At 42.8% G+C, this 60,948-nt stretch overlaps 1 protein-coding gene across 2 annotated transcripts; it reads left to right on the top strand.

Moving 5' to 3' along the window:
* The first annotated feature begins 555 nt into the window (after positions 1-555).
* Positions 556-44,725, top strand: mthfs (5,10-methenyltetrahydrofolate synthetase (5-formyltetrahydrofolate cyclo-ligase)). 2 transcript variants are annotated; one of them, XM_039772737.1, is made up of 4 exons: positions 556-1,029; positions 7,007-7,268; positions 8,655-8,759; positions 44,480-44,725. In XM_039772737.1, exons 1-4 carry the CDS (start codon positions 874-876, stop codon positions 44,707-44,709), a joined length of 753 nt encoding a protein of 250 aa, XP_039628671.1. In that variant the 5' UTR covers positions 556-873; the 3' UTR covers positions 44,710-44,725. The 2 variants fall into 2 exon arrangements, with proteins under 2 accessions (XP_039628671.1, XP_039628672.1); XM_039772738.1 differs by lacking the exon at positions 8,655-8,759 and having other exon boundaries at positions 561-1,029.
* The last annotated feature ends 16,223 nt before the right edge of the window (positions 44,726-60,948 follow it).

Here is a 60,948-nt window from a genome sequence, read left to right as displayed (position 1 = left end):
ATCCCGCGAACCCTCAGGATGCCCCACAGGGTAATAATACTGCATTCAAAAAGCAATTGAAAACACATCGAATATCTTAATAGATAGATAACAGATACGTCATTAATCGCAAGGGGATATTCAATTTAATTGATAGAAGGAAAAAAAAGACCATTGCACTGTGATATTTTATATTGTTGGCTAATCTGTTGTTAGATTAAGTTTAATTGCTTTCTCGATTGTAAATACATTAGTAATACATCTGTTCACTTGTGGCTACCAACTTTTATCTGTCCTGCTACACTCGATTATGTTTACGTCCTTTGTAAGTCGCTTTGGATAAAAGGGTCTGCCAAACTAATGTAAATACAATATGAAATTAAAAAAACGCAGAATCGAGTAAGATCGGGCCGGTTTGAATGTATGCGTGCCTAAAAGGTATGCGCCCCTACAATTATTCCCCAAATAACTAATTATTAAAACTTTCTTAATTCTATTTATTATTTTCTTACCCACTACTCACATTTTAATGATGGACTCAAAAGTCTGTTAATTATCAGTTAATTTTTAACATCATCGCCCGCTTTCGCAATTTCAAGTCCAAATTTCACGGCGCAAATGAGTAACTCGACTGACAGGCGGCAGAACACATTTTCGCGCAGCTGTTCTTGCGGGTTAGCCAGTCATATTTACCGGTTGCGCAGATCTGCTCATTTTTAAATAGCAACCAAGCTACAAGCTTCGCGTCAATTGGCCGTTAAGTGAATATTTTCAAATTATATATAGTTCTTTTTAAAAAAAAATCAACTGTAGACACCGGCATTATTACTTCGAAACTGTATATTACACGAACGTGTGATCGGCGCGCTCTCGCTTGCTGAAGAGCTTCCTTTTATGGCGGAAACTGGAGTCGTCGAGGAATGTTCAGACCCCAGCAACATGGCTGCACTGAGAGCTGCTAAAAACGCTTTGCGTGCGAATCTAAAAAAGAGGATTGCTGCACTCGGCGAACAAGAAAAACTCAGACAATCGGATGTAGTTACGCGGATGGTAAGTCCACGTAAATCGACCGTTCGCTTACAAGTATCTAGTACGGGAAGCCGAGAGGCCCAGTTTTCATCTGACTGAAACGCTGTAAACTATATGGGTGGCGGTAAAGACCATGTCACGTGCGGTGGGAACATGGAGAAAGTGTGTGCTCAGCAAACTCTACTGTGCAGAATTTAGACATACGGTGGTATATATTAGGCTGGTTCATGAATGTTAAAAATTATTCCGTAGAATCCAATCTTAAGCTTATTTAGAAACGGAAAATAAACTGCTGGGATAAAATGACACCCCCGCCTCTCTGAACTTGGATTAAGCCTGTTTGAGAAAGTCTTTTCTGTACTCTGTAACAGTTGCGTGTATTTCCGTTCTGGCGCTGTTTTCTTGTTACGTTTAAACTTGTATCGTTGTTCATACAAGGATTAAAGTGTGTAGCGGGTTGGAAAATGACTGACTAACTGACGACATATTAAGACGATTCTGAAGGTGTGGTGTTTACAAAGGTGCTCCGAACCGATGATTTGTTCTGTGGCAAACATTTAGTTTCTTGTCTGCGACAGCTGCTTCTGTCTTCAGCTCAGCACTCAAATTCTGTATGGCATATTGAATGTTGAAGGAATTGTCCCAGTTACACCGGCAAACTTATTTATTTGGGGAACAACATCTTCATTGCCTTGTCCGCATAATAAACAAGAATTGTTGCGTCAGATATTTGAAATATTAAAATGTGTGCTTCATTTGAAACGTTTAAAGTGCACATATTCTCTAATGGAATAAAAATGTGCCAGTTTACATCCTCTGATGGAGGTCCATACGGGACTAGAACTCTAGTGAAGTGTCCAAAGTTAAAAATAACCCCATATTCGTGATCACTGATCTTGAAATAGTCTAAAACAGGGGTCCTCAATCCCGGTCCTGGAGAGCCGCAGTGGCTGCAGGTTTTTGCTCCAACCCAGTTGCTTAATAAAAAGCACTTATTGCTAAAGTCACACTTCTGCTTCACTTTAGTGATTTTGAGCCCTTATTGCTTAGTTTTGTCTTAAACAGCTATTTGAATTGCTCCTTATTATCAATAACATGCAAATGACAAGAGAGAGCAGTATTTCTCCATTTAGCTTATTTACATTTACACCTGTGTGTATTTATCTGCACTATTGGGTTTAATTAAATACTTGGAAGAAAAATGAAGAGAAAAAAGTGAAGGACTGAGAATTACTCGTCCATTTTAGCCTTCAAATCATTTGCATGATAGAAAGGGAAAGAAAATCTAGGATATGAGAATGACCTGACATAGCAGAGTTAATTTAATTTCATAGCTTGTTAGTGCTTTATTGGCAAGAATTGCTTTCTAATTAAGCAATCAGGTCAGAACAAAAACCTGCAGCCACTGCGGCTCTCCAGGACTGGGATTGAGGACCCCTGGTCTAAAACGATACCCCACATGCTTATGTTCCAAGATTCTTTATTTGTCAGATGCATTGTTATACAGGACAACACGCAGTAAAATGTGGGAGTGACTCTTGGGGAGGGCTAGGACCACCAATACAGAGTCAAACATGAAGATTATGATGGCATTCATGATCTCCAACCTTGAAACCACGCTCCACATGCCTATTTTATTGAAATTTTTCAGACTTTTGTGAAAATAAGTAACTTGGACCCATCGTGTCCCCCTGGTGGTAGGTTGATGTGCTCTTTCTGAACTTTTTTGCAGAGGACACCTTTTGGTTTGTTTTTCATCATAAAGATGTAATTTCCTCCACAGAATATTGTCCAACCACTTAACTAAAATTGGGGGTCAAAAGGGCCTAAAATCTGAGAGAACCCCAGAAAGCTCGATATCTTCCATAACTAGACATCAAGATGAGTTGAAAGGTATACCATCTGTGGGAGCTCTCATCAGGAGTAGCCAGACAAAAAAAAAACAAAAGACTAATTTCAAAACATTCATAAGCAATTCTAACACTAAGATTTCGTGTTATTATTTATTGATTGTCACATTTCACCCTACTTTGACTTATTAGCACAGTTGTTAATTTAATTTTGTCCCATATTTTCTTCCATACCTTTCCCTGGTAAAGCGAGCGGCGGCATTCTGTACCAACTGTAACCTGCGTATCAGAGAGTTGCTAATCCCAGAATACAGCGAGTTGCAGTAATCGAGGCGAGAGAAGATAAAAGCAGGAGTAGCTTTCTCAAGATCCCTAGAGGATAGAAAAGGCGTGATCTTACCTAATAGACGAAGCTGGAAAAAGCAACTCGTGACTACAGAATTAATCTGTTTCTCAAAAGAGAGGTTACTGTCAAAGATAACACCAAGATTATGGACTTGAGGTTTGCAGAAGACAGAGAAAAAGCCGAGAAGTCAATTTGGGCTTTAGCCGATGGACCCACTATAAGCACCTCCATTTTATTTTGTTGTTGTGTTATCTTGCAAAAATTTAGCTGAATACTGTATAAAATCCGGTGTATGTAAACACTATTTTCATTGCACGCAAGTTCATACAGTCCACACATACAGCTTTGGTTCACCGACAAAAGCGCGATAGACATATGTGCCCCGACAAATCCGTTAACTGGTTTTCGACAAATCAATCAATCAACATTTATTTATATAGCACATATTCATACAAAAAAATGTAGCTCAAAGTGCTTTACAAAATGAATAGAAAAATAGAAGACACAATAAAAAATAAACATAAGTCAACATTAATTAACATAGAATAAGAGTAAGGTCCGATGGCCAGGGTGGACAGAAAAAAAAAAAAAAAACTCCAAAGGCTGGAGAAAAAAATAAAATCTGTAGGGGTTCCAGACCAAGAGACCACCCAGTCCCCTCTGCGCGCCGACAAAATCGCGAGAGGGGCCAAGTGAGTGGGACGCCCTTGCTGCAGCTCTTCCTACATATGCAGGGCGTGATCTTAAGGACTATATGCGTGCCGTGCTGATGGCATGCCGCGTCTCATAATATTGACTTCTAAAATAAACATTATTATATATGCTTTAAACTAGTAATTCATATTTAATGAAACTTTCGTGATTTTGACGGCGCGCAAATGACGGGTCACATACATGCAGCTTTTGACGTACCCGGCCCCGCGTGGGGTTGATCAACCCTGGGCACCCCACCGCCTCTGACTCAAGGACTATTTGTAGTGTAGGGTCAAAGTAATTTTCTAATTAAGGTGGTTTTGTTCGATTGGCTTTGGCAGTTGCAGAATGAAATGTATTCAGTACAATTTGTAAGAAGCACTTTTGTACACACAAGGGATTAAACAGAATAAGCAAATAATGGGCCTTCTTAAGGGAAGCTCAAACAAGCCTGCAGAACAGAAAAGAGCGCGGCTGGCGTGTTGTTGAGTAAGCATATGTTCAGGAGGAGCAGCACGTTATAAATAAGGATGAAATCAAGTCATATTTAACTTGAGATTATTTAACAGCGTAGCTGGTAATGCCTCTATTACTCTCCTCCAGCCAACAGCCAGAATCGTTACGCTTGCAGGTTGCTCCTGATTATAATTTAATTAAAAGGTAATTTGTGTGCTGCATTTAAAAGCTGCAGTGCACACCATTTATGTTTTAAAGGGAAAAGGAGAGCACATTGCTTTATTGCTTTTAATAGCCAGAATAATGAATTGGCTCATTTTTTAATCTATATAATTTTTTTTAAACAGATTTAAATGCTTAAAAAGGTAATTGAATATTAGTGGGGTTTACTAATGCATTTGGAAGCAAGGTAATGCGTGTGTAAAAGAAAAATCACAAGCTTACGGCAGACCCCTTCACTTTAAACGGATATCTTAGCCCTTTTTGCACAATAGTCTACACTCCTAATGACCAAGCGAGGACCTGCTCTGCAAATGTATTCAGATTTAAAAGCTGAAATTACTCTTCTCACAGACGTTTTCAGACCCTTCATTCAGTACTGTAGAAGCCTCTCCATTCCAGCTTGAAGTCTTCTTGGGTGTCACGTTTCTGCCAGCATTTTCCCCCTGGTTGGTGTGCTAAGCTGGGTTTCTTGTTTGTTTTGTTTTTCTTTTATGCCATTTATTTGCATGAAGGTTTATTTTATTTATAACTAGCTGAAATAAAAGAAATAAAGCATATGCAAACTTAAGGAGAACATCCAGCCATCCATTTTCCAACCCGTTGAATCCGAACACAGGGTCACGGGGTCTGCTGGAGCCAATCCCAGCCAACACAGGGAGCAAGGCAGGAACCAATCCCGGGCAGGGCGCCAACCCACCGCAGGACACACACAAACACACACTAGGGACAATTTAGAATTGCCAATCCACCTAACCTGCATGTCTTTGGACTGTGGGAGGAAACCCACGCAGACACGGGGAGAACATGCAAACTCCAGAGGACCTAAGATGAATATGTTCAAAATAAATAAAACTATATCCAATAACCCTAAATTTTAAGCTTCAAACCTGTGACCATGGCCGGATTAAGACGAAATTGGCCTGATGCTGCAGCACAAAAAAGGCCTATTTTTTCTCGGCATTGGTTCATGTGCTTTCGACACTCGCCGTACACGCGCACTCAGACCGACAAAGGAGCCTTAATTGCTTGCGACGCAACCAGCCAGCCTTTATTGAACATGAATAATAATAACGACGTTGTATCGTAACAACTCGAGATTAACATCAAACTATGTAACATCAACATTCAATAGCAATTGTCTGAAAAGCGCACTTAATGCAGAAAACCTAACAATGAAATACACAAAATTTCGCAATTCTCTTACGAAACAGAGAAGAACAGAAAAAAAAAATGAATTTGCAGAGACATTGGGTCAAAGTGACTCAGTTCAGGCTCTTGAGGGTAAAAATTTGTCCACGATTTAAATTTCATAATAGACCAGAATCCTGTCGAGGATTTTAAAAATACTAAACATCCATGCCGGGCCGGCTTTTAGTTTTACCTTTACAGATGACCATTTAAATAGCCATCGATTTTTACTGTACAACTAACTTTCAAGGTGAAAAATGTACTATGTGGCACTTACCGAACAATAATAAAGTGGCAAGAATATTGCAAAAAACGCAGCTAAATTACTAAGTACACTGTTTAACGTAAAATATAGCATTAACTTGAAATCTTCGGTTAACAATAAACACAAGAACAATAGTAACGGGCTCAGAGTAGAGCCGCTGCTCCTCTGCATCGAGAGGAGTCAGAAGAGGTGGCTCGGGCATCTGATCAGGATGCCTCCCAACGCACGTCCAACCGAGAGGAGGCCCCGGGGAAGACCCAGGACACGCTGGAGGGACTATGTCTCCTGGCTGGCCTGGGAACGCCTCAGGATTCCCCCGGAAGAGCTAGAAGAAGTGGCCGAGAAGAGGGAAGTCTGGGCATCTCTGCTCAAGCTGCTGTCCCCACGACCCGATCTCGGATAAGCGGAAGAGGATGGATGGATGGACAATAGTAACTGTATAATAAGTAACGCTGTGTCTAGGCGTCCGAAAGTCGGACTCCAAATTTCATTCTAAGAATTATTTTGAGGTTAATATAGCAAAGGAAAACTGTTCAGCTTCCGGAAAGTTCTCGTCTTTTTTCATCTGGGCTTATTTCAGGAATGGGCCTAATGCTGCAGCATCAACAGCACCCACCTTAATCCGGCCCTGGCTGTGAGCCATGGGGGTTGCCCTCTCGTGTTCCGGGGGAGGTACTGCCCTAAATATGTCCTTCCATCACAGGGTCGTCCCGGCTGTCCACCACATCATACTTATAACAACGCGGTGTGTGGACGCCCAGTAGTTTAATGTTGCAGTCCCCATTCCTGTATTCAGTGTGCAATGATTCAATGTTCTTCAATAGACGATATAAGAATGTGTCCATGATAAGAAAATAAAGGTTGAAGATCCACAAAAGACTGCTGTTGATTCATACTCCGCTTCACAAAAACAGACACACTATAAAATGGTATGATTCTAACCACATTTTTTATTTTGTTTGTCTTTTTTTTTTAAAGCTGATGGTACACCCCAAGTACCAGAGCTGCCAAAGAATCGCCGTCTTTCTGAGCATGCCAGACGAGATAGGCACGGAGAAGATCATTGACGATATTTTTCAGAAGGGAAAGGCCTGCTTTATCCCCAAATACCAGTCAAAGAGCAACCACATGGATATGGTGAGGCTCGCCACGGCTCGGGAAATTCGCTCCCTGCCTCTGACGACCTGGAACATCCATCAGCCTTCTGAAGATGATGAAAGGGAAGATGCCTTAGCAACAGGTAGAATGAAATATCTGCCCATCTCTTGCGAATGTTCTTTCTTTGTCAGATGCCTATCGGTATTCTGGCGTGGGAATTCATGACAGACATTGCCGCTCTTTGTTTGGAGCTGCTTAGCCGTTGTCTGTTTACTGGCATTCCCATGTTCATACACAAACTAAGACAAGTGAGAATTCAGGGCACGGTCAGTCGACCGGTGCAACATTGACTCATACAAGGAAGCTAAGGTTTTTTGGGGAGGGGGTCTTTTTCAGAATTAGGTGATGTTAAAATTGGTGACAAGCAGGGGTCAGTGCTGGGGCCACTGCACTTTTTTTTTTTACTTTCAGGGAAAGTATTGGAATCATCCAAAGATTCGACGTCGAGATTTTAATGAATCTCCACGTTTTAGACCTCCCCGAGTCCGAAAATACCATTTTTGGAATTATGTCTGTGTCTGCGGTGGGCTGGCGCCCTGCCCGGGGTTTGTTTCCTGCCTTGTGCCCTGTGTTGGCTGGGATTGGCTTCAGCAGACCCCGTGACCCTATAGTTAGGATATAGCGGGTTGGATAATGGATGGAAGTCCTAAGCCTTCATTTCATGCCGATTTCTTCTGTCTTGGCTCTTCCTTGGTCAGGCCGCCCGTATTTCTGGAACGCCTGCCCTTTAATTATCCTTATTACCCCCGAAGGCCACTCTAAATGATACCATATTAATGAATTACAGGTGAAGTCATTAAAATGCAATGCAAAGTGATCATTTCATATCTTCAGGCGCAGCCGTTATAAATGGATCACTTTAATGAGCGGAGGGATTATTATTCTAATATTATCACTTTTTTTTTTTTTTTTAATGAAGTTTCCTGAAATTGAAGTTTATAAATGTAAGATGCAAATCGAACGGCCGCTTTCGTGTGCGAAAATTTGTTTTTCCGCATTCAAGTCATCAAGTTTCTATTTTTAGGCGTTACGTCTGCGTGAAAGAAACTGTTTGCATTTTTCAGTATAATAAACAGCATTTTAATGTTATTAGATCTAGAAAATGTCCGTGCCGCTGCGGCAGTTGATTAAAAATACATTTTCTTGCAAAAGAGAAAAACTCTAATGACTTTCATAATTAGGTTCTGACAGACAAATGTTACATTTTACTGGCATTTACATCTACACAGAAATTGTCAGCTAAGACTGATTAATGGTTTTCATATCATCTTATGAAGTAGCTTCTGTAATTATTCATAATGACATGAAACTAAAGGCAAAAAATATGCAATCGTAATAATGAGAACAAATCGCTTAATTAAAATTAAAAAGGAATTAAAAAAAAAAAAAGGTATAGTTTTACTTCGGTTCCTCAATTTTTCTGGTCCAGTATTTAAATTCAGTTTGTTTTGTGTCATGTGTTGCCCAGCAGGTGGCAGTGGAGTAACAGGAACTGAAAACTCCCTTCCATTGAATCTAAAGCTTTATTGTACCTTAATCGACGACAATTGTCAGTGGAAATCTCCGCAATCAGGTTAATGGTTTTTTTCTTTCCCGTCATGTTATCTCTTTATTTTTGATGATTAGCACTTTGAGATTTACTGCTAATGTAAAGTGCCCTATAAATAAAATTTATTATTATTATTATTATTATTTTTATTATTATTATAGATAGATAGATAGATACTTTATTAATCCCAAGGGGAAATTCACAATTCACATTATTATTATTAATTAAATTCAAGCATTTCCTCTCTTTATTAGTAATTTTTCTACCGTATTGCATTGTTTTCACATCCACCCATTCATTCATCGCCTTTCGTAAATTAGTTAAATGTGATTTTGCTGCCCATGAAATTTCAAATTAACATTAGCCTGTGACAGGTGAGCCATGTCTTCATCAGAACTGCAGTGCTCCTTTTATTTTTTTTCTTCATTTCTTTAAATTGACAAATCTTATGTAGCAAATAAAGGGCCACAGAATTCTTCACTAAGGTAGAAGTTAAGGTGTAAAAACGTAGGTTGGTGTTTGTGAATAATGCCAGTCATTGTATTCAAATTTCTTCTTTTAACATCGTCCATATCATTTTCTCTGCCTGCTTTTCCTGGTGAGGCTCACGGTGGCTGCAGGTCAGCCCAGACTTCCCAGTCCCCAGCTACAGATTCCAGCTCTTACAGGGGAATCCCCAAGCCAGCCAAGAGATATAATCCATTTGGCGCATCCAGGGTCTGTTGCAGGGTCTCCGGCCTAGTGGGACATGCTTGGGTGGGCATGCTTAACAGGAGCAGCGGCTCTATTCGACTCTGAGGTTCCCCCTCCTTGTACCTTGTCATGGAGGATCAGCCCGGTAGCCCTGTGAAGAGAACCTCATTTCTGCTTCTGTAATCATCTTTTTGAGATGAAGAGCCACCTGGTTATCTGGTTGTCACACACGTGCGCATGGGGGGGGACAGTTTACAGTTTCAGAGAGTGACCAGGGGTTGGTGCTCTCAACTGATCCTCATGTTCCTCTGCAGTTCAGCCAAAGAGCCCGCCTCTCAATGACATCACCACCGACCCACCCACTATTGACATCACTTCCGGCAACCCCCATATGACGTCATTTCCAGTTCCCAGAATCCATCAGTTCCTGTTCCCATAGACATACAGTACAGGCCAAAAGTTTGGCCACACCTCCTCATTCAATGTGTTTTCTTTATTTTCATGACCATTTCCAGCACTCCATCACTCTCCTTCTTGGTCAGATAGCCCTTACACAGCCTGGAGGTGTGTTTGGGGTCATTGTCCTGTTGAAAAATAAATGATCGTCCAACTAACCTGACTTCTGCACAACACAACTGCTGGTCCCAACCCCATTGATAAAGCCAGAAATTCCACTAAATAACCCTGAGAAGGCACACGTGTGAAGTGAAAACCATTTCAGGTGACTACCTGTTGAAGCTCCTCGAGAGAATGCCAAGAGTGTGCAAAGCAGTAATCAGAGCAAAGGGTGGCTGTTTTGAAGAAACTGGAATATAGATAGATAGATAGATACTTTATTAATCCCAAAGGGAAATTCACATAATCCAGCAGCAGTATACTGATACAAAGAAACAATATTAAATTAAATAGTAATAAAAATAAAAATTAATGTTCGCATTTACTCCCCCGGGTGGAATTGAAGAGTCGCATAGTGTGGGGGAGGAACGATCTCCTCAGTCTGTCAGTGGAGCAGGACGGTGACAAAAGTCTGTCACTGAAGCTACTCCTCTGTCTGGAGATGATCCTGTTCAGTGGATGCCGTGGATTCTTCATGATTGACAGGAGTTTGCTTAGTGCCCGTCGCTCTGCCACAGATGTTAAACTGTCCAACTTTAATCCTACAATGGAGCCTGCCTTCTTAACAAGTTTCTCCAGGCGTGAGGCGTCTTTCATCTTTATGCTGCCACCCCAGCACACCACCGCGTAGAAGAGGGCACTCGCCACAACCGTCTGGTAGAACATCTGCAGCATCTTACTGCAGATGTTGAAGGATGCCAACCTTCTCAGAAAGTATATTCTGCTCTGAGCTTTCTTACATAGAGCATCAGTATTGGCAGTCCAGTCCAATTTGACATCCAGCTGCACTCCCAGGTATTTATAGGTCTGCACCCTCTGCACAGTCACCTCTGATGATCACAGGGTCCATGAGGGGCCTATATATAAAACATGTTTTCAGTTATTTCACCTTTTTTTGTTAAGTACATAACTCCACATGTGTTCATTCATAGTTTTGATGCCTTCAGTGAGAATCTACCAATGTAAATGGTCATGAAAATCAAGAAAACACATTGAATGAGGAGGTGTGTCCAAACTTTTGGCCTGTACTGTATACAGGTAGATTAACATCACTAGCCTGCTACAGGTTAGTCATGTCTCCATCAGAACTGCACTGCTCCTCCTTTAATTTTATTTTTTTCTCTCCCCCCCACCCCACAATGGGAGTGGCAGAGACAGGAAGTGGCTAGAGTAGAGCGCCCCCCAGCGGGGGGTGGGCAAGCGAAGCGAGTAGGGGTCTTATTAAAGAAAGAAACATCCTCTAACAGGACAATTCAGTAATCAGGCTGAAGAAAAGCTGTCCATTGTATCTTTTAATTACTCCTCGGCAAAATGCCTTGGAAGGAGAATTCTTCTAAAGCCGTCAGTAACAGCCTGGTCAGAATGGTCAGAGAAACAAAGAATAAACTGTTGAATTTACATACAGTGTCAATCAATGCATACATTTTACTCTGGTTGGTTCATTGGTTTACACCCAAATGATTTATATAAAATAAAAGTCTGTTATATTATATTCTGGTTCTTCTTATGCCTTTTGAGTTGCGCTACCACCCTTGAAATTTCTGTGCATGTAACAGTTGTCCATTCCTGTTGCTTATAGTACATCTGCTGATTTCTTAGTCCTCCTTCAGTACATTTTGTATATTACATCAGCCTTTCTTCTGGTACATTCTTTAATTTCCTTGAACCATCTCAGTATTTTTCCTAAGTCAAATCTTATATTTAAATGTACATTTTGTTGTTCACTTGATCTTTATCTCATTTCCGACGTTTATTTAACCCTTTATGCTATTTCCTAAAGATGAATGCTATGTTACCCTAAAATCAGATAGATAGATAGATAGATAGATACTTTATTAATCTCAAGGGGAAATTCACATACTCCAACAGCAGTATACTGATAAAGAATAATATTAAATTAAAGAGTGATAACCGTGAAGGTAGACAGACAATAATTTCGTATATTATTAACATTTACCCCCCATTGAAGAGTCGCATATTCTTTCACATTTGGCAACCACAACAGCGCCACATGTTGGCCAGTATTAGCACTTACTGAATCATATCATTTTCCTAAACCCGCTTAATCCAAACCAGGCTTATGGGTGAGGGGGGCTCAGACACACACACACACACACACACACACACACACCAGGACCAATGCAGTGTCACCAATTCACCTAAACCTGCATGTCTTTGGACTGTGGGAGGAATGAAGAGCGCCCGACGACATGGGAGAACATGCAAAATCCACACGGGGGGTCCCGGGATGCAGGTCCGCCGCCAGAAATATTTGAGCCCCGGACAACTGGGTGCATGTGGGCCCCTCTGCCTTCCCCCGGGTCCCCACATGCCAAAACCTTCAAATACGTATACAAAAAAAAATCAAGTGTGAAGGGGCCTCCTTCCATTAGGGCCCCGGACCAGAGTCCCGTTTGTCGCACCCTGGCGGCGGGCCTGTGGGATGCCAACCCTGGTCTTCTTGCTGCAGTGGTGCCAGCGTGGTGCCCACTTATCGACTATTGAGTGTTGCCTTTACATTTGGATTGCGCTGTTTTTCTGACTTCTCCATGTCACCCCTTTCCGATTTCTGCCCATCACCAACCACTGCTTCCCAGTTTCGCGTGCCGCACACACCACTATACGTTGCATTTCGTTCCGCTATTTTTAACTCATAAATACGGAAATATTCTAATGTTATCATTTTGCCTGATGTCTGTGAAAGAAGAATTTCCTGACGGCAGTTGTGTGTGTTTGTTTTTTTGTTTTTCGGTTCACAAGCTGCACATTATACAGGGCGGTTCAAATCTAATTATTGCAGATCCCGATCGTCTGGGTGACTTTGATTTATGCGGAGACGATTCCAGTTCGGCGCGAAGAAGATTCTTCATGTCGTCAGTTCGCACACTTCTCGATGGTCCGGGATTTTTCGGGTGATTTTCTATGTAATAAACTTAATACGTTATAGCGTAATGAACATTGCATAATTAGATCTGGACCACCCTATATGTTGTATTTCACTCCGCTATTTTTAGCGCAGTTTTTAAGCGATCGTTTGAATAAACATGTTATTGCTTTATTAGTCTACGGTCGCTCAACGCTGTTTTCTTGACAGCTGTTCGCTCCCAAATATATAAAACATTTCGTATCGCGCTGTACGTCTTCTGAGTTTTGTTTTCTTCCGGATTTTCTGACTTTTTCACTAGATGGCGCTATTCAGCTTTCTCATATTCCCCGGCGCGATGTGTGAGACGAAGCTATAAAATTCAAAACAAACACCGTGTGCTCATTTCAAATTCTTATCTAATAATATTTGTATTTTGTTGAATACTGAACACATACTTTTCATTTGTGCCGGCTTATTCAGAATTCTTAATGCTTGATGCAAAAGGTATGCGTTGTATCTTAACAGGCTAAGATACGTCACTTATCTGTTTTATGCCAAGAATGCAAGCGTAACGGTTAACAATTCAAATAAAGTAAACGTTTAGAAAGAAATAACTCCACTCGTATTGAGTTGTGTGCAAAGGTCATGGCCACTTCTGTCGGAATGCTTTCAAAAAATAATGCCGAATGTAGTTTTAAGGCGTCTTAAGTAGGCCTAAAAGGATGAGCCTCTGTGTATCAGTGACATGTGTCGGCTGGTTGGGGTTCAAACTCACGTTTTAGGTGTCTTTTTCTTCATTGTTGATTCTTTGGTGTTTATGTGTTGCTTTCTTTATTTTTGCTTTTGACTGCGTATATCAGCTTGTCTGTGCTATGTCCTGTATGTTTAGTGGGCGGTGCCACACCTGCCAATCACTGCCAGGATGCTAATTACCGCCAGGAACTGCCATCCGCACCCATAAATCCGGAGGGTCATCCTCAGAATGCGCAGAGGAGTGAGGAGTCCTCGTGCATCTGTGAGTTAGTTGCGTAGGTTTTGTAATTCTTTGAATTTTTGACCTTCACTCTGTTATTTTTTTTTTCTTTGACTATTCTTTAAATTTATCCTTTAGGACTTTGTTTGACTTGGATTGCCTTTGTTGCAGGAAATTCCATTCTGCCTAGGTGCTCCACGGGGCTTCATTGTGATTGAAATACTTTTTTTGTTGATGAATAAATCTTTAATTTTCTAAAGATTGCTTTAGAAAAGAGTGCTTGCTTTGATGGTGATAACCCCCTCTAGTGGACATTATTGGAAGCGTTTGGAACTACATGCTTTGGGACTTTTTAGTGCTTGGGACTAATAGTACAATCTGTCTGGTTGCTTTATCTCTGTCATTCTAACAGGTGGCACATCACATTAACATTAACACTGCTTTTAGACTCCTATACCAAATGACATATAACAGATATATGCGTTGCATTTGTCATTCCAACAGATGGTTCATCATAAACATTTGTAGTAGTACATGCATGTGTAAATTATTTTATGTTTGGAACCATAAGCTTTGGGACTCATTAGTGCTTTGGGCTCCTAGTTTGGTCTGTCTAGTTTCTATGTCTCTGCCATTCTAACAGATGGCACATCAGACTACATGCAGTTCAGAAGAAGTCATCCACCTGAAGTTAAGCATGTTCAGGCAGGCCTATACTTGAAAAAGTTTGGGTTGCTGCTCGAAGAGGTATTGGTGAGGCCAGCAGGGGGTGCTCACCTTGTGCTTTTGAACTCCTACACCAAAATGCATATAACAGAGATATATGCGTCGCATTTGTCATTCCAACAGATGGTTCATCACAAACATTTATAGTAATACAGGGTGACACAGAAAAATGAGATCTTTTGAAATGCGTAGTGGCAGCCATGTACAGTTGGCAGCACTGCGGAACAGAGACCTTGAGCTGCAAACAATCTCGCCATTTAGTAATTTAGTAATCAACTGCAAGGCAATCGATGGCAGCTGTGTGAGAATTGTTCGGTAACCGTGTCATCTCAAGGTTCAGTGACATTCCCTGGCCCTCAAGATCACCGGATTTGTCCGTTTGTGATTTTTTCTTGTGGGGCTACCTTAAGAGTCGGGTCTACACGACTCGGCCAAGGACACTGAATGAATGGAAACAAAGAATTGAAGATGAAATTCATGGTATCCCAGCTGAGATGTTGCAGCGATCAATGGGGAACCTCAACAGCAGATTGGAAGAATGCATACGTACAGGAGGGCGCCATCTACAGGACGTCATTTTCCGACACTGATAATTTGGATTGCTGTCTCTTAAAGGGCAAGTTATAGTGCTTCAATTGCTGTCAATAAAATTTTTTTCTTGGATTTCTTCTATTTTTATTGGGTTTTTCAAAAATTCCTGTTTTTCTGTGTCACCCTGTACATGAATGTGTGAATTATGTTATGTTTGGAACCACATGTTTTGAGACATTTTAGTGCTTCAGGCTCCTAGTTCAGTCTGTCTGGTTGCTGTATCCCTATCATTCTAACAGGTTGGTGCGTTGCAACTTTTAGACTCCTATACCAAATGGCATATAACAGAGATATTTGCATTGCATTTGTCATTCCAACAGATGGTTCATCATAAACAGTTGTAGTAATAGATAGATAGACAGACAGATAGATAGATAGATAGATAGATACTTTATTAATCCCAAGGGGAAATTCACATAATCCAGCAGCAGTATACTGATACAAAGAAACAATATTAAATTAAATAGTAATAAAAATGGCAAATAAATAAATAAATAAAAAAGCAGACAATAATGCATACATGTGTAAATTATTTTATATTTGGAACCACATGCTTTGGGACTCTTTAATGCTTTGGGGCTCCTAGTTCAGTCCAACTGGTTGCTGTGTCGCTGTCATTCTAACAGGTGGCACATCACAAACATTAATACTGTTTTTAGACTTGTATACTAAAATGCATATAAAAGAGATATATGCATTGCATTTGTCATTCCAACAGATGGTTCATCATAAACATTTGTAGTAATGCATACAGTGGTGTGAAAAACTATTTGCCCCCTTCCTGATTTCTTATTCTTTTGCATGTTTGTCACACAAAATGTTTCTGATCATCAAACACATTTAACCTTTAGTCAAATATAACACAAGTAAACACAAAATGCAGTTTTTAAGTGATGGTTTTTATTATTTAGGGAGAAAAAAAAAATCCAAACCTACATGACCCTGTGTCAAAAGTAATTGCCCCCTCGTTCAAAAATGATCTAACTGTGGTGTATCACACCTGAGTTCAATTTCCGTAGCCACCCCCAGGCCTGATTACTGCCACACCTGTTTCAATCAAGAAATCACTTAAATAGGAGCTGCCTGACACAGAGAAGTAGACCAAAAGCACCTCAAAAGCTAGACATCATGCCAAGATCCAAAGAAATTCAGGAACAAATGAGAACAGAAGTAATTGAGATCTATCAGTCTGGTAAAGGTTATAAAGCCATTTCTAAAGCTTTGGGACTCCAGCGAACCACAGTGAGAGCCATTATCCACAAATGGCAAAAACATGGAACAGTGGTGAACCTTCCCAGGAGTGGCCGGCCGACCAAAATTACCCCAAGAGCGCAGAGACAAATCATCCGAGAGGTCACAAAAGACCCCAGGACAACGTCTAAAGAACTGCAGGCCTCACTTGCCTCAATTAAGGTCAGTGTTCACGACTCCACCATAAGAAAGAGACTGGGCAAAACGGCCTGCATGGCAGATTTCCAAGACGCAAACCACTGTTAAGCAAAAAGAACATTAGGGCTCGTCTCAATTTTGCTAAGAAACATCTCAATGATCGCCAAGACTTTTGGGAAAATACCTTGTGGACTGATGAGGCAAAAGTTGAACTTTTGGAAGGCAAATGTCCCGTTACATCTGGCGTAAAAGGAACACAGCATTTCAGAAAAAGAACATCATACCAACAGTAAAATATGGTGGTGGTAGTGTGATGGTCTGCGGTTGTTTTGCTGCTTCAGGACCTGGAAGGCTTGCTGTGATAGATGGAACCATGAATTCTACTGTCTACCAAAAATCCTGAAGGAGAATGTCCGCCATCTGTTCGTCAACTCAAGCTGAAGCGATCTTGGGTGCTGCAACAGGACAATGACCCAAAACACACCAGCAAATCCACCTCTGAATGGCTGAAGAAAAACAAAATGAAGACTTTGGAGTGGCCTAGTCAAAGTCCTGACCTGAATCCAATTGAGATGCTATGGCTTGACCTTAAAAAGGCGCTTCATGCTAGAAAACCCTCAAATAAAGCTGAATTACAACAATTCTGCAAAGATGAGTGGGCCAAAATTCCTCCAGAGCGCTGTAAAAGACTCATTGCAAGTTACCGCAAACGCTTGACTGCAGTTATTGCTGCTAAGGGTGGCCCAACCAGTTATTAGGTTCAGGGGGCAATTACTTTTTCACACAGGGCCATGTAGGTTTGGATTTTTTTCTCCCTAAATAATAAAAACCATCATTTAAAAACTGCATTTTGTGTTTACTTGTGTTATATTTGACTACTGGTTAAATGTGTTTGATGATCAGAAACATTTTGTGTGACAAACATGCAAAAGAATAAGAAATCAGGAAGGGCGCAAATAGTTTTTCACACCACTGTACATGTGTAAATTATTTTATATTTGGAACCACATGCCTTGGGACTCTTTAATGCTTTGGGCTTCTAGTTCAGTCTGTCTGAGATTTTCATGATCAGCCAAAAAAAAAAACAAACCAACAGAAAGAGCACTAATGGATCCCCTCTGATTAGTATGGGTATTTCACACACTGACCTGGGACCTGTCCCAGCAGATAGGAACCAAAGCTGAACAGGGCACCAGGGCTTCATTGCCACTCTAAATCATATGGGACCAATTTAGCCTGAATGGCACATCCTTGTGCTTTGTGAAAAGACAAGCTGCGGGCAGCAGGGAAGTTCAATCAATAGTCAGTATGTCACTGTGGTGTGGTGTTGTTGAGAAGCTTTTCACTCCTATACATAACCTATTTATGAAATGATATATTCTTTCATATAGGACATATAATTAGTTTCTACTCATACTTATTTTGCTACATTGGTTACTTTTCCTTTTTATTATACAGTAGCTGTGTTACCTGTCTAAGACTGGCAGAAATTAATTTACATAAACCTCCGCATTAACGTTTGTGGTGCAGTGCTTTTTGTTCAGTTGCCATGTAAACTGTGTGAACGAGACCCGGACACAGACAGGCGGACATCGTTTGTTCACCCAACACACGTTTATTATGACCACCACTATATAAAATATTTACAATAAAGTCCGTGCACGTCCCAGTGCTTCCAGCACCGATCCCCCAAAGTCCGGGCCTCACAGTCCTTTGTGCCTTTCTTCTGGCCGCCTCCAGTCCTCTCTCCAGCTCCGTCCTCTTCCGCTCTCGAATGAAGGGAGGCGGCCCCTTTTATCACACCCTGGATGGGCTCCAGCTGCTTCCCGGCATTCCTCCGCAGACACGCCCCAGTGTGGCGGAAGTGCCGGCTGCGCACCCGGAAGCCCTCCGGGTGTCCCCTGTCTTCTTCCCCCCAGCACTTCCTGGTGTGGCGGAAGTGCTGGGCTCCAGGTTTCTTCAGGCACTGAGGCACCGCCTGGCGGTGGCCACGGGTCCCTACCTCAGCCTTTCAATACAATACACAGAACAGAACAAATCTTCAATACAGCATAAAAAATAAAAATTTTAGAAGTACATAGCAGAACAGTAGATGATATCACATAATCTGATTTAGATTTGTTTAGAGTCCTGGAGACCTCGGCCATTAAGCTGCCTCCCCCATTTGGCCATTCCACTGCTGAAATAGCGCTAATCCAATGAAAGGACCCCTCTTTCCCATGATTCCTGTGATCCTCCATCAGGGATGACTTTACCTTAGGCAGGCAAAACAACTTGGCAGGTGGGCCGTGGCACCAAGTGCCACATTTGAGTACCGAGAAGAGAAACAGAATAGGTGAGGGTTCAAATGCTAACTATCATGTTACTTATGTTTTAGTGTTAATGACTAACAACAGAGACGCAGTCTGTACAGTTAATCAGCAGCTCTAGTCAGGGTGTGCTAAACTGAAGTTGTGAGTCTTCAGCCTGAGACCGAAGGGGCATCTCTTACAGTAGCAGGCAGACCACTCCACAGTTTAGGGGGTCCTGTAACTGAAAGCTCGACCTCCCACTGTTATTTTATTAATCCTTGCAATCATAAGCAGAGCGGCATCTTGAGATCTTAATGTGATATCACGTTAATAGGATTTGGATTTGTTCAGAGTCCTGGAGACCTCGCTCATCAAGCTGCCTCCCCCCATTGGTCATTCCACAGCTGAGTCAACACTCGGCCAGCCAATCCGATGAATGGACCCTTCTACCTGACGATTCCTGTGATCCTCCATTAGAGATGACTTTACCTTAGGCAGGCAAACAACTTTGCAGGTGGGCAGTGGCACCAAGTGAAACATTTGAGCACCAAGAAGACAAACAGAACAGGTGAGGGTTAGTAACAAATTCTAACTATCGTATTACTTATGCTTTAGTGCTAATGACTAACAGAGATGCAGTCTGTACAGTTAATCAGCAGCTCTAGTCAGGGTGTGCTAAACTGAAGTCGTGAGTCTTCAGCCTGAGACCGAAGGGGCATCTCTTACAGTAGCAGGTGAACCACTCCACAGTTTAGGGGGTCCTGTAACTAAAAGCTTGACCTGCCACTGTTATTTTATTAATCCTTACAATCATAAGCAGACCGACATCTTGAGATCTTAATGTGCGCTCTGGTTTGTAAGTCATGATAAGTTCAGACGAGTAAGCTGGACGTCGGCCATTTAATGCTTTATATGTTAAAAGGAGGATTTTGAAATCTGCCCTAAACTTAACCGGGAGCCAGTGTAAGGATTTAAGAACTGGAGTTGTGTGTTCGTACTTTCTTGTTCTTGTAATAATTCTTGCAGCCGCATTTTGGATTAACTGGAGGCTGAATAAAGAACAGTTTGAACATCCAGTGAACACCGCATTGCAGTAGTCAATCCTACTAGAAATAAATTCATGAATTAATTTCTCAGAATCCTGCTTATTTAGAAAGCGCCTTAATTTCCCAACATTTTTAAGAAGGAAGAAACACGATTTGGATAACTGTGTAATATGTGCTTTCAATGACACGCTAGAGTCAAAGGTAACTCGGAGATTGCGGGCTGATTCAGTAAAATGAATGGTGAGTCCAACTGAATTAAACGATGACAGAATATTGCTGTGATCAGCGTCATTCCCTCCAACAATTAACATCTCTGTTTTATCTGTATTTAAAGACAAGTAGTTCTCATTCATCCACTTCTTTAATTCACTAACACAACTAATTAAAGACAACATCGGAGAAACTTCATTTGATCTAAATGAAAGGTATAACTGGGTGTCATCTGCATACAAGTGAAAATTAACATGATGTTTCCTAATCAGAGATCCCAGTGGAAGCCTGTAAATTGAGAATAGTAAATTCTGTAGCGTTCAATGAGAAGATCGGCCGCAGCATACAATTCATTGTCGGCCATCGAAGTCAAAGAGTTGATGGTAACATGATATTGAGCATTGAAGCCACTGTATCGAGACCGTGAAACCATTGTTTTAGTTCAGTTATTGTGACAGATAGGGGCACTATTGCTCCCTTGAACCCCTGTCCACGACTCCAGACTTTCCAGTAAAAGTCCAAACTTTGACTTTATTAAATCGCCACAGTGCACAAAGCACCCTGTCCTCCACTATAGTCATACAATAACAATTATAATCACTAAGAAACAATAAACCAATCCTCCACACTCCCAGACGCGTTGCCACCCTTCCACCCAGCTCAGCTCGCCGTCTGGGAGCTCCCACAGTCCTTTTATATTCCCTGACCCGGAAGTGCTCCCAGTCCCAGACCATGTGATCCTGTATCACTTCCGGGTCAGGTAAAAGTTATTTTCTCCCCCCCGGAAGTCCGTCGCTCTTCCTTTGATGAACTTCCGGGTCATAGGGCACGAAGAAGTCTTTGGTCCTCCTTGCAGCTCCCTCTTGCAGCCCCTGTGGTATCCAGCAGGGTCTTGTATAAAAACTACATAGTCCATGACTCCCTGCTGGTCTTCGGGGCACCTCCATACTGCAGGGAGGGCTCCATCTGGTGGCCTGGGGGTATTGGCCGGGATGACAGTCACATTATTAAAATATATATATATATCTTTAAATCTATACAACCCCGAGTGGGTCCCCCAAGCTCGTAGGCCCTTGTGCTTTGCACATTCTGCATAATCCATTGCTACGCTATAGATTCCAGCGCTCCTTTATCCTAGAAGACAGCGGGACAGCCTGGCAATTAGCTAAGCAAACAAGCTTGATGGGCTGAACGGTCTCCACTCATTTGTCAGATTTTCTCACATTCATAGATTTTTTTTATACATGTATTTAAACATTTAATTCCATTTGTTTATAATTATATTTTGTCTTTTACAGTGGAAATCATGGGAAACGCTTCTTGCTAATGGGCCATGGTGCAGCATTTACCTCTGTTACTAATCGAAGACAGCACGGCAAATGGTTCATACGGCATTTTCCGTGATAATTTACAGTTGTGCTTGAAAGTGTGTGAACCCTTTAGAATTTTCTATATTTCTGTATAAATATGACCTAAAACATCATCAGATTGTCACTCAAGTCCTAAAAGTAGATAAAGAGAAACCAGTTAAACAAATGAGACAAAAATATTATACTTGGTCATTTATTTATTGAGGAAAATGATCGAATATTACATATTAGTGAGTGGCAAAAGTATGTGAACCTCACGGATGATCAGTGAGTTTGAAGGTGACATTCGAGTCGGGTGTTTTCAGTCAATGGGATGCCAATCAGATGTGAGTGGGCACCCTGTGTTATTTAAAGAACAGGATCTATCAAAGTCTGCTCTTCACAACACATGTTTGTGGAAGTGTATCATGGCACGAACAAAGGAGATTTCCGAGGACCTCACAAAAAGAGTTGTTGATGCTCATCAGGCTGGAAAAGGTTACAAAACCATCTCTGAAGAGTTTGGACTCCACCAATCCACAGTCAGACAGATTGTGTACAAATGGAGGACATTCAAGACCAGTGTTACCCTCCCCAGGAGTGGTCGACCAACAAAGATCAGTCCAAGAGCGAGGCACACGTGTAATAGTCGGCGAGGTCACAAAGGACCCCAACTGAAGGCCTCTCTCACATTGGCTGATGTTCATGTTCATGAGTCCACCATCAGGAGAACACTCAACAGCAATGGTGTGCATGGCAGGGTTGCAAGGAGAAAGCCACTGCTCTCCAAAAAAAACATTGCTTCTCGTCTGCAGTTTGCTAAAGATCACGTGGACAAACCAGAAGGCCATTGGAAGAATGTTTTGTGGACGGATGAGACCAAAATAGAACCTTTTGGTTTAAATGAAAAGCGTTATGTTTGGAGAGAGGAAAACACTGCATTCCAGCGTCAGAACCTCATCCCATCTGTGAAACATGGCGGTGGGAGTATCAGGGTTTGGGCCTGTTTGGCTGCATCTGGGCCAGGACGGCTTGCCTTCATTGATGGAACAATGAATTCTGAATGATATCAGAGAATTCTAAAGGAAAATGTCAGGACATCATCTGTCCATGACCTGAATCTCAAGAGAAGGTGGGTCATGCAGCAAGACAGCGACCCTAAGCACACAAGTCGTTCTACCAAAGAATGGTTAAAGAAGAATAAAGTGAATGTTCTGGAATGGCCAAGTCAAAGTCCTGACCTTAATCCAGTAGAAATGTTGTGGAAGGACCTGAAGTGAGCAGTTCATGTGAGGAAACCCACCAACATCCCAGAGTTGAAGCTGTTCTGTACGGAGGAATGGGCGAAAATTCCTCCAAGCCGGTGTGCAGGACTGATCAGAAGTTACCGGAAACGTTTAATTGCAGTTATTGGGGGGTCACAGCAGATACTGAAAGCAAAGGTTCACATACTTTTGCCACTCACTAATATGTAATATTCAATCATTTTCCTCAATAAATAAATGACCAAGTATAATATTTTTGTCTCATTTGTTTTAACTGGTTTCTCTTTATCTACTTTTAGGACTTGAGTGAAGATCTGATGATGTTTTAGGTCATATTTATACAGAAATATAGAAAATTCTAAAGGGTTCACAAACTTTCAAGCACAACTGTATCTTGCTCCTTACGCCATAAAGGTCACATACACTCACCTAAAGCATTATTAGGAACACCTGTTCAATTTTTAATTAATGCAATTATCTAATCAACCAATCACATGGCAGTTGCTTCAATGCATTTAGGGCTGTGGTCCTGGTCAAGACAATCTCCTGAACTCCAAACTGAATGTCAGAATGGCAAAGAAAGGTAATTTAAGAAATTCTGAGCGTGGCATGGTTGTTGGTGCCAGACGGGCCGGTCTGAGTATTTCACAATCTGCTCAGTTACTGGGATTTTCACGCACAACCATTTCTAGGGTTTACAAAGAATGGTGTGAAAAGGGAAAAACATCCAGTATGCGGCAGTCCTGTGGGCACAAATGCCTTGTTGATGCTAGAGGTCAGAGGAGAATGAATGGGCCGACTGATTCAAGCTGATAGAAGAGCAACTTTGACTGAAATAACCACTCGTTACAACCGAGGTATGCAGCAAAGCATTTGTGAAGCCACAACACGCACAACCTTGAGGCGGATGGGCTACAACAGCAGAAGACCCCACCAGGTACCACTCATCCCCACTACAAATAGGAAAAAGAGGCTACAATTTGCACAAGCTCACCAAAATTGGACAGTTTAAGACTGGAAAAATGTTGCCTGGTCTGATGAGTCTCGATTTCTGTTGAGACATTCAAATGGTAGAGTCAGAATTTGGCGTAAACAGAATGAGAACATGGATCCATCATGCCTTGTTACCACTGTGCAGGCTGGTGGTGGTGGTGTAATGGTGTGGGGGATGTTTTCTTGGCACACTTTAGGCCCCTTAGTGCCAATTGGGCATCGTTTAAATGCCACGGGCTACCTGAGCATTGTTTCTGACCATGTCCATCCCTTCATGACCACCATGTACCCATCCTCTGATGGCTACTTCCAGCAGGATAATGCACCATGTCACAAAGCTCGAATCATTTTGAATTGGTTTCTTGAACATGACAATGAGTTCACTGTACTAAAATGGCCCCCACAGTCACCAGATCTCAACCCAATAGAGCATCTTTGGGATGTGGTGGAACGGGAGCTTCGTGCCCTGGATGTGCATCCCACAAATGTCCATCAACTGCAAGATGCTATCCTATCAATATGGGCCAACATTTCTAAAGAATGCTTTCAGCACCTTGTTGAATCAATGCCACGTAGAATTAAGGCAGTTCTGAAGGCGAAAGGGGGTCAAACACCGTATTAGTATGGTGGTCCTAATAATCCTTTAGGTGAGTGTTTATGATCTGAAGAACACCAAAGAGTATTTTGCACCGACTGACGCGAGGTACTAACACGGATGAGTGGACTTCTGAGTGCTGAGCTGTTTGCGTCCGGGTGTTGCTGATGACTCCATTTTTTCTGAGCCGTCATTTTCTCGTTCCAGTAAGAAAAAGTCAGCAAATGAGCCCCGTGGAAGGGCATTAAAAGTGAAGTCTGTTCTCTTAAAGCCGTAAGAACATAGCAGGCATAAATAAAATCATGGCAGCTTTTCAATTCCTCGGCGATTTATGTTGCTCTGTTTGTGTTTGTTGCATCTAAATGTGGCTTCTTCTAATTTTACTGCACTTCAGCTCTTTATTCTAGATACTTGAATCAGAAAGCATTCAGTAATGTTCTTTTTTGCGAGCTAATTGTGGAAATTTGTAAAAACGTAATGGGGTCTGAATGCTTTTAGGCAATTTGTGCAATGCAGTCAGCCATTCTTTAGTTTAATGCAAGGAAGACATTTTAAAAAAAAAAAAAAAAATTTTCATGATCAGGAGTTATTAGCGAGAGCCAGAGGGGGAGTAGAATTTTAAACTCATCAGTTTCAGGACCATGCAAATGTTTTCGATGAACAGATCATAAGCCGAGCCGCTGCCATCTTCAATATCGCCATTCGTTCTGCGTGATATTCTGCCTAATCCTGGAGGTCTTCAAGTTTTTCTCAAAGGTATTGGCAAAACTGATCGTTTCGCTTAAACATTGAGAACAATGATGGGAAGTGTTTTCAAGATGACCCAAGAAGCACTTTTTTTCCCCATGAAAAGGTAATCGAAATCTTGTGAACCCCCACCCCACCCCAGGTGGTGTTGCAGCCCCCCGAACCCCAGACATAACAGCACAGACGTAGTGTCAGATTCAGACAAAGAGATTTATTGCCACCAATGCCTTAATGTACTCCACAGCTTCGGCAAAAGAACTCCCCCAGGTGGGCTTCGTCCGACTCCTCACCTGACTCTCCAGTTGAGTGCGTTGCATCCAGGAAGGACTTCCGGGTCAGAAGTTCCCTGTGGTAGGAGAGTCTGCCACCAGCAGCTCCCCATAGTGGCACCCAAGGACGCCAACCAGGTCTGTCTTAACCTATGGACACAATGGGCACTGACCGGGGGACCCAGGTGCAAAGGGGCTCATAATGTTTCTGAGTCCTATGTACAGTATCTCTCAAAAGTGAGTACTCCCCTCACATTTTTATAAATATTTTATTATATCTTTTCACGGGACAACACTGATGATATGACACTTTGACACAATGTCAAGTAGTCCGTGTACGGCTTGTATAACGGTGTAAATTTGCCGTCCCCTCAAAATAACTCAACACACAGCCATTAATGTCTGAACCGCTGGCAACAAAAGTGAGTCCACCCCAACTTGTGCCCAGTTAGCCATCGTCCCTCCCTGGTGTTATGTGACTCGTTACTGTTACAAGGTCTCAGGTGTGTTACATTTGGTGTTCTCGCTCTCACACTCTGTCTCTCTCATGACTAAGTGAAAAATGTCCAAATTGTGCCCAAAGTGTCACTATTCTGTGTGGCCGCCCACCATTATTTTCCAGCACTGCCTTAACTCTCTTGGGCATGGAGTTCACACGAGCTTCACAGGTTGCCACTCCTCCATAACGACATCACAGAGCTGGTGGGTTTTAGAGACCTTGCACTCCTCCACCTTCCCTTTGAGGATGCCCCCTCACAGATGCTCAATAGGGTTTAGGTCTGGAGACATGCTTGGCCAGTCCAGCACCTTTACCCTCAGGTGTGTTTGGGGTCGTGATCATGTTGGCATACTGCCCAGCAGCCCAGGGAGAGGCAGGCTCATGCTGTGCTTCAGTATGCCACAGTACATGTTGGCATTCATGGTCCCCTCAATGAACTGTAGCTCCCCAGTGCACTCATGCTGCCCCAAACCATGACACTCCCACCACCATGCTTGACTGTAGGCGAGACACACTTGTCTTTGTACTCCTCACCTGGTTGCCGCCACACACGCTCGACACCATCTGAACCAAATAAGTTTATCTTGGGCTCATCAGACCACAGGACGTGATTCCAGTAATTCATGTCCTTCATCTGCTTGTCTTCAGCAGACTGTTTGTGGTCTTTCTTGTGCATCATCTTTAGAAGAGGCTTCCTTCTGGGACGACAGCCATGCAGACCAATTTGATGGCGTGTGCGCCGGGCGTATGGTTTGAGCACTGCCAGGCTGACCTCCCACTCATACGTCTATTTTCAAAAGACAACCTCTGGATATGACGCTCAGCACTGCACTCAACTTCTTTGGTCGGCCATGGCGAGGCCTGTTCTTAGTGGAGCCTGTCCTGTTGAACCTGTCGCTGTTTGGTCTCGGCCACCGTGCTGCAGCTCAGTCTCAGGGTGTTGGCCATCTTCTTATAGCTGAGGCCATCTTTATGGAGAGCAACAATTCTTTGTTTCAGATCCTCAGAGAGTTCTTTGCCATGAGGTGTCATGTTGAACTTCCAGTGACCAGTATGAGAGAGAGAGAGTGAGAGCGAGAACACCAAATGTAACACACCTGAGACCTTGTGACACTAATGAGTCACATGACACCAGGCAGGGACAATGGCTAACAGGGCACAATTTGGACATTTTTCACTTAGAGGTGGACTCGCTTTTGTTGCCAGCGGTTTAGACATTAATGGCTGTGTGATGAGTTATTCTGAGGGGACATCAAATTGACACTGTGATACAAGCTGTACACGGACTACTTTACATTGTCATATCAAAGTGTCATATCGTCAGTGTTGTCCTATGAAAAGATATAATAAAATATTTACAAAAATGTGAGGGGTGTACTCACTTTTGTGAGATACTGTATGTTTTCTGTATTGCTATCAAAACTGAGTGTGCCCCGAGTGCACTACTTTACCCATTTACATTTCTATTATGTGCAGTCTTTTAAAATTTTTAATACGTGTTGGAGGACCTCCTCGCTGGCTCAGTAAGGGTATGTAGTAACGCACCGAGACGAGAGGGGGTGCTGCTGCTCACGTTGTCATCTCCTTCTTTCCTCACAGTGCCGAGAAGCCGCCCGGTGAAGGCATTTGACCCCGCCCCTTCTGGTCCAGCTGCCATTATAAATCCCGGAAAGGAGGGGCATGACCCACTAGACAGAGCCCCCTTAGCAGCGACTGCAACCCCGCGACTCTTCATTTGTTGATTTCCGATGGTCAGCCTTGCAGCGTTGACCCACGGTCACGAGAAACTCGACCAATCAGGGCGTCCGAAGTGGCACTGAAGCCTGGAAAAAATGATCACATGACAACCTGACCACGGTCACGTGACGCGTCGACGCAACAGAAGCCACAAAATACTCCACCATCCAAGTACAGGCCAGGCCGCTTTTAATTAGGAAGATGTCGCAAATTAACTTTCAGATAAATTCGGGGTGAATCCAAAAGAATTCTTCCTTTGCTGCATCTCATGTTTTATTACACCTTTTTAGTTTATTCTGGCTAAAGTTTGGAATAAAGTCATTCACTTAATCTCTTTCACGGTTTTTGAATCAACACTTTCTACCTTGTGAATTGAGTTCCCACTTTAATTACATTTTTTTGGGCTTAACAAATTACTAAGAACCTAATGGTGCTTAACATATAAAGTTAGAGAGTGAAGTTTCCTATTACTGGCTTAGTGGCATTAAAAGGAAAGACGGAAACTTTGCTCTGGAGAATTGGATGCAGCCGTGTTCTGAGCCATTTGCTCGTGGAGGGGTCTGTATTTCTCGTTTAATGATAAGCCTTGTCTGTTCTTCATTTATCACATAGCCATCGCTATAAGTAAAACAGACAAACCACATTATGCCATATAATGAGGAAATAGTTATTCCATTTGTGGTAATGCTATTATTTTTTCTAAATAATTTGCTTCCAGCCCTTGTTTCATTTACTCTTGTAAGGACTTCACATTTAATTTCAGTCTCACACATTCTATACATTTCATTACCAAAGTGTGATTCGCATACAGAAGAAAAAAGAACATCAGCTTTGAAAAGATCGCAGCGCACAGTGAAATGAAATGTAAAAAGCGGCTAATAGAAATAAATAAATGAGTAACTGTGACTGTCGTCAGAGGGTCACCCTCCGAGTTCCACCCCGGACCGAGAGGCGGCGCTGCCTCTAACTGTCTCGTCTATTTTTTTTTTTGTTGTTTTTGTTACCTCCACAGTTCAGAGAAACCGCCCAGTGAGGGCAGCTGACTCCGCCCCCTTCCGGTCCTTGGGCCACAAAAGCACGAGCGTGCGGAAGGAGGCGTCACTTCTCACCCAAGCGACCACAGTGATATAAAATGAAGAAAATTCTAGAATTGTGCAAGCCACATTAATTTATTGGTCACGTTTTTGTTTTGTTTTGTTTGTTTGATTTTCGAGCCGTTAGGTATTTTGTTTTTGTTTGACCCTTTAAGTAAATGGGGACAGCCGGGTTGGTGCCCTTGAAATTTATTTTTCGTTGATCCTGTTATTCCCTCGGATGACCACACTGTTTAATTATTCTTTAGCAGAAATTACTACCACTACTCATTTATATCTCTTAGGCATGTAGAGTAGCATCCCACTATCTAGTTTTCATAAAAAAAAATAATAAATAAATAAAACATTTTCATCTTTGTCCACATTAGCGTTTTCACATCAGTATCTCGGCCCACACTAACACGATTGAAAATGCACAGAAAAATCCCTGAAGTGTGGGTGACTGTGCTGCTGGCCACAGGATTTATCGCGAAACTGTAGCAATTATTTGAATTTTGCACAAGTTTGCTGATATTCAGACCACACGCTACGAAAGGCAATTTAGATGCACACAGTTAAGCAACACAACAAGCTCCATGGAAACTTCTCTACTGCCACCACATTGGAATATGGTTTTCTTCCGTTAACAGGGACCAATCAGGGAATGAGAAGTTGTAATGAGCAGGATCCAATCAGGGTGGAGTCACGTCATCAGCATGGACCAATCAGAGTGTGGTTAGAGTCTGAATTTTCCAGACTCGGGATCCAATCAGGGAATAGTCACATCATCAGCATGAACCAATCAGAATGCGATTAGAGTCTACGTTTTCCAAACTCTGGATCCAATCAGGGAGGAGTCACGTCATCAGCATGGACTAATCAGAGTGTGGCTAGAATCTGCATTTTCTAGACTTGTGATCCAATCAGGGAAGAGTCACGTCATCAGCATGGACCAGAGTGCAATTAGACTCTGTGTTTTCCAAACTCAGGATCCAATCAGGCACAGGCCATGTCATAAGCATTGACCAATCAGAGTACAATTAGAATCTTCATTTTCCAGACTCGGGATCCAATCAGGGAATAGTCAGGTCATCAGCATGAACCATTCAGAGTGTGATTAGAGTCAGAATTTCCAGACTCAGATCCCAATTAGGGAAGGGCTACAGTAAGTGATGAGCACAAACAAATCAGAACGTGGCTAGAGTCTGCATTTTCCAAACTCTGCATTTTCACCCATCCACACTGCAATGTCAAGTCATTGTTTTCAGGAGTACTGTATACGCCTCTGGAGAGCGTTTTCAAAAGTATCCAGTTTGCATTTTTAAAGGAAAATGGGGTAGTGTGGACGTAGTCCTAGGGTTTAGACTGCTTTCACATCTTGATCTCCATGTCGATTTTGTTCATTCAATTCATTTTTGTGTAGCCCTTGTCATGGAGTGCAGGTTTAAAGAGCCGTAACAAGTTCACAGGTAAATGCGTTTGCAAACTTTAAAAATGTCTAATTATATAAAGCATACAAGTAAAAACACAATTTGTTTAAAGTGAAAGAAAACCAAAGTACATTTGTGTCTCACTTAATGTTGGCAGTGCATCGCTAGTCAATTTCACTGTGAAGCACGTTGATGTATATTATCGCTTCGAGACTGGGAGTTCACCAAGGACTACCAACATTAGTGGTTTGAAGCGATCGGAATTCCAGGTGGAATCCAAACCCTTATTGTTTCGACATGATTAGAATTTCACAAAAGACTCCTTTTATTACTTCAATGAAATCGGAAGTTCACACAAAACTCCCAACCTTACTGGATTGACACAATCAGTATTCAAGGGGGAATCTGGACCCTTATTGATTTGATGCAATTTGGACTTCATGGAGAACCCTCTTCATTACTTCAGTGATATCGGAAATTCACGTGGGACTCCAAGCCATATTGCTTTGATGAAATCAAAATCCCAAGGAGGTCTCCCATCTTTATTGCTTTAATGTGATCAGAATTCCAAGGGGAATCGTGACTCTGGTTGTTGCGACACGATTGGGACTTCACGGAGGACCCCCTTTATTGATTCAAATAGATGAGAAGTTGACAGGGTACTCCCAACCTTATAGTGATTAGAATTTCATGGAGAAGCACCCCCTTTTTGTACTTCAATGAGATGAGAAATTCACATAGGACTCCCGACCTTATTGCTTCAACGCAATCAGAATTCAAGGGGTAATCCCAGCCCTTACTGTTTTTGACACTATCGGAACTTCATGGAGGACCCTCTTTATTATTCCAATGATATCGGACGCTCACACGGAACCTTATTGGTTTGACGCAATCAGAATTCCAGGGGCGTAAATCTTGACCGTTATTGTTTAGACGCAATCGGGACTTCATGGAGGACCACCACCCCCTTTATTGCTCCAGTGAGATCAGATGCTCATGGGGGACTCCCAATCTTATTGTTTCGATGCAGTCAGAATTCCATGGGGTAATCCCAACCTTTTATTGTTTTTCGACACAAATGGAGGTTGCCCCCTGTGATTCCTTTGACACAATCAGAACTTCCTAGAGGGTAGCAGTGTGTAGCGTGGCAAGATGGTGCAGCACACTATGGAGGGGCAAGCCATCGTGCAGTGCACCAGAGAGGCCTGGAGTAAGATGAATGGGTTTCGGAGTTTTTTGCTTCAGACCCATCAAAATCTTAGTGTCCAGCAAGGTATTTCAGGAACAAATCAGTTTGTATGTCAATAGAAAAGTTTTATATAAAAGTATAGATAGTAGCGAATTAGGGTGTGATCGTGGTGAGATTCTTGCCCAAAGCCAAATGACGCCAGCTAGAGTGAGATACTCCATTGACGCTGGTCGGCAGTGGTTGCCGTAGGATCTCGTGACAATTGTCTCTTCATCTTCTGCCTATGATCAAAACAAAATGGCACTTCAGTCCTAATAATAACACTCGTAATGATAGTTCAAGGTCGTCAGTACCTGCCTAGGGGGGGCTCTCAGAAGCCCACTCTTTTAAAGGAATACAAAGCTTCCTTTTCATTACAGACTTGCTTCTCAAAAGATTATAATTTTCTAATGATAGCTGATACCGACGTGAGAAGTTCTCCAGTAATTAACAGCGTTAAAGCCTTTCTCTGCTTGATATTCTCTTTGTTGGGATGACAGCGACTCTCCCTAAAGCTCATTCGGTCGGACCGTTTCGTACATTTAGCGTTTAATAAAACAGAAGCTCAGAGACGTGAAGCCAGGAGTGGCCTATGAAGTCGTTTTCCCGAATGGTGTAATTTGCTTCACACATTAGCTGCTAACTGGCAGTATGTAGGTCATGCGTAGAATCACAGCTTCTCTGTCAGGTTGTTGGGGTTTAAAAAAAATATAGACATTAGCCGTACAGATTGTAAATTAAGATTCATGTTTTTTTTTTTTATTTGAAAGCCAAATAAGTTGATAAACGGGGGGAAAAAAAGAAAAAAGAGTTTTTCTGTGTAATTAACACCATGCAGACTTTTGTTTTTTTATTAGACATTCTCCTTTGTTACCAAGCCCTTGACTTGTTCTCGATGTTTCTTTCCTTTTGGATTTCCCTGTATTTTTTAATGGCTTCACTTTCCATTAGTTTCCTCAACAATCAAATAATAGCCGTTAAGTTGTGACGCAATAGTCGTAAAATGGTTTGGTGCAGACACCCGTATAACATTTCCTGGCTGTACAAGCATACATTGTTCACACTGATGTGCTCAGTGTGGAGTCCAAAGCAGAACTGATGAGTTAGGGTAAATATGGCAGCTTTAAAGGCCAGCAAGGGAAGTGAGGTCATTCAGGGCAGAAGTGGAAGGATCCTCTTCCATAGATTCAGACCCGCATATGACGTCATCAAAAGGGCCGGAACCAGAAGGCTCTTCGTTCATAGGTTCCATACCAGAAGTGACGTCCTCAGAAGGGTCGAAAACCAGAAGCGATATCATCAGAAGGATCGAAACCGGAAGGTTCTTCGTTGATAGGTTCCACACCTGCAGTGACATCCTCAGAAGGCCTGGAAACCGGAAGTGACGTCCTCAGAAGGGCCGGAACTGGAAATGACGTCATCAAAAGGGCTGGAACCGGAAGGCTCTTTGTTCATAGGTTCCACACCAGAAGTGACGTCTTCAGAAGGGTCGAAAACCAGAAGCGATATCGTCAGAAGGGTCGGAACTGGAAGGCTCTTTGTTCATAGGATCCACACAGGCAGTGACGTCCTCAGAAGGCCCGGAAACCGGAAGTGATATCATCAGATTGGCCGTAACTGGAAATGACGTCATCAGAAGGTCCAAAACCAGAAGGCTTTTCATTCATAAGTTCCACACCAGAAGTGACATCCTCAGAAGGGTCGAAAACCAGAAGTGATATCATCAGAAGGGTCAGAACCGGAAGGCTCTTCGTCGATAGGTTCCACACCTACAATGACATCCTCAGAAGGCCCGTAAACCGGAAATGACATCCTCAGAAGTGCCGGAACTGAAAATGATGTCATCAAAAGGGCTGGAACCGGAAGGCTCTTTGTTCATAGGTTCCACCCCAGAAGTGACATCTTCAGAAGGGTCAAAAACCAGAAGTGATATCATCAGAAGGGTCAGAACCGGAAGGCTCTTCGTCGATAGGTTCCACACCTACAATGACATCCTCAGAAGGCTCGTAAACCGGAAATGACATCCTCAGAAGCGCCAGAACTGAAAATGAAGTCATCAAAAGGGCTGGAACCGGAAGGCTCTTTGTTCATAGGTTTCACACCAGAAGTGACATCTTCAGAAGGGTCAAAAACCAGAAGTGATATCATCAGAAGGCTTGGAACCGGAAGGCTCTTTGTTCATAGGTTCCACATCAGAAGTGACATCCTCAGAAGGGCTGGAACAGGAAGTGATGTCATCAGGGCCAGGTGGGATTTCCCATGAACGATCTGCAGGAAAGTGAGAAAAAACGTCAGCGCACTCTGCCACCCCCTGGTCTGCCATGAAATTACTCTCATTTATACCCTTTAGCTGCCTCCCATGCACACGTGTGTGTGACAGTTGATAAGTTTGAGGAAAACAAATACATTTAAGAAAATAAGTGTGATAAAACCACGCAAGTCATTTCTTGTGCTGTGGAGAGCTGAAGGCGCGGCGGCTCCATTTTGTCCAGAGGTTTGAACTCGGCCTCTAATTCTTCACCCCAGTCTTGATATTTCTGTTTGCTTAATTACTTTCTTAAACATTATTTCTCCTGCCGCTAATATTCTTTGAAACAGTGGCATTAATTGGCAAGGATGCTCAAAACTCTGATTACCCTAAAAAAATATCTCATTTAAAGCTCCGGAGTATTTCTCAAGTCTGAAAAGACCCCATTAACAATTCTGTTACTGAAGCGGCGCAGTTAAAATGTAATTTCTCTGAATTCATAGGAAAAAAATAACAAAAAATCACCCAGCGGCAATTTCATTTTAATGGTGGTGTTGTGCTAGTTTTTGTGATTTGGAAATTAGGAATAAGCGGTTATTTCGTTTTGCTTTCCACAATTGCTGCACACACTCACACTCACAGTCACACTCACACACACTGTTTGGCTTTACTTTCGGATCTGTCTGTGGACTTTATGTGATTCAGAGTTTCGCAACCTTTATGGTGCCGTGACTCGCTGTTTTCATGTATGTGTCTTCATGACTCCACCTCAGTGAATCGAGCACCACCTTCAAAGAGTTGGGGATTCCCCCCTTGGGAAATCAAGCATGATCATCAGAATGGTGGGCAGTATCCCACTTGGTGAATTGAGAACGATTATCAGAAGGGTGGGCGGTATCCCCTTTTGTGAGTTGAGCACAATCATCAGAACAGTGGGCGGTATCCCCCTTGGTAAATTGAGTACAATCATCAGAATGGTGTGCGGTATCCCACTTTTGTGAGTTGAGCACAATCGTCAGAGCGGTGGGTGGTATCCCCCTTGGCGAGTTGAGCATGATTGTCACAACAGGGGGGCAGTATCACCCTTGGTAAATTGAGTACAATCATCAAAGCAGTGGGCGGTATCCACCTTGGCGAATCAAGCATGATCATCAGAATGGTGCGCGGTATCCCCCTTGGTAAATTAAGCACAGTAATCACAACAGGGGAGCAGCATCCCTCTTGGTGAATTGAGAACGATTATCAGAATAGTGTGCGATATCCCACTTTTGTGAGTTGAGCACAATCGTCAGAGCGGTGGGCAGTATCCCCCTTGGCGAGTTGAGCATGATTGTCACAACAGGGGGGCAGTATCCCCCTTGGTAAATTGAGTACAATCATCAAAGCGGTGGGCGGTATCCACCTTGGCGAATCAAGCATGATCATCAGAATGGTGCACGGTATCCCACTTTTGTGAGTTGAGCACAATCGTCAGAGCGGTGGGCGGTATCCCCCTTGGCGAGTTAAGCATGATTGTCACAACAGGAGGACAGTATCACCCTTGGTAAATTAAGCACGATCAGCAGAGTGGTGGGAGGTGTCCCCCATGGTGAATCAAGTATGATTGTCAAGGCAGCGTGCAATTTCCCCCTTTGTGAATTGAGCACGATTGTCAAAATGGCGGGTGATACTCCCTTTGGCGAATCAAGCCTGATCATCACAAAGGGGGGCAGTATCCCCCTTAGTAAATTGAGCACAATCATCAGAGTGGTGGGCAGCATCCCCCTTGGTGAACTGAGCACGATGATCAGAATGGTGGGCGGTTATCCACATATGAGATGATCGTTTATTTCCTGCTATTGACTTCTGGATGTCCTAAACAAGATGGAAGGTAGCACCTTCTGGGGAATGCCCTGACTGCTACTTGGGTGTTTCATTTGGCCCTAAAGCACGATTGGTCTCCCTATTGTGGACTGTACACTTTCACTCCTTCTATTCCCATTTTTTATTTGTTGATACTTGTCACACAGGCGCATCGGAGGACCTCCTTGCAGGCTCAGTTAATGTATGTAGTGACCCACCGAGGCGAGAGGGGGCCGCTGCTGCTAATGCTCTTATCTCCGGGAAGCCATACCTTCCGGTCCAACCACCGTAACACCCTGGGCATCCTGGAAGGAGGCATCATTATTGAACAGAGCTCCACAAGCAGTGACTGTAACCCCCTGACTCTTCATTTGTTGTTTTCCCGCATTCGAGACATACGCTATTGAGGGTCATTTCTGTTTGTTTGTGGTTTTGTTTGTCCACGGTGTCATTCTTGGCCAAAGCGTCCCGTGAGATGGAGCTCCGCTAAAGACTGACGAAAGTTCATCCGATCGTTGATTTGAATTCCCGCCTGAAGGGACGCACACCAATGAGTGCTGTCTCAGTTCCTTTTCTTGTATTTTTTGTCTCTTCCGACGAATAAAAATGGACAAAATGGTTGACAACCCAAAATTTCTTGCCACAGTCCTGAGTTGTCATTACCCTTCCATCTTCCGTTTTTTTATTTTTTAACATTTTTTTGTCTCTTTGCATAGAGAGCTGCACGGCGCCCTCTCCTATAAAATGTCACTAGTCACAGGGGACCCCGGCGAGCTTGCCCTCAATTTCCTTTAGTGGCTTTAAGTGACGTCCACTAGTCGCTGACCTTCATACTGACCCACAACTCAAACAAATGCTGAATCGGTCACTTAAGGGGTCCCTTGGAAGCTCCGAGAGCTACTGGTACAGGCCTACTTCAAGAACCCAGAACACTTTGAGTGTGCGAGTGCAACCGACTGCAATCTGCCTTTCTCTGCACTGTGTAAATGATCGCCACGTAGGCACGTAGGGTTAAAACACAAGCTTTTATTTTCCTCTTCAAGAAACTCTTTTCAAAACAAAAGGAAAAAAATGAACAGGATTTCACACACGTGCGACTAGGAGGATGTTGTATAGACCAAGCAAAGGTAATTCCATGCCAGGCCAGGGGGCTGGCAGGGTGCACTAAACCTTCTCCTGCTATCTCTACAGACCAGTCGTGGGAAAACCTGTCTGATTAAGAGCAGATGACGTCACTTCTGGTTCCGGCGCCCAGAATGATATCACTTCCGACACCCAATCTGACATCCGAAGAACATCACTTCTGGTTCCCTTACGTCACTTCCTGTCTGATCCCTTAAAGCCACCATCTTGTGAATTTCCCCTTGGGATTAATAAAGTATCTATCTATCTATCTATCTATCTATCTATCTATCTATCTATCTATCTATCTATCTATCTATCTATCTATCTATCTATCTATCTATCTATCTATCTATCTATCTATCTATCTATCTATCTATCTATCTATCTATCTATCTATCTATCTATCTATCTATCGTTGCAAACCCTTAACAGTTCTGTTTTGAACTCGGTACTGAGAACATCTCTGTACTATTTAAAAACGGGTGGCTGCCCCAAACCTTTCTAAGTGTGTCGAGTCTATTCATTTTTACAAGGGCCTCACATAAACGGCTTCTCCCCTGTGCCCCACAGCATGTGAATTTCCCCTTGGGATTAATAAAGTATCTATCTATCTATCTATCTATCTATCTATCTATCTATCTATCTATCTATCTATCTATCTATCTATCTATCTATCTATCTATCTATCTATTATATAGTGCTCTATCTATCTATCTATCTATCTATCTATCTATCTATCTATCTATCTATCTATCTATTATATAGTGCTCTATCTATCTATCTATCTATCTATCTATCTATCTATCTATTATATAGTGCTCTATCTATCTATCTATCTATCTATCTATCTATCTATCTATCTATCTATTATATAGTGCCTTTCATTATCTATCTATCTATCTATCTATCTATCTATCTATCTATCTATCTATCTATCTATCTATCTATCTATCTTGTCTTGCTGTTTCTCTGTGTGTCGATTGCTTTGGTCTGGAGTGGAAATGGCCTTTGTGCTAGCAGGAGAGTGAGTTGAGTTTAGCTTTTTCTTTTTTCCTTTTTTTTCTTTTATTTCTTTTTTCTAGTCATTTCTCTTAATTCTTTGCTGTGTTATTTATATATAGTCATTATTTCAAGTTTATTTAGTGTTTTTTTTTAAAAGAAGTGGCTAGGATGGCTGTGTCCCGAGGGCTACAGCCAGGCCTTTTGCCACATGGCTTCGAAAAACTTAGCAGAAGAAATGGCATCAAATTGATTGTTGATCCAGTAGTTTCAGTAGAGAAGTGTGTTACTGAAATTGGAAAAATAATTGGATGTAAAAACATTATTTCTGCTTCAAGAATGAATAAGGCTGTCGTGATATTTCTAAATGAAGAGGCCTTAGTTCACCAACTGGTTCAGGAAGGCCTAGTCATTAATGGAACCCTCATTTCTGTTTTGCCGCTTTCAACTCCTGCAAAGAGGATTATAATCTCTAATATTCCTCCTTTCTTGAAGAATGAACTGCTACGTACTGAATTGAGAAGGTATGGCGAGATTATTTCTGACATTACTATGATTCCTTTGGGGTGTAAACAGCCAGAATTAAAACATGTGGTCTCATTTAGGAGACAGGTTTTTATGCTCCTCAACAGAGGTTACAATGAGTTAGATGTTGCTCTGAAATTCAAAGTAGATGGATGTGATTATATTGTGTTTATATCTTCTGATTCAATGAAATGTTTTAAATGTGGCCGTGCAGGGCACAAAGCAGTTGACTGTAAAAGAGCTGATTGTAGTCATGCTATGGGTGGAAACACAAATGCAGTGAGCGAGTCAGATATAGAGGATGAGTCTGAAGACTCCGACTCCGATGCTGAAGATCAGCAGATTGTTGTCTGTGAGGTATCCACAGGTACTCTTAGCTCGACTGTAGGAAGTTCTGATAATCAGATACCCAGTTGTAGCTCCACAGTTGAAAGGAGTGAAATAAAGAAAGCTGAGACAAAAATGCCTGAAGTGGATGGATCGGCCGAGGCCGAGTTGAAGTCCTCTACTGTGAATATAAATCAGGATGAAGAAAAGGGCCAAGCTAAGACCGAGGTTATGCAGCCTGTCATTGAAACGACACCAACTGAGGTGGATGACATTGAAGGTCTGAATGCTGACGCTGCTACCTGTGAGCCATCTAAGGTGGATGAGCAGACCGAGGCCAGTCCTGAGTCCACAGTCCACAGTGAAACTGCTTGCCCTCTCTTAAATGTCAAAGCTGTGGCAGAAACTGAACCAGGCACTAATTCAGGCAGTGCAGTTAGGGAAGAAAAAGCTGGAATTGTTGAGGAAATGAATGTGAAGAAGAATGGACGACACTCCCCAGAAAGAGGAAAGAAACCTCAGACGGTGGAGTAGGAGCCAAGAGAAGTAACAAAATGAACCTGACAGAGGGGGCTGACGTGTCTTTAAAGAATCGTCTTCTAAGTACCAGAGAGGTGACAATTAGCCCAGAGTGTGAGGGGAGTCAGCAGGGTGGTGAGGACAGTGACTCTTGTATGTCAAGTGACAATTTAACTGGCACTCTTGGAAAACGAGTACAGCACTGAAAGCATTCTGAGCTTTCTGGATTTTCTTGAAGGCAAAAGGAAGGTGAATGTGTAGAACATTTTCCTGACCTGGAACTTTTGGTTTCAGCCAAGCGAGTTATGCAATGCTGTTCCTTTGGGAATGGAAAGAAAAGAGTTTAATCGTTAAAGAATGTTATCAGTAAAGTTAGAAAGTCTCTCACCTCCAGCACATAATGGCTCCACACCAGCTCCTCTCTGTTTCATTAGTTAAAGTTCTTCTTGTCATTGCTGCTCCGTTTCTTTTCTTTCTAATGCCTGTTTTCTCTTTGGGCTCTTTGAACGTTAACGGCTGCAGAGACTCCTTAAAGAGAGCCATACTTTTTTAATATTTGGAACAGAAAAAACTAGATGTTACTTTTCTTCAAGAAACTCATACTGACCCAATGAATGAGTCGGAGTGGCAGAGGGACTGGAGTGGGACATCGATTCTGAGCCACGGCTCCAGTGCCAGCGCAGGGGTGGCAGTGCTCTTCAGTAAGGCGTTTCTCCGGAGTCCATTGACTGTTTTGAGCAAATTAAAGGTCGTCTCATGAAGGTCGTTGTACGTATTCAGGGGAAAAACATTATTTTCTTAAATGTCTACGCTCCAAATGAAGGCAAAGAGAGAGTTTCTTTTTTTCTTTTGTTAAAAGACGTGCTAGCTGAGTGCAGTTCAGAGGACGTTGTGTTCTTAGCTGGCGATTTTAATTGCACTGAAAATGCAGAGATGGACAGGAATGGCGCTGAGCCTCACCCAGGGTCAGTCAAGGTGTTGCAGTCGGTCCTTCATCAGCAAGAACTTGTGGATGTGTGGAGAGAGTCGAACCCAATGGCGAGACAGTACACATGGCTCAAGGCCTCCAGTGGCATGTTATCCATGGCAAGGCTGGACAGGATTTATATGTTACGGCACAATCTGAACCTCATTTTGGGCTCTTGTCTTCTGCCCACAGGGTTTTCAGACCATAGTTTAGCTCTCACTCGTTTCTCTTTGGGGTCTGAGCGTAATTTTAAATCATTCTGGCACTTTAATACTAAACTTCTTAAAGACTCTCTATTTCTTCAACACTTTCGTCTCTTTTGGGACAAATGGAGACTCAGCAAAAATGAATTCTCATCTCTGAAGCAATGGTGGGACGTCTCCAAGGTCCAAATTAAACTCTTTTGCCAGTTTTATTCTGAACATTCTTCTAGAAAGGTCACCATGGCCATTAAAGAACTGGAAGAGGACATTGGGATAATTCAAACCAAACTGGAAACCGGTTTTAATGCCAATTTGCTTGAGTCTCTAAAAGACAAAAAAGATTCTCTGAGGTCCCTACTGGATGAACAGGTGAAGGGCGCCATTGTCAGGGGAGATTCCAGAATATTTCCCAAATAGACGCCCCTACGCAGTTTTCTTTTCATTGGAGAAGAAGGTTGCTCAGGCAAAAATCATTCACTGTCTGAAAACTGCAGATGGGACTGAAATGACGGAGACCGAGGAGATCCGGAATTTGCCTTAAAATTTTACAAAGACTTATTCTCTGCAGAAACAGTGGACTTATCTTCAAATACAGAAATTTTCTTTAATGACCTACCACAGTTGACTCCATCCACCAAGGAAGAACTCGACCTGCCACTATCGCTGGAGGAGCTCACTAGTGCTCTTGGGAGTATAAATCAGAACAAAGCCCCTGGGATCGATGGACTTCCCGTCGAATTCTACAAGTCCTTTTGGGATATCATGGGTAAGGACTTCCTGACTGTGTTTGTGGAGAGCATCAGGGATAAAGAACTTCCGGTGAGTTGTCGGAGAGCAGTTTTGACTCTTTTACCAAAAAAAGGGGATCTCTGCAACATAAAAACTGGCGACCGGTCAGCCTGCTGTGCTCAGACTATAAAATCTTTTCTAAAGCGCTGGCTCTTCGTCTGAGGACTGTCATGAACTGCTTGGTGGCCTTGATCAGTCATACTGTGTCCCTGAACGATGTATTTTTGATAACATTTTCTTTGTGCGGGATTTGGTATCTGCCTCTGAGATTTTTGGTTTTAAGGCGGTCTCATCTCACTGGATCAAGAGAAGGCCTTTGACGGGTAGACCACCAGTATTTATTTACAGTTCTAAAGAGGTTTGGTTTTGGTGAGACCTTTCTAGGATATATTAAATTAATGTACACGAATGTGTTTAGTGTTTTAAAAATTAATGGAGGGTTGGGAGCCCCATTTTCTGTTACAAGGGGCATTCGTCAGGGGTGTGCACTCTCCGGTATGCTATACTCGCTGTCCATAGAGCCCCTGCTCCACAGACTTCGCCAATGTCTTCACGGCCTGTCATTGCCTGTGTGTCCCACTGCATCTTTTAAGGTGGTGGCATATGCTGACGATGTCACAGTTGTCGTCACTGAACCTGATGATGTTGTCCTGCTGCAGGACTGTTTACAGGTGTTTCAAACGGTGTCATCTGCCAGGGTCAACTGGTCCAAATGTAATGCCTTTCTGATGGGCAACTGGGACTGTCCTCCCCCAAACCTCCCAAGTGGTCTAACATGGAACTCTAAGGTATTTAAACATCTGGGAATTTACATTGGGAAGTCTGGAGCCACAGCTGATAACTGGGAGGGCTTAATTGATCAAATTCAGGGGAGACTGAAGAAATGGAAATGGGTGGTCGCCAAGCTCTCTTTTCGGGGTAGGGTGCTAATTATTAATAATTTAATTGCTTCAATGCTTTGGCATAAATTTAGGTGTGCAGATCCTCCGTTTTGGCTTTTAAAAGAAATTCAGGGATATTACTAGATTTTTTGGGATAAACTTCATTGGGTGAAACGCAGTGTGATACATCTGCCTGTGGATGAAGGTGGTCAGGGCTTGGTGGACATTCTGAGTAGAATTGAAGCTTTTAGGCTGACAGATTTACAGCGTCTCTTGTATGCCCCTCAGCCTTTACTGTGGAGGAGTTTAGCATTCGCTTTTTCACAGGGTCGGAAATCTCAATTTTGATTGGCAACTCCTTTTCATTGATATCAAGCGATTGGCGCTATCTGTGCTGCCCACCTTTTACCGCAACATGTTATTGATTTGGCACACCAAAACAAACAGAGTGGGTATTAATGTGGAGTCAGTCTTCTGGTTACTCGAAGAACCGGTAATATGGAATCCAGTCTTGGAGTTTGACTCGGTTAGTTTAAACTCACTGCTAATGAACAAAGGCTTTACCAAAGTAGCCAACTTTATTGATCCGGTCAGCAACCAGTGGAAGTCTGGGGCAGCTGTGGCACATGAGCTTGGGATTAGGTCTGTCCGTCTTGGGGGGTCGATTATTAACAAACTTAAAGGCTCTTTAGTGCAATTGGGTGCAGGTCCTCTGTGTGAGGGTTATATCTCTGGAGATCTCATAAAAGAGGCAGAACCTCCTGAATGTGTCATTACAATTAAACCAAATGTAAAAGATTTTATCAGTTCTAATAACTCCATTTTAACAATTAATCACATAAATGGAATTTCGTTCCAAAATTTGTCAAAAAAAGAATTGTATGACTGGTGTCTTAAAGTGTCCCATTTTATGTATTTGAAAGACATGACTGATACCCTGTGGAGGAACACTCTGTGTCTGCATGACACGACATCTCCAGCATGGAGGACTTTATATAAACCGCCAATTGAGAAAAGAGTTGGGGACCTGCAGTGGAGGATTCTACATGGAGCAATAGCCACCAATTCATTTTTAAAAACCATTGGTGCCAGCACAACAGATCAGTGTCCATTCTGCCTTCAGAAAGAAACAATTTATCATTTATTTCTGTATTGTACCAGATTACAACCACTGCTGCATTTTCTTGATTTATTGTTCAAGGATTTGGGAATTATATTTAATAACCTCATTTATATTTTTGGAATGTCTGTGTCAAAACTTTGTAAAAGACAATGTTTACTTGGCAATTTTTTGTTAGGCCAGGCCAAGATGGCAACGTTAAAAACGAGAAGAAATAGAGATAAAGATCAGAAAACTACTGATGCTCTATTAATGTTTAAGGTCTTCCTTCAAAGAAGATTGAGAATCGAATTTGAATATTTTAAACTTATTAATCAATTAGATATATTTAGAGAAATTTGGGCTGTAAATGATGTTTTATGCTCCTTGGAAGATGAATGTCTAGTCTTAAAGTATGAGTAGGAAAAGTGTGTTATTAAATGTTGTTTAATTTTGACTGTTAATTTAAATGCAATTATGTTATAATTGTTAATAAAGGTCTGTTTAAAATTAAAAATTATCTATCTATCTATCTATCTATCTATCTATCTATCTATCTATCTATCTATCTATCTATCCACCGCACCTTTTTATTTATACAGACACATTGCATATAAAACTATTTACAAAAAAATGACAAGTATTTGCAGTTCACATAGCTTTATACAATAAAAATCCTAATTTTATTATTACCTATTCTTAACAAAAAAATGGACAGGGCGTCACATAAACGTCTTCTCACCTATGCCTATTAAATAATACCATCCATCCATCCATCCTCTTCCGCTTATCCGAGGTCGAAACCACAACCTACAGCATCCACTGCGCTTCTGGTGTTAGAGCCAAAAAACGTGGTGCATGCAGGTTGTGAGGTGTGACGCTAATTAACGCCTGTACTAAAACAAATTTATAATTCTTTGTATGCTATTAACTATTTACAGGGATCATGAAATTCAAACCCAGAACTCTGGATCTACAAAGCAGAAGCCCTAAACATTGTGCCACCGTATTACTCCACAATGTAGTAACTTCTTGTAAATTACCCAATGTTAGAAACTCGACTCAAGAGTCGTGGAAAGGTTTGAGGCAGCCACCCGTATAATTGATTTCCTGGCTGCAAAATTGAGCAAGTAAATTCAGCACTGCTGTGCACAAAATCGAGTCCAAAAAAGAACTGAGGGAATAGGGAAAAGATGCAGGCTTTTAAAGGGGAAGACAGGAAGTGAGATCATTGGGGTCGGGCTCGTGATGGTCTTCGGCCATTGGTTTGAGCCCGGACAGGACATCACAGGGGCTGGAGACGGAAAGGTCTCCTTCCATAGGCTCGGTCCCGGAAGTGACGTCAAGAGAGCCAGGTGGAATCTCCCGTGAATGGTCCACAGGAAAGGGAGAAAAAGAGTCAGTGCACTCTGCCACATCCCAGTATGCCTCGGAACTGCCCTTACTCAAGCCTTTTAGCTGCCTCCCATGCACACGTGTGTGACACCAACCAGTCCGTAATTATTTTACACCCCAGTTGAATTTACTGCTGTCTGTAATGGATTGTGGTGTTGTTGTTGAGTAATTTTATTCATTACCCTCATCGCTCTTTAACAATTACTGTATTTTGAAGTTTATTTTTCTGTTTCTTCACAGGCGGACTTGATTTGATTCTTATGCCTGGCCTGGGATTTGACAAAAATGGCAACCGCCTGGGCCGTGGAAAGGGATATTATGACAGTTTCTTGGAGCGATGCCTGAAGCACCCTAAAGGAAAACCCTACACCATCGCGCTGGCTTTTAAAGAGCAGGTCTGTGAGGAGATTCCTGTCACCGAGAACGACATACAAATTAACGAAATATTATATGAGTGTGGTTTCAAATAAAACGGCTCCAATTGTTTCTCTTCGTATCCCTCTTGGTTGCCTGCGCCTCTGACCCTGAAACTGTCACATAACTTGTAGTCACAGATGGGACCAAAATAGAAATCTGACAAAAGATGTGGGATCATCGATTTAAGGGCTTTGGATGGTTTTTAAGAAAGCCTTTTTGAAAACCTTTTTTTTTTTCACTTTCCCATTACGGCTTATTGAGTGTAGATTTTTGATTTTGATTTGATTTATTTTATCATTCCCCGAGGGAGAATTGTCTTTTCGCATGACCTTTGGATTGTCGGAGTGTAGGGTCAGCCATTCTGCAGCGCCCCCGGAGCAATTTTCAGGTTAAGGGTCTTACTCAAGAGCCCTAATGGAGTAGGATGGATGGGCAAAAATGGAAAATGTATTGATTTCAAATTAATGACCACGCACCCAAGTTGACTGCGCTTAAGCAAAAGAAGATTAATGGGTGACACGATTGAAGTGTTTAAAATTATGAAGGGAATTAGTGTAGCGGATCAAGACTGGGACTTTAAAGGAACACGGGGAAACAGTTGGAAACTTGTTAAAGGGGAAGTTCAGACAAACGTTAAGAGGTTTGTCTTAACACAAAGAACGACAGACACTTGGAATAAGCGACCAAGTCGTGTGGTAGACAGTAAGACTTTAGGGACTTTCAAAACTCGACTTGATGTTATTTTAGAAGAAATAAGTGGATTGGACTGGCAAGCTTTGTTGGGCTGAATGGCCTGTTCTTGTCCAGATTGTTCTAAAGTAGGAAGATATGGAAAAAGATGATCTGCTGTGGCAACCCTTAATGGGAGCAGCCGAAAGATGAAGAAGAAGTATCTACAAACGCATTACGGGGTATTTTGTACACATACATTAAAGACATCTTCCTGACCTGCACGTCTTTGGACTGTGAGTGCAAACACGAACAGGGAGGACCCCGGGACGTGGACCCTGGTCTCCCTCCTGTGAGGCAGCAGCATTACCACTGCACGACCCAAAAAGTGGATCAGAGAGATGGAAAGACCGATTTACGGGACCACCCAAAAGGCGAGACGAGATGTGGACTGACCAACAGCACCAGTAATATACACTGACCTTGAACCCAGCGTGACCAGTGCAAGCTTTGGTTACCCTGCCATCCTAAACCGCGTGAAGTTTGGTTGAAAATGTTATTTTTAGGATCGCTTGGAATTTGTAACATCAGAAAAACGCACTCAAGAAAAGCTAAATAGGGGAAAGTCGGTTAACGTGCGTCATCACCTCCCTTTTGGCAATGTTTGATTTTCAATACGTTGCTTTTCTTACAGTTGCCGTTTAAATTAATGCAGTGAGCAGCAGAGTAAGGACACTGCAGTGCTCGAGCTGTGCCGATAGATGCCACAGAGTCACAGACGACGATGATCTGTTCTTGCCGTGCCCCTCATTTTGCTTTTCTTGCAGGCCATCTGGTCCAGAAGGCTCACCTTCTTTTCCTCTTCCCAAAGGCTGCCCTGGCACCTGCTCTACAGACTGTTCCCTGGAAAATGTGATGCGTATCTTTCTTCTGATTCCACTGGTTGGACCCCCGGCTGCTGCCTGCCCACCCGCCTACACCGTCTGACTCTCAAACTATACGTCTCGCTTGACATTTTGAACACGCGTTTTATTTTACTGCCGTGACCTTTTGCATCGATTCTTACTTTTATATGCTTGTCCATTTAATGGCAGGCAGTCCCATAAATAACACCACTGCCTTGATTCAACGCTGTAACACAAAATCGTCTCCCAAAAATAAAATGTTCAGTGTTTTTGTCTCGTCTATTGTTCTCTCTCCTTAATTGTTCTCTTTTTGAAATTTTGGATGAAAAATTCCATTCCTTCCACAGAATTCAGGTGACAGGCGTGCATTTCATTTATGGGCCATCTATTTAGGTTGATTAAGACCCCTCGAGTGCTTGCCTTGTTTTCTTTGAGACGGTAATTTAAACCTCTCTATGAAAATGAAAGCACGCAATGCTTCGTATCATTTAGGCTAACCGGCCGTCTTTTGTTTGCTGTTTGCAAGGTTTGTGTCCTGGAGACGTTTTAAGCAGACACTGTGGGCTTTTGGAAATCATTAATAAAAACTCTGGCCGGGTGCCCGTGATCAGCAAGAGAGCTCATTACAAAAAATTAATACAGCACTGCAAAAGATGATAGCAATAAAGTGCACTGTGTGCTCACTCCCGGGATCCAAATGCTGACAGTTCAGGAATGGACCTTAGTTATTATTGTCTATCAGTTAAGCATGCGATGGCCGTGCCATGTTTTGCTGATGCTGGATTTTTGCTACCCGGCTAACTTTGCTGTCAGACTGAAAGAAATGGGGGCAGCACGGTGGCGCAGCTTCCCAGGTCCTCCCTGCATGGAGTTTGCATGTTCTCCCCATGTCTGCGTGGGTTTCCTCCCACAGTCCAAAGACATGCAGTTTAGGTGCATTAGTGATCCTAAATTGTCCCTAGTGAGTGCTTGGTATGTGTGTGTGTGTGTGTGTGTGTACCCTGTGGTGGGCTGGCACCCTGCCCGGGATTTGTTCCTGCCTTGCGCCCTGTGTTGGCTCCAGCCAATGTGTTAGGATATAGCAGGTTGGACAATGACTGACTGACTGACTGAAAGAAATGGAGCCGTTTGACAATAAAAAGTATATACCAGGTGGAACCACAAGGGGCGCCACTGAGCCCTCAACTCGCAAACACACTGTCACCCCACATAATTTCAGGTTGAAATCAAAGCTGTTTATTTGTCACCAAACTCTTATCCATGCAAGCACAAATACAAAAATCCTCTCCTTCCACCTCCTTCTGAACGAGACCTGGGAACTGCTTCCGGTGACACTCCCAGGTCGTGTCATGTGAAAAATTGGGAGCAGTCCCCAATGGGTAAGAGACCCTGACAGGGCTGTGTTTTTCAGACTCCCAATTCCCATGCCGTCCTGTGGGTGTCCTAATTGGGTTCATTTCCCCTGTGGAATGCTGCCACCTGCCGTGTGGAGGAATGTGTCTTCGCCCAGTCCAGCCATTATGGCCTCCTTGGTGCCAGGCAAGATGTCATTCTCCATCCCAGCCAGGGATTGAATTTCTCCATGGTATCTAGATAGATAGATAGATAGATACTTTATTAATCCCAAGGGGAAATTCACATAATCCAGCAGCAGTATACTGATACAAAGAAACAATATTAAATTAAATAGTAATAAAAATGAAAAGAATTAAAATAAAATTAATGTTCGCATTTACTCCCCCGGGTGGAATTGAAGAGTCGCATAGTGTGGGGGAGGAACGATCTCCTCAGTCTGTCAGTGCAGCAGGACGGTGACAAAAGTCTGTCACTGAAGGTACTCCTCTGTCTGGAGATGATCCTGTTAAGTGGATGCAGTGGATTCTTCATGATTGACAGGAGTTTGCTTAATGCCCGTCGCTCTGCCACAGATGTTAAACTGTCCAATTTTAATCCTACAATAGAGCCTGCCTTCTTAACAAGTTTGTCCAGGCGTGAGGCGTCTTTCATCTTTATGCTGCCACCCCAGCACACCACCGCGTAGAAGAGGGCACTCGCCACAACCGTCTGGAAGAACATCTGCAGCATCTTACTGCAGATGTTGAAGGATGCCAACCTTCTCAGAAAGTATAGTCTGCTCTGAGCTTTCTTACATAGAGCATCAGTATTGGCAGTCCAGTCCAATTTGTCATCCAGCTGCACTCCCAGATATTTATAGGTCTGCACCCTCTGCACAGTCACCTCTGATGATCACAGGGTCCATGAGGGGCCTGGGCCTCCTAAAATCCACCACCAGCTCCTTGGTTTTGCTGGTGTTCAGGTGTAAGTGGTTTGAGTTGCACCATTTAACAAAGTCCTTGATTAGTTTCCTGTACTCCTCCTCCTGCCCACACCTGATGCAGCCCACAATAGCAGTGTCATCAGCGAACCTTTGCACGTGGCAGGACTCCGAGTCATATTGGAAGTCTGATGTATATAGATTGAACAGGACTGGAGAAAGTGCAGTCCCCTGTGGCGCTCCTGTGCTGCTGACCACAATGTCTGACCTGCAGTTCCCAAGACGCACATATTGAGGTCTGTCTGTAAGATAGTCATCTATAGTACTAGGGTGTTGCACTGTGGTAGCCATTATGAATGTAGTGAGAAGTCATGCAAAATGACATCTGTAATTGGCTAACTCAAAATATTACAATATGCCCACTTTCTAGGCAACTCAAGCCCCTTCTTCAGCCAAGATGTAACAGAGATACTGGAGTTCCCTGTGTTTATACAGACACTAGGACAAGTAACAACATTGGAAAACCTTTAAGTGAGACATCTTAAATGTAAAAAATTAATAGACCTCTTCAGGCTAAGGTTCATTCAACAAGATATCGTTGGATAAGATAACCGTCCATCAAAGTCTTTTGAAGTTTCTGATGAGTTTTTCCATACAATGTGGGTCTGTAGAAAGGTTGTCTAGGTCAGTGATGCAAACAATCCTCATACCTGGCCATATGACCCATGTCTCTATTCAAACCATGTTGTAATATAACGTAGTATTACATTTTAGCATGAGTTTGACTTCCCATTCTTTTCTCTCTTGTTGTGTTCTGAAGTTGCCCATAAGCCCTGGGACTTTAAAGTCCCTCTCACAGTGTCCATGGATATTGAAGTGGGACACTACAGGAACATCTGTGTTGCCACATTTAATGTGGAACCTGTGGAAATTCATTCTCTGGCAGAGTGTTTGTCCAGTTTCACCCACAAAGAGTGCAGTGTCAGGACATTTCATGCAGAGAATTAGGTAGACCACATTAGATGATCTGCAGGAAGATGATCCCTTTATGTGATGTTCTAGTCGGCACAGTCTGTATTATAAATGTGAGCACACGTTTGTCATCTTTTCTGTAGGCAGGGAGATGTGCCATTTTCTGTTGGTTCACTTAGGGAGCTTCAGACAATTAGTTGCTGCAGGTTTGGTGGTTGCATATTGTAATCTTTTGAGTTAACCAATAAAAGGTGTCATTTTGTTAGACTTCTCACTACATCCATGGTATCTACAGAGGGTACATCAAAAGAGTGAAGGCGATTTGAAAATTACGCAGTAACCGCAATGAATGCAACATGTTTGCAATGCCTTATGGGTAGTTTGTACATGTATAGCACAGCGCAGGTGGACGGACACCGGAAATGATATCAGTGGTGTTCTAGCTGTCAATCATCCGGTCTGCAGAGGGAAGGGAGAGAGGAGGGCGTTAAGACACAGTGCCAACCCCTGGTGTGGCGGTCGAATTACAGTTACTAGAGCCCTTCAGCTGTCCCCTATACACACACACACGTGTGACTGTACTAATGTCTTAAAAGTAAAAAACTGAAATCTCACAATGACACAGGTAGTCAGACCCTTTCCTCAGCACTTAGTTGAAGCCCTCGTTGCTGGCGATGCCAGTCTGGAGTCATCTTGGCTTTGATACCGCAACATTTGGGGGATTTTCTGCCCGTAGTGCCCTGCAGCCTTGGCATCTCCTTCTTGGAGCTGGATATCGACAGTCGTGACTGGGATGGTGAAGGCAATGAGGGCACACCACAACCCGATTGGTGCAAATATGCTCAGGCCATTTTATACCACAACAATAAAAAGCAGAGTCCAATAAATAGTGCAATGTGGTCAAATTAATAATCCAATTGAATACAGCGCCCTTCGTAACGTCTGGGACTAAGACGCCTTGTTCCTCAATTTCCCCCTCTGCTCCACAGTTTAAAATGATAAATCAAACACTTCAGATGTAATTAAAGTGCAAATTGTAGACTTTCATTTAAGGGGACTTGCAGACATTTCAGTCTGCCAAAGTTCAGGACCCCATAATGTTTGGGACACAGCAATGGTAGGTCATCATATTTAGGACTTTGTCGTATATCCCAGCATGCAATGGCTGCTTGTGATTCATAGACTTCACCAGATGCTGAAGTCTCCTTTGGTGATGCTTGCCAAGCCTCTCATGCAGCCATCTCCAGCCCCTGCTTGTTTCAGGGGGCTTGACCCCTTAAGTTTTCTCTTCAGCATAAGGAAAGCCTGCTCAAATTGGGTGGCTGGCTTGGCCTTTCAAGAATTTTCCATTTTTTAGATCTGATAAACTCCTGTGAGGCCTCAGCAGTCTTTTTGGCTCATTATCTTATTGTAAGATGAAGTGCTGTCCAATGAGTTTGGTGGGCATCGACTGGAACTCGAACAGATCAGATGTTTCTACACACCTCAGAATTCATTGTCACATCAGCGGTTCCATCAGCAGTGAAGACAAGTGTGCCAGGACCTGTGGCAGCCATACATGCCCAAGCCATAACACCCCACCACCATGTTTAACAGATGAGGTGGTCTGCTGTGGTAGTTCCTTGTGGTCTCCAGATGTTGCTCTTGCCATCACTCTGATGAGGTTCATCTTTGTGTCATTTGTCCACAAGGCCTTTTCCCAGAATTCTGCAGGCTCCTTTTTCCCAAATTGTAATCTGGCTGTCCTGTTTTTGTGGTGTTCATCTTGCAGTGTGGCCTCTGTGTTTCTGTTCATGGAGTCTTCTTCTGGTAGTCGTCTCTGACACACTCACATCTGACCCCTGAAGGCTGTGTCTGATCTGTCAGTCAGGCATTTGGGGGCTTTTTCTTGACCAGAGTGATGAATCCTCTGTCTTCCTTGGCCTACCAACCTCTTTGTGATTACTGAGCCCACCAGCATGTTCTTTTTCCTTCATAATGTTCCAGACAGTTGATTGAGGTCATTCTAAGTTTTTCTCCGATGTCTCCAATGGTTTTGTTCTCATTTTTCAGCCTCATGATGGCTTCTTTATCTTTCACTGGCACAGCTCTTGTCCTCATGTTGGACAATGGCAGCTACAGACTCCAAACAGCAGCAGCAAGCTGAGGTGTCTTATGAAGCCATGAAACCCACCTGAGGAATCACAAACACCTGTGATGCCAATCGTCCCAAATATTATGGTGTTTTTAGATGGAGGGGGTGACCACACCAAACTTTCAGCAAATCCCCTTAAATGAAAGAGGAGGTGGTCTGCTTTGGATCTTGGGCAGTTCTTTGTAGTCTCCACACTTTGCTCTTTGCCATCACTCTGATGAGGTTCATCTTTGTCTCGTCTGTCCACAAGTCCTTTTCCCAGAATTTTGCAGGATCTTTGAAGTCCATTTTTCAAACTGTAATCTGGCCTTCCTGTTTTTTGTGGCTAATTAATGGTTTGCATCTTGCAATGTGGTCTCTGCTTTTCTGTTCATGAGGTCTTCTGTAAATAGTCATCTCTGACACCTACAAATCCAGTCAGAAGGCAGTCGGAATAAGAACCGTAGACAGGGATCATGGCCACCAGTGGGGTGGACTGGGTGAACATGGATGCCAGGTGCATTTCAATTCCCCCACAGGGCAGGTGGCAGTGTTCGTCTGGACTGATCCAAGGTTAGGTGACATTGGAATCGGAGTCCAGAAGTGCTGCCCTTGGGTGCCACCAGAGGGCGCTGCTGTTGAACTGCCCTGCTTTCCACACAACCTAGAAGTATTCCACACCACTGATGCCATGACACTGGAAAGCAGTCCTAGGGTCCGGTTTAAATAAAGCCCACTGCCTCATCTTGGAGAGTCAGAGTCGAGTGATACTCAGAGAGGGGGTCTTTTACTGTGCATATTCTTATTGTTGTTTCACTTGAGGAGGTGACAGAGATGATAACAATCCTTTTATTTTTTATTTCAACCTGGAGCTGTGTGGGGTGACATTGTGTCTGAGGTTCAGAGTTCAGTGATGCCCCGTTGTGGTCACAAACCCCAAACAGTTGCCACTGACCACAATCCTATGCAGATTAAACACGGTTTTAATTCAGATGCCACCACATGTTTTGGCTCAGATATCAACCTTACAATGGGAGTATGCAGATTTGATTAATAAATCAGCCGCAGGCTAATGGAAGAACAAATGACATCCCATCCAGGGCTGATGCTGTGTAAAGCTTCGGCGCCCCCCTTGACCCTGGGCTGAGTTTTAATAATACGGAAGGGTTCATTCTGTAATATTGTAGGGAAATTTCTAAAAACTTCCATCGTATAGCACTAGTGACGATAATTACAGTAGTTCATGAATGGACATTTTAGTCAAAGGTTTTAAATGATACAGTCTTGTGTTTATTTACATTAAAACACTCGAGACGAGAACAGGCCATTCAGCCCAACAAAGCTCGGAGTTTAAAGTAAGAAATGTGGTAAATTGAACCACTTCGCTAAAGTTTGCAGGACTGGGAAAGGTAAACCCGTGCATGCAGTGTGTGATGTCTCAGATAAAGAGGAAGACGAGCTGTTTATTGATGCAGTAAGAAAGGAACAACCCTCTGAATCTGAACAAGCCTTTGTAGACACATCAATAGGAAAGCAAGGTGTAAAGCTTAAGTTGAAATTATGTTCATTGACACGCTGCCGCTTGCGTTTGTCATGCCTACGACGAATATGATATTCGCGAGATACAAGTTTAATGAGAAGACGCGGGGTATAAACGAGACTTTTGATCACTTTGTACCGGAGTTAAAATTGCTGCTGAAGGACTGTGCTTATGCAAACGAAGATGAGATGGTCAGGGATAGACTAGTGTTTGGCACAAACTCAGCGAAAGTGTGAGAGAAACTTTTTAAGTGCCGGGTCTGAGCTAACATTAAATAAAGCCGTGGACATCGCAAGATCACATGAGATAGCACAAGCACAGCTGAGAACCTTCAATGCATGTACTCCGAGCGGCTCACGTGAACTGACTGTGAACGAAGTACGCAGAGAACAAGCAAGAGCTCCAAAGAGCGCTGGACAAAAAAACGCATTACACAATTGAGAAGGCAGCAAAAGAATATGAAGCGAGTGACACATACAAGAATATTCAGAAGTGCAGCTACTGCGGAAACAGACCACACGGTGGAAAAAGTCAAGCCATCCAGCTAAAGGAAGACAGTGTAAGAAATGTGGTAAATTGAACCACTTCGCTAAAGTTTGCAGGACTGGGAAAGGTAAACCCGTGCATGCAGTGTGTGATGTCTCAGATGAAGAGGAAGACGAGCTGTTTATTGATGCAGTAAGAAAGGAACAACCCTCTGAATCTGAACAAGCCTTTGTAGACACATCAATAGGAAAGCAAGGTGTAAAGCTTAAGTTTAAATTACGTTCATAGAGACTCTGTCACTAAATATTCGCAGGCAAATCCACAACTTCATACCGGGAATGCCTGTTGAACATCTTAGATTCACGAGTACCGATTTGGGTAGTGAACACTTCGATGAATGAAACCTGTTATCTTTACAATGGCTGACAAACACAGAATGTGACTTGAACACAACACGTCCTCCAAATACAAACCTGATTGAAAGAAATAATGATAATCAAATCCTCGATGACAGCAACACTCATAACAGTCACAAAACAATTACATTGACAATCAGGTTACGTTATTTTTAAAATGTTTCCTTTTCTTTTTCATAACTTCCTTAACACACTACTTCTCCGCTGCGAAGCGCGGGTATGTTGCTAGTCCTTAATAATTCCTTCCATTCATTTTCCTCTGATGCATGTTAAGCTTACTGCCCTGTCACCCTTTTTATATAATGAGATGATATTTGTCATTTTCCAGTCCTTTGGAATCTCTCCAGTGCACAGTGACTTCCTAAAAATATGTGTCAAGGGTTTCTATCTGCACTCTCTAACCTCCTTAAGCGCTCGAGGGTCAGTATTATCTGGTCCTGGCACACTGACGTGTGTTTGCCTATCCAGCATTTAGCTAATAAATTGACAGTAATAAACATTTTTTTTTCACTTTAACATATTTCACTTTGCCATATGTTTACCATGTGGAGTCTCCCAGGAGAGAATTCAATTTATGAAAGACAATAAAGCGCAGTAAAATAATTTGTGTGCCTAAGCGAAAATTGCTGAACATTATAATCTGTATATGCAGCCACCCAATGAACAGTTATTAAAGGGACATTACGCTTGTCACCGGGCTCTTTGGTGGCATCTGCTGCCATGCTTCAAATATGCCATTCGAGATGATTTTCTGCAGATCTAATGGAAAATGAATGCTGGCACACTTTGTGTCCATCTTACTGCGTTACGGGGTGTGACCCGTAGGGGGCACTCTTAGCGGTGCTTGGATTGAAATAAAAAGCGGTGACAAAGGACAAATAAAAAGAAATGGCAGTTTCGTTAAAAACGTTACGCAGTCAAAGGAGGGTGAAACGCAAGCAACGCACAAAGTAGACGTCTAGGAGAGTAAAATACACCCGCCGTCCTTCTGAGCCCACCTAGTGGCGTAGCTAAGAGTTCGTGCCGCTCGGGGCGGGGCGGGGCTTCAATTTGCCACCCTCTAACATATCTGAATATGTTAACCTATTTAAATAGAAAATTAAAATGATGTATAATTTTTTAGATTTATTCATATGTAGAAAAACATGCAATAATTAATTATTTATAAGCATCATCTAGACAAGAATATAGTATACACACTGATGAGCCGTGTTCTGATTATTAGTTTAATATATTTACGCTGTGAAAACCAGAACCAGTGTGGTGTACAAGTGATAGTTGGGGATGTTTTCCACGCAGATCAAGAACGCATTCGGATTGAAAACGAAACGAAATGATAAATTGTAAATTGGTTATCTTCCTAGAAATTATTCTCGGTGTAATGTTTATATTAATTTTTGTTATTGCCTCATAAATTTCAACTGCTGTGTCTGATGCCATCACAGAAGGACAGTCTGAAAATTAATTTTGAAGCATTTCATGCCAAGTAAGAGCCCAACAGATGCGATGTTTGCTCTGAGGATGTTGATGGAGAAGTTCAGAGAAGGCCAGAAGGAGTTGATTTGCGTCTTTGTGGGCCTGTAGAAAGCAAATGACAGGGTGACCAGAGAGGAGCTGTGATATTGTATGAGGAAGTCAGGAGTGGCAGAGAAGTATGTAAGAGTTGTACGGGATATGTACGAGGGGAGTGTGACAGTGGTGAGGTCTGCGGTGCGAGTGATGGAGGTGGGATTACATCAGGGATCGGCTCTCAGTTCTTTCTTATTTGCAATGGTGATGGACAGGTTGACTGACTAGATGAGACAGGAGTCCCTGTGGACTGTGATGTTTGCTGATGACATTGTGATCTGTACCGAGAGTAGGGAGAAGGTCGAGGAGACCCTGGAGAGGTGGAGATATGAGAGGAGAGGAATGAAGGTCAGTAGGACCACCAAGACAGAATACATGGGTGTGAATGAGAGGGAGGTCAGTGGAGTGGTGAGGATGAGGGAGTAAAGCTGATGAAGGTGGATGAGTTTAAATACTTGGGATCAACAGTTCAGAGTAACGGGGAGTGTGGAAGAGAAGTGAAGAAGAGAGTGCAGGCAGGGTGGAGAAGAGTGTCAGGAGTGTCAGGAGTGATTTGTGACAGACAGGTACCAGCAAGAGTGAAACGGAAGGTCTACAGGACGGTAGTGAGACCAGCTATGTTATATGGGCAGGAGACGGTGGCACAGGAGACAGAGCTGGAGGTGGCAGTGTGGACGACGAATGTTTTCTTTGTTCCCTTGTACTAATTCATTTTCTGAAAAGTCAGTTTCACAACACCTTGTAAAAGCCTGCTTTGTTTTAGCTAACAGAAAAATATTTGTGCTAAGGACTCAAGGTCCATGCCTTCCACACATGAGGCTGCCTTATCATTTTGTTCCTTAGCTTACATCTGAACGCCATAACAAAAGGAGCCAAGAAATCAGGTTTTGTAAAGGGCACAAGGATTGTGTATAATAAATGTGTTGACTGTTGTATTTTATAATGATAGTAACTCACGCACTCTAGGGGTATAAAACTGGACCCCACCTAACAGAGGGGGTTCAGAAGAGCCCTGACACTTTTATGTATTGATTGTCTGCTTTTCTGAAACTGTTCTCACTGTGCACCTAACTAATAAATAATAAAGTGCTCTATTGTTTTCACCTGCTGCCAGGTCTGAGATTTCGTCCACAGCAGAGTTAAAGATGTTAAGATTTACATTGGGTGTGACGAGGATGAACAGGATTAGAAATGAGGACATTAGAGGGTCCGCTCAGGTGGGATGGATGGGAGACAAAGTTGTGGTGGACACTATCAACTTCCCAAGAGTGTTCAGAAGCCATTAAGAAGGCTAACAGAATGGCAGGTTATATAGCGCCTTGATGCGTCACAGGAGGTTCTGCTAAAGCTTTATAACACACTGGTGAGGCCTCATCTGGAGTCCTGTGTGCAGTTTGGGTCTCCAGGAAACAAAAAGGACATAACAGCAGAAGAAAATATCCAGAGAAGAGTGATGAGGCTGATTCAGGGCTACACGGGGTGAGTTATGAGGAAAGATTAAAAGAGCTGAGCCTTTAGAGTTTGAGCAAAAGAAGATTAAGAGGAGACCTGACTGAAGTGTTTAAAATGATGAAGGGAATTAGACCAGTGGATCGAGACTGGGACTTTAAAATGAGTTCATCGAGAACACGGGGACACCATTGAAAAACGTGTTAAAGGGGAAGTTCGGACAAACGTGAAGAAGTTCTTCTTCACACAGAAGACCACAGAGACACTTGGAATAAGCGACCAAGTCGTGTGGTAGACAGCAGGACTTTAGGGACCTTCAACAGTCGACCTGATGTTATTTTAGAAGAATTAAGTGGACAGGACTGGCAAGCTTTGTTGGTCTGACGGCTCACCCTCGTCCAGATCGCTCTAATGTTCTAATAATATGCAATGCCTGACATTTGTTGAAGATGTGTTCCAGAGGTGCTGCTCCAGCTTTTAGCGAAGTTTCTATCTGAACGAGAAACAGTGAAGCACAAGCTGCCTTTTCTCGTTAAAGTAAATTCAACCCCAAGCGCTTTAGCAGCACATTTTATGCTCGTTATCATTTCTATATTTTCATTTTTTCCATGTTAACAAACCTAACCAGATCTCCGTGGGTTCAATGATGAACAAACAGACAGATAAAAAGATATGAATCAAAATTTTGCTTGTGCTGATTTTTATTTCGTGTCATGTTGATTTCCACTGCAACATCCATCCATCTATCCATCCATTATGCAACCTGCTATATCGTAACTACAGAGTCATGGGGGTCTGTTGGAGCCAATCCCAGCCAACACAGGGCACAAGGCACGAAACAAACCCTGGGCAGGGCGCACACACATGGGACAATTTAGAATTGCCGATCCACCTAACCTGCATGTCTTTGGACTGTGGGAGGAAATCCACGCAGACACGGAGAGAACATGCAGACTCCACGCAGGGAGGACCCGGGAAGCGAACCCAGACGGGTCTCCTAACTGCGAGGCAGCAGTGCTACCCACTGTGCCACCGTGCCGCCGACCACTGCAACATACAGTCTGTCATTTCTGATTGGATTTACTTCAAGTTACGCCAACATTTTTATGTTCCGTAAGACTGAATGATTATAATTCATATCAGCTTTCATTTTCTTTTTTTTTTTTGACTTCTGTCCACAAATGTGGCGCTGTAAAATTATCCTGATTGCCTAATCAGTAAATGTCGCTCAAGGTTAAACTAATCAGGGGATTCTGCTATGAAAATGGCTGTGGATTTGTTTCTTCTGCAGTCAGAAGCGATTACAAGCCCGACTGGACCAGACGCGTTTCATAATTTTCAACTGTTGAGGTCTTAAATTTTGGTTTTAGCGTAACCTCGTGAAACATATTTGTAACGGTCGGTGGTCGTGCCACCTTAACCGCAGTGAAAGATTTTGGTTTCGCATTTTTGATAAATTTGCTCACGATGGAGAGTTGAGGCACTGCCCGGCGTCCCCGTATAATCAGAAAGCAGAAAGCAAACAGTAATTGCGAGGATTGTCTTTTCAGGTGAGAGTTCCACAGTGAACTCTTTTCAAAATGGCCGAACTTTGAGACAACACACTGAAAAAGGTTTGGGGTGTTAGCCCCGTGTACTGTAAGGTCCAGAGCAGCCATACAGAGGATAACATTGCAGTGAATGAGAGGATTTTATAGAGTAAAACTGGCAGGAAATTGAATAGAGAGGGAATTCTGGGAAGAAGGTCGAGCGGAAATGACGTGGAACATTGAGGCCGGAAGTGCAGTCGTCAGGTGAGGTCGGAAGTAAAGGCTTTGTTGTTGTGTGTGTGGAATCGTCTGCCAGTCTGCCAACAGTGCGTTTTATTCTTCGGTATTTCTGTTGAACGTGAGAGAGGAGGGACATTATTGCCCTGTACTAAACCCACTTTCTTTGTGTTATCCCGCGTCTTTGAGCCCGTTAGCTCCTCCCGAAGCGCGCGTGTGTGACACCGTGCATTTCTTTCCTCGTTTTCGATGACGCCCGTTATTTTTCTCGTTATTTTCAAACTTGTTTTCAAATCTTTCCCCATCGCCTGCTGATTTTCCTTCTCCTGATTTGGTGTCGATTTGAAGTGCGACTTTGGGGGCTCACCGTCGTACGTCTCGGGTCTCCCCAGTGGATTCTCCTGTTAGGGTAAAACTTCACCTCCTCCTCCTCCTTCTCCTCATCCTCCTCCTCCTCCTCCTCCTCCTCCAGTAACACAGCTCACCAGTTCGGCTTGGGCACCTGCCATTGCTGATATTCTCCAAATTGGCTACAGGACATGTGCAGTCGCCCAATCGTGCATGTCATGTTTAATCCTGCTGATCCGCATTCGAGTCAATGAGATGAATCCTCAGGTGTAATCGGTGAGCGCTAAAAGAAAAATGGAGAGAAGAAATGAGAGACCCGAGGAGTGTACATTACTTTCTCGATTATCTTAATCTGATCCCCATGGCCTTATTATTTATTTATGATGGCATTCTGCTCAGAAGACATTAGGCCATTGTTGAACAGACTCCCAAATGTTTCAACGCCAGCCTGCTTTGAACTGTGGACGCCCGGTGCTGCCATACGGGAGATTCCAAGTGTGCAGCTTGCGTCGGATCAAGTAAGAGAAAGATGGATTGGTGTGTTTGAAAGATTCTGGAAGCGGAGAGCAGCTTTGTCTTTGTTTTGGAAAGGCCAACTGCAAGCCTTCTTTTTAATCGTATTTGGCAAGAAGGCCTTGTCGTTTTTAAGAAGGCAGTGCCCTCTAAATGGGCACATTTTTCATCGTTGCTGGTGGAGCTGTGAGTGTGGCTGGCCGCTTCACCGTTAAGGGCACATGGGTTCCTCTGCTTGCTGGTGGAGTTTGGCAATAAGACATTGCTGTGGAAGGTGCAGGACACTGCTGACCGGCCGTGCTTAACTTTGGGGAAAATTCATACTAACCCTTGTGTTGTCTTGAAGGTCAAAAATGACCCATTTCTGACTTTACCAGAAGAAAAAGACATCCTGAACAATTTTCTTTCAGCATGAAATGTGATGACCCTACCCTCTATGAGAGTCCCAAAGCATTTAAGAACACTCCCAATAATGCCCACTAGAGGGGGAAATCCTGTTCAAAAACCCCGGCTTGAAACAAAAATTGGTAATGGTATCCCATCGACTTTCTCGTATACTCAGATATGGAGATGGATATTTGAGGAGTAAACCGCAATGCAATGATTCTATTTTTATATTATGTACATTAAAGAACCATCAACAACCAATCAAATCAAATTAATAATATATTGAACGATTATTATAAAAGTAAAGTCGAATAAATTGGACTCAGAAGCTGTATGAACAAGTAAAGTACCACTTCCAGTTAGTGGAATTAGCCCAAAAGTTGATAGAAATCTATGTTTTGCCCCTAATTCTTGTATGCAAAATTTGGTTGACCGAAGTGAAAGATGAATAAGATCTCTGAGGAAGACAGGAATAGTTCAGTCAATCAGTTATCACACACGTGCGATTAGGAGGCAGCTAAAGGGCTTGAGTAATTGTAATAAAATATCCAACCAGGGCGGCGACGGAGTGCGCTGACTGTCCTTCTTAGTTCCCTACAGAACTTTCCCGGGAAATCCTGCAAGGTTCTGGCTCCTCAGAAGACATCACTTCCGGTGCTGACCCCTTCGCGGACATCACATCCGGGGTCGAACCCTGCGTGGACATCACTTCTGGTGTCGATCCCTTCGCGGACGTCACTTCCAGTCCAGAAGACATCACTTCCGATTCCAGCCCTTTTGATGATGTCACTTTCCGGACCAGAAGACATCACTTCCGGTGCCAAACCCTTCGCTGACGTCATTCTCGGTCTGGTCCAGAAGACATCACTTCCGGTGCTGACCCC

This window comes from Polypterus senegalus, chromosome 12 (assembly GCF_016835505.1).
Source record: "Polypterus senegalus isolate Bchr_013 chromosome 12, ASM1683550v1, whole genome shotgun sequence".
In the NCBI taxonomy this organism is placed as follows: domain Eukaryota; kingdom Metazoa; phylum Chordata; class Cladistia; order Polypteriformes; family Polypteridae; genus Polypterus; species Polypterus senegalus.
This window is presented reverse-complemented; position numbering and strand designations above follow the sequence as displayed.

Excerpts from the sequence above, each read along its gene's own strand:
- mthfs (XM_039772737.1), top strand. The coding sequence starts at position 874 with ATGGCGGAAACTGGAGTCGTCGAGGAATGTTCAGACCCCAGCAACATG. Across the intron at positions 1,030-7,006 it reads CGGATGTAGTTACGCGGATG|CTGATGGTACACCCCAAGTA; the intron begins GTAAGTCCACGT and ends TTTTTTTTAAAG. Across the intron at positions 8,760-44,479 it reads GTGGAAATCTCCGCAATCAG|GCGGACTTGATTTGATTCTT; the intron begins GTTAATGGTTTT and ends GTTTCTTCACAG.